The sequence below is a fragment of the Mustela nivalis genome (assembly GCF_964662115.1).
Source record: "Mustela nivalis genome assembly, chromosome: 1".
In the NCBI taxonomy this organism is placed as follows: Eukaryota; Metazoa; Chordata; class Mammalia; order Carnivora; family Mustelidae; genus Mustela; species Mustela nivalis.
This window is the reverse complement of record NC_139020.1, coordinates 14,956,022-15,028,110: the sequence shown is the minus strand read 5'-3', so window position 1 is coordinate 15,028,110 and position 72,089 is coordinate 14,956,022. Positions and strand designations below refer to the sequence as shown.

The 72,089-nt window shown below is 40.9% G+C and overlaps 1 protein-coding gene across 2 annotated transcripts; it reads left to right on the top strand.

Annotated features, from left to right (window-relative positions):
• The first annotated feature begins 17,570 nt into the window (after positions 1-17,570).
• MAP3K7CL (MAP3K7 C-terminal like) lies at positions 17,571-56,436 on the top strand. 2 transcript variants are annotated; one of them, XM_082706156.1, is made up of 6 exons: positions 17,640-17,836; positions 18,347-18,400; positions 19,895-20,003; positions 32,746-32,807; positions 44,181-44,296; positions 55,275-56,436. In XM_082706156.1, the coding sequence occupies exons 2-6, from the start codon at positions 18,365-18,367 to the stop codon at positions 55,453-55,455; spliced, it is 504 nt and encodes a 167-aa protein (XP_082562282.1). In that variant the 5' UTR covers positions 17,640-17,836; positions 18,347-18,364; the 3' UTR covers positions 55,456-56,436. The 2 variants fall into 2 exon arrangements, with proteins under 2 accessions (XP_082562283.1, XP_082562282.1); XM_082706157.1 differs by lacking the exon at positions 18,347-18,400 and having other exon boundaries at positions 17,571-17,836.
• The last annotated feature ends 15,653 nt before the right edge of the window (positions 56,437-72,089 follow it).

Sequence of the window (72,089 nt, the reverse complement as noted above, 5' to 3'; positions counted from 1 at the left end):
TTTGTGTCCAGAGGTCCAGGTCAGTCACCATCCTTGCAAAATTCCCTGCTGCCAACTATGGCCTTCAGAGGTGCATCCTCAGATTTGCTCTTTCAGGGTCAGTGCTTCTGACTTTTGGTTGCACGTGGAACAATGATGTCATGGAAAGGAATTCGGGGGGAGGCGGGATAACTGACATCAGCCAAATGCAGAATGGACTTGGGGACAGGGAACCTCTTTGGGAATTCTTACTTGGTTTTTGGTGGTTCTTAGGAGGGAAACAGAGGTTGGAGGCCTCCTAAGAAGACTGATGCTGGCTAATTGACTAGATATTAGAATGTACAGAGACCCTCCTGACCGATCAAAAAATCACCATAGTCTGAGAATTATGGGACCCTATATTGGACTGACATACTCCGATCACAAAACATGCGGTTTTATCCCTGAATCGAAGATTCTTGAAAATCATTCACTTCATGTAAGACTCCACCATCAATTACTGGGTTTCTGTCTTCGGTGTAGCACACAGGGTTCTGGTCTGCCCGTCGCAAGGGCAGTTTGCGGTAAGGAGGGTGCTGGTTTCCAAGCAGCAGCTTCCAGGGTTCTCTTTGGAGACAACGTTTGTGCCCAAATCTGGTTGGTCTTTTTATTCATCTGTATTTGGAAGATAGTTTTGCAATTAATAAAACAAAAGAGTTTTATTCTGATGCTTACAAAACCAAATGTAGAGCGCAGACAGAAAATGAGACAACAGCCAATAATAATAATAATAATAATAACAACTCTCAGAGTTTAGGTGGTCTGATAATTAATAATAATAATAATAATAATAATAGGGACGCCTGGGTGGCTCAGTTGGTTGGACGACTGCCTTCGGCTCAGGTCATGATCCTGGAGTTCCAGGATCGAGTCCCGCATCGGGCTCCCAGCTCCATGGGGAGTCTGCTTCTCTCTCTGACCTTCTCGTTCATGCTCTCTCTCACTGTCTCTCTCTCAAGTAAATAAATAAAATCTTTAAAAAAATAATAATAATAGCAACAATAACAACTCTCAGAGTTTAAGTGGTCTGGACCAGGCCCGGGATTCCTGAAGAATGTCTGCAGTCCATGCACTTGAGCTCATAGGTTTTAGTCAAGGTAAAAACGCACAGTTATCTTGGATAGAAGATGGGGATGGAAGAGGGTTGGCAGGAAACTCAAGAGCCAAGAGAGGCCAGATGCTTTTCTCCCACCTGACCTTTGACTCCGAGTCCTAGGGATATCGTAATGCTTTTCTTTAGTATTTGATCCTCAGCTGATGCAAACCTTTTATTTATGCTCCCCTTTGGGCAGGGCGGGGATTGAGGGGACGCACAACAGGGCAGTTGGGCTGTTTTCACTTCTATAAAAGGCAGCCACGGGAGTGCTCCCTTTGATGTGTTCCGCCTCTGCTGGGGCATCGCCATTCCCAGCTAACTTGTTCTTTCCCATGTAGGGCTCTGGATCCCACTCCTAAAAGCTCTAATTTGGGGATCAGAGCCTGAAATAGCCCCAAAGGTATCCTGTTTGGCTTGTCATTTAAATAGCTAAGCCCCTGCCATGACCATTTCAAACACTCTCACCTTTCATTTAGCTAAGCAGTTCTTTTTTCAAATTCGGCTTGTTTGTGAATGCAACATATCTTTTTCTTTATCCACTGCGATTCTGTAGCTATAAAAAGCCTTGATTAAAGGAGGAAAGAGTGAAAACAACATTCCTCTCAGTAAAGGACTAAGCTAGGATTGCAGAACCAGCGAGGAACTGAGCACAAGGGCTTCCAGGTCTCCCACCCGGGGCGGGACAGGGGTGGGGGTTGTTCAGAGGTGGGTAGGATTTGAATCCTGGTTCCAACAATGACCAACTTTGGGGACCTTGGGCAAGTTACTTAACCTCTCTTTGCCTCAGTTCCTGCATCTGTAAAATGGGAAGGATAATAGTTCTAACACTTCATAGGATTCGTTACCAAGTTCGCAGAGCCCTTTGTTCAAATTTCAGTGAAGTGAATGCTCGGCCCCTTGTTCCAATTTCAAGATGGCGACAGCAGAGCATTAAACCAAATGTGGAGCCCTTCTGGGGGAGGAAGGCCCTCTGTTGTTGCCCAGAAAGCTGGCCCTAATCATAGGATTGTTGTGAGGATTAAATGAATCATTGTATTTAAAGAAAAATTAAAAAAATTTTTTTTTGTTTATTTGAGAAAGAGAAAGAGTGGTGAAGTGGGGGATGGGGGGCAGAGGAGAGGAAGAGAGAGAATCCCAAGCTGCCTCCATATCCCGTGGAGCCCAAGGTGGGGCTCAGTCTCACATGAGACCATGAGATCCTGACCTGAGCCGAAACCGAGTCAGAACCACCCAGGCACCCCTGTGTTTAAAGTTCTCAAAGCAGCATTTAGCATATATGCAATCTATGTAAATGTTAGTTAGATCTAAAAAATGACAATTCGGTATTCTGAGAACTGAAGAGGCTGTCACCACTTGAAGGAAACTGAGTGAGTTGGTGGTAAATGGAGGCGTAGGCTCTGTCCCATGGCTTCCTACGTGGTTTATTTACATATGTTCTATGCTTTTTTCAGCAAAGGTTATTCATTCATTCAGCATTTTTGGATGCATTTTCTGTTCCATCCACAGTGCTAGACCACGGAAATATGCAGTTTATGAGATTTGTTTTTTACTTACAATGCTTTAGTGCTCTAGAATAGATCTCAAGTTGTGCTAACTCTGTCCTTGGATAGACCTTGGTATTCTCACCTTATTAAGCTTCAGGAATTTAGAAGAGTCAGGTAAATGACACTGGGATCTTATCCTCAAAATATGAATGGAACTTATAGTTGTAAATTATTTTTAAAAGATAAATGTAAATATAAATGATGGATGAGTCTCTTCATGGGTTAAAGCAGGGAATGACTTAGGTGATTTAAAAGAAATCTAGTTCTAGCATTAGTAATGTAATCACATGTGCTCCAATTCTTTGTTAATGTTCATGGAGACAACGCTGGAAAGACCTAGTTAAAATTACTCTATTTTTTGCTCTTAATGTGTACTTAAAGAAAATTATTAAAAACAGCTCAAATGGATAGGAGATAAATTTTTTAAAAACCCTTGTTTAAAAAACCTAAATGGAATGCAAAATACTATTCATTCTATATTCTCATTCATCTTCATTTACTCTTTTTCTTGGTAAAAGGGAACATAATGTATGTTCATGTGAATTGCAGAATCTAAATTTGGAAAGGGAATTCTAAAAGCATGCTAATAAGCCTCTTTAAAAATTCGACTACATCTACATGGTGAACACTGAGTAATATATAGAATTGTTGAATCACTATGTTATACACCTGAAACTAATATGACTTTGTATGTCAATTATACTTTAATAGTAAATAAAAATGATTGAATATACATATTTATATGTATTCATATATATAGAATTTTAACATTCATAAGATGAAGTAGTTACAGATAAAAGTCCAGAGGACTTTTAAAAGCAATACATTTTTTTTTTCATGTTCAGGAATGCTTTCCTTACAAACAACTTCCATTTTCATGGAACTCTGTCCATGAAGGACCTTATAGTACAGACTTGTCAAATTTAAATTATTAGGACTAGTCTGGCAACCTGTGAAATCTCACTTGGATTCTTACCTTGGTTATGCTAGTCTTGAGTAAGGCTTTTTGTTAATGAGGGATGCCCTCACCTCAGACAACAGAAGCATTTGTGAACTCTGTCCTCACTATTGATGGGTTTCTTATATTTATATTTAATAGAATATCTTTAATATTCTCAGATCTCAAAAGGAGATCATCTCCTGTCCTTCACTGGGAATTTTCTGTTCCAGGAAAATGTCTCTTTCTATTTGTAGCCTCTTCTAGGAAGTTTTCTTCATTCTCATTTAGCTGGACCAAGGATGGGAAGCTGTCCCTTCTCTGATGGACTTAACGATGCTATTTCTGTATCTCATTGGAGAGGCAAGGCAGCCATTCATTTGTGGTTAATACTGTAATTCTTAAAATGTATTTTTAAGAAGCGGATGGAAATATCTGAAACTCCATTTTCGTTTGAATGCTATCACCGCCAAAGCACACACAGAGCGGTCAGCAAAATGCTGTTAGTGTTGGGCAACTTCTATGAATTGAAAGTGGCCAAGCTAAAAAAAGGGAAATTGACAGGTGTCTTATTAGGCTCTAGCTATTAGTCATTTTTGTATCTGCACAAGTAATTGACACTCCACTTCTAAACAAAGATTATGCATTTGCATGCTTTCAGGAAGAAGTCCTGCTGGGTGATTCTAATCCACTATTTTAGGATGTGATGGCTTAATTTGAAAAATGTTTTGATGAACAAAACATGATCTCTTCCTTGTCACTTTCCTCCGGTTTCACAGTATAATCAGGGACTGAATGGATTTTGCTGGGGTATGAAATATCCGATGACTAAATGGGTTTGGCAGGAAAATTGGGGGTGGTGTTGGTAACTGGCTTCAACAGGAAAAAGAAGAGGGATTATCTTCATTCTGTTCTTGATGGTTGCTGTAAAATGTATTTTTGGTTTGTTACAAGCCGGTTGCCCCTTTACTGAATCAAAACTAGTGAAGGAATTCTGAGGATAATTTGTTTTTTTTTTTTCATTTTTAGGGCTGTTCTACCTCCCCAAATGAAAGAATTTGGAATTATAGAAATTTCAGAGAGCCTCAATTTTATGGGGGTACCTGGGTGGCTCAGTGGGTCAATGTTAAATCTCTCACTTGCAGATCAGGGAAACTGTGGCCCTGGAATGGAAAGTAACAATGTCAATGAGGCTCAGTGAGTGAGAGACAGAACCAAGATGAAAAGGTGACTGAAACATTGTGTTGGGTCATTTTTCTTTTGCTCTCATGTTGGTGACTTTTTCCACGAAAAAGGTGAATTGCTAATGTGTATCTTCTTTACTGCCCTTCCAAGTCATTTTACCTTTCTCTTACCTCTGAAAACAGGGAGTCTATGTAAGCTGGTAATGAAATGGAAACGTTTGAGTTGTCAATTTAACTAATTAACTACCTCCACCATCAACAGCAACATTTTTCCGTAACAGCAGCTTCCCATTTAGATGAGTCTTGCAACTCTCTGTGTCATTGGCCTTTGTGACACTACTCAGGAGTATCAGGTGTCGTACTCCAAAGTGGCTGAGCCCTTTGGGTAACTTCTGTTGTCTCCCCATGAGTGACCTTGGGTTTAGACTCACGACTTTTTGCTTTTTATAGTTTATTTGTTTATTTGAGGGGGAGAGAGAGGAGCATGAGTGGTGGGGAGGGGCGGAGGGAGAGGGAGAAGCAGGGGCCCCGCTGAGCAAGAAGCCTGATGCAGGACTTGATCCCAGGATTCTGAGATCCTAACCTGAGCCGAAGGCAGACGCTTAACTGACTGAACCATCCAGGCACTCCCAGACTCGCTACCTTTTTACCTCCTCAAAATACACATGTCCAAAAGCATTGGCGAACAAGGTGGATTTTACTGTATGTTTCCTAGGGAGACGGATTACATACCGCCCAGAAAAATGTAGACTATTCCTTTGGAATCTCATGTTTCTCTTCTTGGCATCCTGTTGTCTGGTCTCTTCTCTCACTTCCTCTTTCTCACACAGCGTTTTCAATTCCCTTTGTTTTCTGGAGCGACTCAGCTCTGGCCTGGAGAGTGTGTGGTAATCCCACCTTATCCGTGAAGGCTGGCTTCCAAGACCCTTGTGGGTGCCTGAAGCCGCGGGCAGTATCACACCCTCCGTATGCTGTATTTTTTTCCTGTGCACGTGTACCTAGGATAAAGCTGAATTTCTAATGTAAGCACAGTAAGAGATGAGTAAGAATAACTAAGAATAAGAACCATGATAATAATGCACTGTAATGGAAGTTATGTGAATGTGGACTGTCTCTCAAAATGTTTTATTGTACTGTACTCACTCTTCTTATGATGACGTGAACTGATAAAGTACCCACATGACGAGATGAGTGAGGGAATGACGTAGGCATTGTGATGCAGCGCTGGGCTCCTATTGACCTTCTGAGGATACGTCAAAACGAGGGTCATCGGCTTTTGGACCTGAAACCATACAAAGCAAAACTGCCGGTAAGAGGGGGGGACTACTGTATGCCACTCAGCAAAACCGAGGCCCACTGTCAACAATGACGTGGTATGTTCTTCAGGCGTGCCTTTTAGGGCAGGGATGCCTCAGTTCATTTGGCCATACCTGTGGCTTTTTGACTACTGATTCTTCACAAAAACAGATCTAGAGTTAAGATCAGTTCAGGTCTGGCAGTAGACAAAATTAGAAAAACCGGCAGAATAAACTGGTAACTCTTAACTTCTTTCCCGATATCCCTGCGTTCTCTGGGTGTCTTCTCCGCTAGACACTTGGATCCCAGATTCGATTTAGTTCCCGTAATATTTTTTGAGCTTCTGCTATGGACCAGGCACCGTGCATGTGCCTTCGCTCTTGTAGTTTCATGGAGGAAAGGGGGCCAACCTGTAAAGAGATGGAAGCAACACCAAGTGCTGCTGAGTGTTTTAGCGTGAGTGTGCACAAAGGGCTTTGGGAATAGTGAGTTCAAGTGGCTTTACAGAGGAGGTGACAGCAGAGATGGCCTTGATCAGCAAGAGCACAGAGTAGGCACAAAGGCTGTCGTGTTTGAAGGCACTGAGGGCTCAGTGGGGCCCCTCGTAGGGAGAGAAGGCCATGAGCTGAGACCAGAGGAGAAGAGGTCAGGTGAGAAGGACTTGGAGTGGTGAATATTATCTTCTAGGCAAGACGTGGCCCCCAAATGGAGCCTTGGACATCTTAACTTTTCTCAAAGTTTGACACGCTCATATGCTGACGAGTTAAGTATTTCTGCAAGATTTGTTGAAAAATCCTAACAGCGCTCAGCGCTCCTTCCCAGTTCTCCCTTCCAGAGGTAACTGCCTTCTAGAATGATGTTGGTTTCTACCTCCCACCCCTGCACCACGCGTTTGCATTACCATTTCTTGCGTTTTTGGGTCCGTGTCATTATCTGCTGGCGGGAGAATGGAGATAGGGTTCTTCCTCCCTGTACCCTGGTGCCATCACTCACACAGGCACCCTTCGTACACCACCTCTTTTCAACAGTGCGATTTTAGTTGGATCAGTATTTGGTATTTACATTCTTAAGGTCATATAAACGCTAGTCACAGCTGAGGCAAATAGTCAACTACTGTTCCTTCTGCTTTGCTACAGGCGGCCCTTGAGTTCATCTTCTTGTTTGTTTTCCTTTTCAGTTCATGTATTGTCACTAATTCAATCCTAAATGTCTGCTCTTCTGCCAACAGTATAAACCCCTTCTCATGTGGTACCAACAAAGTCTAACCATTTCCTATTCCTAAGCAATCGTTTCTGTGGTCTTCGGACATGCCTCCGGAGGAACTGGCGATGGACTGCCCTCTGCTCCTTGTCCTAGGGTCACTCTAATCTTCTTTACTGTCATCCTCAAAGCATTTTCCCTTCTGATTTTGTCTCCGTGTCTGAGGCCTCCTCTTTTCTAGTTTACTCCAATAGCTTTCTGAGAAAAGTGTATGGGATATAAATTATTATTATTATTTTTTAAGATTTTGATTCTCACTCTTGATTGCTGGTTTGCTCAGATATGGAATTCTAGGTTGAAATAACTTTATCTTCAGGTGATTCAAGACTAGCTCCACTTCCTTGTGGTTTCCAGTATTGTGACTGAGAGCCCCAAAACATTGCCGACTACTGATTCTTCTATTTTTTTGCCTCCTGTTATGAAGATTATAATCTACTTTGAATCTCAACTTACCTTGCTGAGGTTTGATTCAGATCTCAGCGCCTACTCATCCCTTCTTAGTACCCTTCTACCTGCTTTCCAGCTTGTAAAACTTTGTTCTTGTTGTGTTTGTCCCTATTTTCTCCATCCTTATGGATTTATGCCTAAAAGCAGAAACAAAACCAATAAAAACAAAAGCCAATTACAACATAAAACTTTACTGTCATTTTATTTATTTATTCTTATTTATTTTTTTAAAGATTTTATTTATTTATTTGACAGACCAAGATCACAAGGAGGCAGGGAGGCAGGCAGAAGAGAGGAAGGGAAGCAGGCTCCCTGCTGAGCAGAGAGCCCGATGTGGGGCTCGATCCCAGGACCCTGGGATCATGACCTGAGCCAAAGACAGAGGCTTTAACCCACTGAGCCACCCAGGTGCTCCCATTTACTGTCATTTTAGTAGGGCTTTAGAAATGAAAATGTTTGAGCTGCCATATTTACCTATAAGTCTCTTTAGAAATGGACACATGGATCTTGGTTAGTAGCGTTTGAAGCTCATAGAATTTTATTGAAGAAGTCTAGAAAATGGTGCATGCCCTCTAAGGCACACTGGTATTATGAGATGACCAATGGCTCTGCACCTTGGTGTTGTCTTGCTGTGAGTTGGCGCAGTGGGTGGTGGGGTTGTACTGGAAGCCATTCTCACACTGGCTCAGCTAGACATATATTCTGTACTGAGGCAGAGAACCGCAGGTGTAAGGTGGATAGTACTTATATCTCCAGTTCAACTTCCCCTTAGTCCAATTCCTACTGCGAATCCATTTCTACTCAACACAAGAGGAAATGTGACAGAGGGGAAGTAGAATTGGTAAGAGATGGAAATCTTAACCAATGTTGCTAATCTATTTCAGTTTTGCAGATTTTATAAAGACATATGACCAAGTGAACCCATTGCCGGGGTCCCACCCAGGCTCTTGGAAGAGGTCTGTGGGAGTCAGTATCCCCGAAACCTGCCTCTGTCCAATGGATGCTTTTCATCCGTGTATGATAGTGATTCAGACCTTTCTTTTTAAAGGAAGGTGAACGATGATGTTGTTTTGGTGACGATATCACCACCTGGATGTTGTGAAACACATTTGGGAAGGAGTCACCCAATTTGGTGATCAGTTCTGCATGGAGAGGTGAGAGAAATGATGTTTTGTGTAAGAAGAATCAGTGAGATCAGGAATTTCTCCTACTTCACTTCTGCCTTTCTTTCAAAATTTAAATGGTATAAATCCATACCTTATAAGAGCCTTATTGTGCTTTCAAAAGTAATATTTGGTTGGTACAAATTTAAGCTTATAAAGAGGATGATGCTGTTGGAACAGGTGTGAACTTTTAATGCTCGTCTCCTTCCTTTTTGTTCTCCAGTCCAAGGGCATAACCTTCTTCTTCTGGGTCTCAGTTTCCCCAAGGAGTTGGATGAAGATCCTAGTCCAGTCTAATATTCTGTGTTTCTCAGACTGCTGATTATGGAGGCTTCATATTGATTTCCTGCACAAGAAATAACTCGTTTTTATTCATTGGATGAGGTGACAAAATTTGTATCTATTGGCATTTGATTATTAAAATAAATACACCCTGCGTTTTTTGAGACTTTGCATGTCTTCTTTATAAAGAAATGACTTTTGAGACTCCCACTCTGGTAATGGGAAAAAGCATCTTCTACAAAGGCAACTTCAGCCATATGCCCTGAACAGGATTTTGGTTTGGAGATGAAGAAATTTATCTTGGAAAAAAAAAATGGTCTAGTACTTTATTAGCTCTGCAACTTAGAGCAAATTACTAAAACTTTTGGAGTCTTTTTGTTCTTCTATAAGACAGAAATGACTATAGCCATCTTAAAGGTGTGTTTTGTGGTTAAGTGATGTCATGTATATGAAAAGAACTTAGCCGAGGTCTGGAAGTTATTGCCCCATCAGGTGAGGTGACCCATCAAGGTCATTTTCACCACCATCTTGAAATCTGAGTGCCTCATGGGACACTGATATATCCTACTTCCAAAGATAGTAGCATAGGATTTTTAAGTGGCCTTTTCTTTCCTTCCTTCCTTTTTTTTTTTTTTTTTAAATATTTTACTTATTTGACAGAGATCACAAGTAGGCATTCAGGCAGGCAGAGAGAGGTAGGGAAACAGGGTCCCTGCTGAGCAGAGAGCCCAGTGCAGGGCTCGATCCCAGGACCCCGAAATCATGACCTGAGCTGAAGGCAGAGGCTTAACCCACTGAGCCACCCAGGTGCCCAAGATATTCTCTTTTTTGACCGGGCTTTTAAAGTTGATAGGATGTGAGTTTAGATAGCTTATGGCCCCCACATGGGGAGTCTCCATTTGAGAATGGAGTTAACTCTAGAGAAAGATGACCCAGGAGGTGAAAAGAGGCATATTCCTGATGTCCCTGTGCCTTTGTATAAATCCACTTCTGAAATCAGAAGGCCCCTGGATTACCTAGTCATGAGAACCAATAAATATCTTTTGTTATTTATGCCAATGTTAAATTGGTTTTTGACTCTCATACCTGAACAAATTCTGATTCAAATCCTAATTTAAAGCTAAAGCTTGTTTTCACTCTCCCTCAATCACATGGGAGGTTTGACTGGCCATTTGGTCTGCTCTCACAGTTGGAGGCTTTCAAAGTAAAGACACACACCAAGAAGACAGACAACCACAATAATTAATGGACCATACAGCTCAGTGTCTGGGATTTTTAGCAGTAGTTCAATGCTTTTCTTTAGTAATTTCAATAAAGATGTAATTAAACACAATTAAGTGCTTTATCAATTTTGTGTTTAATTAATTAATTTATAAATTAAACACAATTAAGTGCTTTATCAATTTTGTTTTAATAAGTTTCGTGAGAAGCTTGCCCATAGTTTTATGCTTGTTCTTAGGTAACATTATCATCAAAATTATCTAAGTCAATATTGGAGAATACTTTTTCTTTAAAAGAATAGTATTTACTTCCTATGAAGCAGTCCTGCTTCTCCCAGCCCCCCACCAAAAAAAAAAAAAATCAAACCTGAATCTGATCAAGTTTCTGTATCTAACTGTCAACTTACAGGGAGTCTAGAGGGAACCTCTATTTTTTTTAAAATAAATAAATTACCAAAAAATGAATTGTAGATTTAAAAAATGTAAAAACAATAACAACCAGTCATGTATGCAGTCTTTGTTTGGGTCTTGATTAAAAATAAAAAATGAACTGAAAAAATAATTTAAGACATTTGTGAGAAAACTGGAGATCTGAGCACTGTCTGGATGTTGATGATGTTGGGCAACTATGGGGGCTTTTATTTGGTATCATACCCTCTTCAGATGTGCTAAAGAAGGGACTATTCTTGCCCTATGGGGTACATACTGGGATATTTATAGGTGAGAAGAAATTCACATTTTCCTTAGGATAATATTAAAATGATAAAATAAATCTCTACTGTAGTAACAAGGTTTTTTTTGTTGTTGTTGTAACAAGTTTTAAAAGTTGGTTTTATTAGTTCTAGTTTATATTCTTGGGAAAGAGGCAAACATTGAAATATAAGATAAATATAATTTCCCATAGTCAAGAATATTAAAGAAAATCTCATTCTTCTCCATGAGCCTGATGTCTAAGTTATTACAGAAATTGGGACACATATGTAAAATCTAATCCACTATAAATGATAAACATATAGTATAAAACCATTAAAATTCTATATAAAAATGCTTCCCATACACCCCCCCCCCCATACACACTGTATTATTCTAGTTTGGGAAACCATGAGTTATCCTATACTTTCTTGTTGGGCTCATTCTGTATATTAAGGGTCCTAAAACTATAGACCTCAGGAAAAATCTGGCCCACTGCCTGTTTTGGTTTAGCTCATGAGCTAAGAGTGGATTTTATATGTTTAAGTAGTTGACAAATATGAAAGGGATATAAAGTTCCAGTTTTAAAATAAAGAAATCCTGGGGATGTAATGTACAGCATGGGAACTACAGTTAACAATACTGTACTATACGTTTGAAAGTTGCTAAGAGAGTAGATCTTACAAGTTCTCATCACAAGAAAAAGTATCAGTAACTATGTGTGGTGAGGATGTTAATTAGACTTATTGTGGTGATCACTTCACAGCATATACAAATATTGAGTCATTATGCTTTACACCTGAAACTAATATAGTGTCATATGTCAGTTATATCTCAAAGAAACCTTAAATACCAAAAGGGGAACAGTATTTGGTGACATTTGGAAATTGTATGAAAATCTAATTTCATTGTCTATAAGTACAATTTTTTTTTATAAGTACAGTTTTATTGGAACACAGCTGTGCTCATTTTACTGTTTCATAAATAAAGTTTTATTGGCATCCATCCATCCACTTACGTGTTGTCTATTGCTGCTTTTGACAGCAGAAATGGCAGAGGTGAGTCATTGCAGCAGAGCCGGTATGACATGCAAAGCCTAAAACATTTACCCTCTGGCCCTTTACAGAAGAAGTGTGTCAACCCCTGTTCCAAGTGACGATTGAGACTGGTATGTGAAGTGTTTAGTGTAAACTTGCCCAGAATCACAATGCAAACCTAGGCCTTCTAACTCTAGATACCAGTTGCATATGGTTTTCCCTATGTTTTTGCCCCTAAAATAATAATTTTTACTTACACAGTGCTTATTGTCTTCTTGGCATTATTGATCTTTAAATAATCAAAATAGCCTATGACAAATATACCATACTTGGGGAAACTGAGGCACAGATTAGTTAAGCAACGTTACCAAAGTCCCATACCAACAAGAGACGGAGCCAGGCTGGGGACCCAGAAGAGTCTGTCCTTTGCAATGAGGGAGTCACAAACTCCCAGCAGGACCCATTGGGTGGTTTAATTGTTCTCATCTATTCAGCCTTGAGCTTAGTGGTATAAAGATGATTGTTCTGCTAGCCTGAATTCTCCTCTGCACAAAATACAGAGGACCCTTGGAAAACACAAGCTTGAACTATTCAAGTCCACTTATATGCAGATTTTTTTTGATATAGTACAGTGCTATATTTCCTCTTCCTTATGATTTTAACATTTTCTTTTTTCCTAGTTTACTTGGTCGTAAGATTAGAGTATATAGGGGCACCTGGGTGGCTCAGTACATTCAGCATCTGCCTTTGGCTCTGGTCGTGACATTAGGGTCCTGGGACGGAGACCCACATTGGGCTCCCTGATCAGCAGAGAGCCTGCTTCTCCTTCTCCCTCTCCCTGCTCTCTCTCTCTCTCACTTCCTCAGATTAAAAAAAAAAAAAAAGAATAGGGTATATAATACATAAAACATACAAAATATGTGTTACTCAGCTACTTATATTAACAGTAAGGCTTCTGGGCAATAGTAGCCTATGAGTAATTAAGTTTTGGGGGGAATCAAAAGCTACGTGGGGATGATTGACTGCCAGCAGGGGGCTGTTGGCACCCCTAAGCCCCCACATAGTTCAAGGGTTGGTTATTTCATGACATGAAATAATCAGTCTTTCCTTAGAACCGTGGGTCAGGAATGTCTTTTAAACCATTCCCTAAACACTGTTAATAGGCATTAGTATTTCTTATTTAAATTTACAAAACCCTGGACCCATCCTAGCCCTACTGAGTCATTGCCATGGCAGAGCCTAGGAATAGGATTTTTAAAAGGCATGGGCCCAGTGATGAGTCAAGTTTGGGAAACACTAGCCTGGAGCGCACTAAATCTTTCTCAAATGAGTGGCACCTGGCTGGCTCAGTTGGAAGAGTGTGCAACTGTTGATCTGAGGATTGGGAGTTTGAGCCCCGTGTTGGGTGTAAAGATTACTATAAATAAGTAAGTAAATAAATCTTCCTCAAATGCTTATTGAATTGTATCGAGACATTCAGATCACATTAATTTTTTTAAAGATTTTATTTATTTATTTGACAGAGATCACAAATAGGCAGAGAGGCAGGCAGAGACAGAAAGAGGAGGAAGCAGGCTCCCTGCTGAGCAGAGAGCCCGATGTGGGGCTTGATCCCAGGACCCTGGGATCATGACCTGAGCTGAAGGCAGAGGCTTTAACCCACTGAGCCACCCAGGCACCCCCAGGCCACATTAATTGCAATGATGACCTGTCCCATGGGCCTCTGTGCATATTACGGACCACAATTCAGAAGCAAGTTTGGATTTCATTTTCTGAAAAGCTCCTAGAATACTATTAAAAACTAACTTTCACCTCATAATAAAATACATTTATTGCTGAAGAGAAGAAAATAAAAATTATACACATTGCTTTTACTCAGAGACATACTGTTCATCTGTTACTATTTTGATGTATACTCACAATCCTTTTTTGATTGAATTAGTACAATTCTATTAAATTCTTAAAATACCATGTAGTTATTTTGGGTTACAGTTGTGGGAAGGAATTTCACTTGGGTTTCAGATTTGTTACTCTCTTGAAAGTGTTTAGATAAAGAGCCAAGAAATACATTGTTGCTCCTATGGGAACAGAAGAGCTAGTGAATATTAATTACTATTTAAAACCTTGAATTTATATCATAAGACTTGTACAGAGCACATTTAGATTATTTGGATGTGTTCTTTTTGTTCCTTTCTGGTTGCTGCCAAATTATCCTTTAATGAAATCTTTCTCTTTATAGTTCTTTATCAACTGGGCATCCACCATATCACTGTTGATGTCATCTTTGATGTGACAAGGGCGGAGCCATGGACACCGAGGCCCACAAACTGGGCAGTCCCCAGGATTGCTTTAATTAATGCTGAGGAATTGTCTGCCTAAAGATCAATGTTGCAACTGTCAGGTGCTTCTGACAATAACATAAAGAGTGATTGTTCTATTGTATTTAATGTGTAACTTTCCTTTTCTATCTCTGGGTGGTTCCTCCAGGGTTTTGATGATGGAGCAGTGGAGGAAGGTGCTACCTCATTCTGGGTCTTTCCATTCTGAAGGGTCAGCTTCACTGGAATCCAAATGCTTCCAGCTGCTAAATCGTTTGGCAATGTCAATGTCGCCGCCAGCGTTGCTGAAGGTGCACTGAGGGGTTGATTTGGGAGCGAGTGTGGACGTGGTACCCCCTTCACCATCAGCACAGATAAGATGCCCAACTTTGATTTCCTTGGGGAGTCACGATAAACATGGCTGGCATTAAATGAACCTGGATGCCAGACCATTGAAGCAAGTTATACTTCTGTCTCCTCCAAGACAAAAGATAAGAGTCAGGCATCATTCATGAAAGAGTTCAGTTGGGTATTTAATACAGAGTGCATTCTGGTGTAGTGGAAATAGGATGAACCAAAAATTAGAAAACTTGGATCCTATCTGGGTTCTTTATTCTATACTGATCATTTATCCTTAAGACTGTTACTTGTATTGTCTGAATCTCAGTTTGCTCACCTGTAGGTAAGGATGGCAATATTGACCATGATTATGTTTAGGATTACAGGGAAGGTGAGGATGAGATAGTGGATAAGACTCCTTTGATAAATTATGATGCATTATGTCAGGTGATATTATTAACCATAAAACAACAAAAGTAATAATGATTCCTGTAAAGAATTGCTGTTAGAAATGCAAATAGGTTTCTATGTGAAGGCTCTAATTATCTGAATCTGTGTAGCTTATTGCTGTGGATATCATAAGAAATTAGCACCCCCCCTTTTTTTTAAGTAGGCTTCATGACCAGCATGGAGCCCAGTGAGGGGCTTGAACTCACCACCCTGAGATTACAACCTGGGCTGAGATCAACTGACTGAGCACAATCTGCTAAGTCCTTTTACTTATTTATTAAACTTCTTTTTCTGAGCAGTTTTAGGCTTACAGAAAAGAATGCTTTTTCCCATTTATATTCACATCGGGCATTAGTATGGTACATTTGTTACTAATGATGAGCCAGGATAGAGACAGTATTATTAACTAAAGTCCACAGTTTGGGTTAGGGTTCACTCTTGGTGTTGTATATTTTGTGGGTTTTGACAAATGTCTAATGACATGTATTCACCATTATAGTATCACTGTACAGTATAGTATAGTATAGTATAGTATAGTACAGCATCACTGGTATAGTTTCACTGCCCTAAAAGTCCCACCTGTTTAACCCACGCTGCTGCCTTTCCCCTGAACCTCTGGCAACTACTGATCTTTTTCTGTCTTCTTAATCTTGCCTTTCCCTGTGTTGCATAGTTGGAATCATGTAGTCTGTAGCCTTTTATTTTTCTTTCTTTCTTTTTTTTTTTTTTAAGATTTTATTTATTCAACAGAGAGAGAGAGAGAAAGAGGGAATACAAGCAGGGGTGCTGTGAGAGGGAGAAGCAGGCTTCCCCCTGAGCAGGGAGCCCGATGTGAGGTTTGATACCAGGACTCTGGGTTCATAACCTGAGCCAAAGGCAGATGCTTTTTTTTTTTTTTTTTTTAGATTTTATTTATTTGACAGACAGAGATTACAGGTAGGCAGAGAGGGAGAAGCAGGCTCCACTCTGAGCAGAGCCTGATGCGGGACTCGATCCCAGGACCCTGAGATCATGACCTGAGCCGAAGGCAGAGGCTTAACCCACTGAGCCACCCAGGCGCCCCAAGGCAGATGCTTAAAGACTGAGCCACCCAGGTGCCCCCAGTCTCTGGCGTTTTCACATTGGGTTCCTTCAGTTAAAGATACACACTTAAGTTTCTTCCATGTCTTTTTGTGGCTTGAGTGCTCTTTTCTTTTTATCATGAATAAGATTCCCCTATCTGGATGGACCACAGCTGGTTTATCCATTCACCTTCCAAAGGACGTCTTGTCTGGCTTTGGGTTTTGGCAATTATGAGGAAAGTGGTCGTAAACATCCGGGTGTGAGTTTTTGTGTGGACAGTAGTTTTCAACTCCCTTGGGTAGATACCAAGGAGCAGGACTGCTGGGTCATAGGGTAGAACTAAGAGAACTAAGAGTTCTCTTAGTTTTGTGAAAAACTACCGAATTGTCTTCCAAGCTGGCCGGGCCATTATGTGTCCTCAGCAGTATTGGGTGCTGTCCTTGTTTTGGTTTTGACCATCCTGATATGTGTGTAGTGGTTACTTATGTTCGTAGTTCTCTAATGACCTGTGATGTTCAGCAGTTTTTTGCATGCTTATTTGCCATCGTGTATCTTTGGTGAGGCATCTGTTAGATCTCTTGCGTATTTTAAAAAATTGGTTTGTTTGCTTTCCTACCGTTTAAAGAGTTCTTTTCGGATTTTGGACACTGGCTCTTTATCTGGTACTTTGTTTGCAAAGACAACTCTTTCTGTCTATGGCTTGTACTTGCTTATCTTTAATTATTCGACCTCACTCAACATCATGATCCAACTCTTAAACTAAAGCACCGGCAGGTTTATAGCTATTAAAGAGGATGAACAAGTGAAATGCTCCAATCCTTTTCACCATGGACTGGTTTTGCAGTCGGGAGTGTTTGTAGATGAGATGGAGTCATCAAGCCCATCCGCGTCCATCTCAAGCCCCACGTTCTTAACCGGGATCCTTGCTGCTAGCATCTGAGAGTCAGCCTGCGGCTTGTCCGAGTTGGCCGGGTCTTGCTGAGCCGATTGGAGCTGCTGACATTTTTGCTGACTGGAGTCATGCTATCTTTGCCAGTTTGCTGGAATAGACACAGACACCGATTGGGTCACGCTGAAGACATTCCTGTCTTGTGAAGCAAGTCTGTTTGTATTTTAGGTTTGCCAGGACTAATGAATTAAAACATTTGGACTCTCCACAACTTGCTGTTTATCAATGCCTCTGACAGGAGGAGGGTTTTCTTTTGCACTTGCTTTTTCTAGAAGCATGACCACATCCTGGTGGAGAGGCAAGGAAAGGAGAGAGGGGTTGCGGAGGGAAGCGGAACAGGGCGGCCCGTGGGACGCGGGGTCTGGGGGAGAGCAGGTAGCAGTGACGTGCCCTGACAGCTGTCATTGCTCCTCAGACTGCCCGTGACTGCTATGCAGCAGGTGCAGCCTGCTCTCTTACTAGGTCTTCACTCCACAAAGGCAACGACTGGCCAAGGCAGTGGCTGGCCCTGGATGACACAAGTGCAGACACTCAACTAAGTGAGGTAAGGCAACAGGTGTGGAAACCGAACTAAACGCTCGGGGCACCAGCAACTTAACCGAAGCCCTGGTACAGCCTAGAGGAGGAATCAGTGGTCCATTTCCCCAGGCGGTGTGATGAAAAGGCAAGTTGGTTGAGGGGCTCTCCTGGCTGACACCGTGAGGAACTCAAAATCCACCCCACTTGGCCGCTGTCATCCTTTCCAAGGCAGACAGATGTTCTCGGTTGTGTGGAGGGGAGGGGCTCTCACGAGCTGTGTTTATCAGTTTCATTTCCCCGCGCTGGAAACCTTGAGGCAAATTCCCACCTCTCGTGCTTTGTTTCTTGGTGCAGGAAAGCATTGGGAGATTGAGCCAAAAGAGCAGAGCTTTTCATCCTTAGATGTTAGGATATGATGGGTTGGTGATGGTACAGTGTATAACAGTCAGACTTTTTCTCTTAGCTACAACTTTAAGGTTTTTTTTTTTTTATTGTTTGTTTTGTTAAATTTGAGACAGTCTGTTCTATTCCCTAGGAACAGGTGGCTAACAAGATGGTTGATTCTAAGCAGAGGAGACTACACAGAAATGTATGTCAGAGCTAAGATAAAACAAATCCAGAGTCAAGTAACAGCAATTTTATATTACCCTTTTCTTAAGTTGAATGTTTCATGTTATTATTATTTTTTTCTAACTTAGAAGGACATGACTCGGAGTGCTTTATGGTTCATTGCTGTTTGTGGTTTTAAATGAATGGGCCAAATACGATTCTAACTGGGTGATAAACAGCTGCTGGTTTTTCTCCAAAGCTCTACTAGGTGTTTAGTATAAGCCTGTTCTCTTTCCGTATACTGGGTAGGATGATTCCATATCTATGTATGTCTAAATATATGTGTGTATGTGTGTGTGTGTATGTATATATATGCATTCGAGTTTGCTCTATAAATATGTGTAAAAACAAATTCAGTGTTCTAGACACTATTTTTAGATACAAAAAAGTTATGGGAAAGAGTCGGAAACCTTGCTCTGAGAAAATGTCCTGCTAAACAGTTCCCAGAATCTTGCTGGGGATGGTTAAAGAGATGATTTATATTTTGCCATTTTTAGAGACGTTTTCCTAAAAATATCACTCAGAGCTTTTGCTTTATGGTCTACATGAGAAGGAAAGTAGAGAGTTTAGGGGAAGCAGGATTAAAAATAGAAAAGTTGCATATGTGTATTTAAATAATGAAGATATCATGTATTCATAACAATTTCTTTTCCTTAGTCCCACTGAACCAAAATTATCAAATATCTTGGTTAAAATGTATTTGGGCTAAATTCTATTATTATAACAAGGAAATATGCATGTATTTTTGCCCATCCCAACTCATCTGTAGGATGTTTTTCTATTCATTCGATCTGAGTTTATTAATGATAGTTTAGCAGGTACAGTGAAACATCTGTAGGATGTTTTTAAGTCCTTTTTTTTTTGCTTGCACAATGCATTGTTAAGATGTGCAACCTGATAAAAATTTGATAGATTTATAAGTAGTTAACTAGATATTTAAAGCACATAATATTCATATTACAACTGCGGGATATTTTAAAATGTCTTTGGATTTCTTGAACTGGTCCTTGATATTCATTCTTTATCACTCAATAATTCAGATCAATAATTCAGGTCCAACTTAGGCTTTTGAGTGTGAGAAGCTAATTTAATATGAAGCCATCTGATGCCCTATTAGGACTTCTTTATCCTCCTCAATTAAAAATAAAACACTATATAAGAACTTGAAGGCCAGGGTTAGATCAGTCAGTGTGAAGAGATACTAAAAAAGTGAGGTGGGTGGAGATTTTGCTCTATGTTGTATATTTTATTCTAGATATGTATTTCCAAAACAATTTTTTTTTTTATAAGCCAGAAAAAGAATTTTAAAAGGGGCAGGTGCATACTTTCCATGTAGGGAAAGAGAGCTAGGAACTGAGAGTATCTTCAAAATATGAATGCAGTGCTTACTAACTTTCCCTCCAATTCCCAAGATCCTCTGAGTATTTGAGGGGTGACTTGGGCAAGTGACAACGGCTCTCCCTTGTCCTTACAGCTGGAAGACCCAGGGGAAGGCCAAGGCTCAGGTGCCCACATGATCAGCACAGCCAGGGTACCTGCGGATAAGCCAGTACGCATTGCTTTCAGCCTCGATAATGCCTCAGGTAAGCTCTGTTCCCCCGGGGAGGGGGCCATCTCCCTGCCTGTCACTGCTTTGTGGTCATCCTTTCCTGCTCCACAGAGGATGTTTAAAAAATGCATGCCTGCCATGACCTAATGATGGGGTGTGTGATTTTTCATCAAGCATTATGGGAGCGTGGCTTCCAGAAATGCCCCTGGGGGTGCTTCCCACCCCCCCCCGCCCCCATCCCCCGCCTCTGATGTCTGGTTGCTTTCCCTATTTAACTTTCTTTTAGCATAAAATTCCCAGAGCTATAACAATTTCTAACAATTGCAATGTATGTCATCATTGAAACTGTGTGAGGAGACGTTTATTAAAGCTCTGGCAGTTGGTTAGGTGATGTAAAAATAATCCCTGTCCCAATTCCAGCAGCATTTCCTGGAGCCCGAGTTCCAAATGCTGGTTTCTCACTGCTGCTCCCACACTTCCGGCTGAGCAAACAGACTTCAGCCAAGAGTGATGAATGGGACAGGTGAGGCAGACCCTCTTGAAATAGTAAGGTCTGAGGTGAGGCTGCCACACTTAGAGCCCTTCAGTGACCTCTTAACACACATATTGAATTACACCACCTATGATGGGGACCTCAGGTGGTGTGAGGTCACAGACGCGAGGAAGGGAACGCTTGGATCTCTTTGGCTGGCATCAGCCTTGGCTGTCAGTCTGTCATCTGATAAAATCCATATCACACACTCAAACATTTCTCTTTCAACCTTGGGACTTTGGAGGACTGAGTCTATTTACCTATCTATCCGTCGATCAGTCATCTATTTTTCTTTGTATGCTGCCCCTCGATGGGTAATATTTTAAGAAGTAATAATTGAGAAGAAGCAAGTTTATCCCTCAAATAATGCAGAGTAAGGATCTGGGCTCTGTGAAGTCCGACATTACCCAGCCAATTCAGGTTTCACTAATACCAAGTGATTATGGTGACGGTACATCTGCCTCCATTTTCCTGGACCGTGCAGCCCCCCGCAGAGGATTTGTTCTAGAGAAAGAAGAGGTGAAGCCTTGACTCTCCGTCACCTGTTCTTTCAACCCTCTTCCCAATGGCCTGCTGTTGTCCTATATCTCTGCTCAGGGGTTGCCTTGAAATGCAGTGGTAACGGGAAATCCTCCCAAAAGGCAAACCACCCAACCCAACGAGGAAAGGATGACTAACATTAATTGCATTTTGCATTTCTCTTTTGTATTAGGCATTCATATGTATTATTTTAAATCTTCAAAATAACCATGCAATGTAGGGGCACCTGGCTGGGTCAGTTGGTAGAACATGTGACTCTTGATCTCAGGGTCCTGAGTTCAAGCCTCACACTGGGTAGAGAGATTACTTAAATAAATAAGTAAATATTAACAAAAATAACCATGTAATATAGACATTAGTATTGCCAATTTGCAGACACAGAGCTTGAGGTCCAGAGACCACGCTGTTAGTAGGTAATAAAATTATGATTTAAGTGCAGGTCTCTAGACTTATGAATCTGAACTCTATTATTCTATATCACTACTCTAAAAAGAAAAAGAGGAACCTCTCCTGCTTTCATGCATTTCATAAATGTAAGATTTTGAGGAATAGTTCATGCTTGAGTGGTTCGCTTTCAAGACAGATACATGTGAGCCCCCAAATCTAGGGACAGAGAAGTATAATTTACTTCCTTGTGATTATGTGCCGTGTGAGCAGAACAAGTCTGGTCATAATCAGCAGTCTTACAAAGACAATTTCAGTACATAAAGGTTAGTTATTCCAAGCAGTGTTATTATATCATAATTTTGGGTGAGACAAATACGTATACTGTTTCTTCTTTGTTGTATTTATTTATTTATTAAGATTTTGTTTGTTTGTTTATTTATTTATTTGAGAGAGAGAGAGAGAGAGAAGGTGTATGAGCAGGGGGGAGGAACAGAGGGAGAAGCAGACTCCCCACTGAGCAGGGAGCCTGATGCGGGATTCGATCCCAGGACCCTGGGATCATGACTTGAGCCAAAGGCAGATGCTTAGCTGTATGAGCTACCCAGGCGCCCTCCTCATCTTTATATTAACATAATTTAGTTTATGTACAGAAAAGAGCCATGGAGAGGTGGATCTTGATCTTTGAGCTGCATAGACTTTTCCTTGAAATACAAGATACACAACTTGTCATTAATTTGCCACCATCCTTTGAATGGTATCAGCGCCCTGACTAGGAGCTCTTGCATTTTTTTTTTTTTTTAAATCAGTCAGTTTAGATTGATTCTTCCCAGTCTTTCAAACGTCCCAAGAATGCCCACTTTCAAAATTCATGTTTATTGATACGGGAGCTTCCAAAAGGGGTTGTTGTTTAAGTAATCCCTACTCTCTAGCTCCACAAAAAGATGCATGGGAAGATGTATAAATATACGGTTACAATTTAAAAAAAATTTTTTTTCCCTGTGATCTGTGTGTCCTCACATCTCTAAAAAGGCATCTAACTTGAGAATCCAAGGCAGGAGTAGGTTTCTGTGTTTCTCAGCCTTTCTTAAAATAATGACCTGAGAGTACTCACCAAAAATACATGTTCCAAGGTCCTACTCTTGTATATTCTGGGACGGTAGGGACAGAAGGAGGCCCAGCAATCTGTATTTCTGTATGCATGTGAAGTCGTGAGTGCACAGAAAGATGCTTCGCAGATATTTGGAGACACTCCCTCTGAATTCTTGAGTAAGGAGCCTGTGCAGTGTCACACTGAGCGACACTTGCAGTCACGCACCCTGTGCATGCCTTTTGAATTCCAGCGCATTCTAGAGCACACATTTAGAGGGAAAACAAAGGCAAACATCCTAGATTCCCACGGTAAATAGGGAAACTAGATGGAATTTTGGGAAGTAATTCCATATTTATGGACTGATCATTGAGGGGTATGCAGAGTCCATGAGAAAAGAGACCTCTTTGCCTGTTAATATTAAATTTATTTATTTCTTATGAGTCTAATACAGTGCTCATTCCTTTAGTTATTTTAGAATTTTCTTTGCCTATTTTTCTGACATGATTTGGTGTAGAGGTTAAGGACATAGGGCTTTGGAATCCCCGAGACATGGTTTCTAGACCCATCTCTATCTATCACGATGTGTGTGATCTTGGGCAAGTCACTCAATTTTGCTGAACCTCAGTTTCCACAAGATGTATATAGTGATAAGTCATGCAGTGGTTATAACAATTAAATATCACTATATAGGGAAAGCATTTAGCATAGTGCTTGACACAGATTCAGGACTCAAATGGTCCTTGTACCTATGATAATCGGTTCTGGAGTATTAAAGAAAATATAGATGTCTTAAGCAGTTTTATGTCTCATCTACATCTTCCACATCCACTTAATGTCACGATGGAGATTATAGTACAACTGGCCTGAGATTATGTAGAGAGTGGTTATGCGATTGGTGGATTTTGGGTACCCCCGTCTTTCCTCTTATCAATGGGCTGAACTTAGTTTCTATGCTCTTGCACTCTGCCACAGGTGAGTGAGATGTGCAAATGCAAAGTATGCCATGATCCCTCCCATAGGTTTCATAAAGAGAGTTGGGGGAAAAATATCTGTGGCTTGAACAACTTCTTGGGAGATGTGATATTCAACCTGCTCTTGAAGAAGTGTGGGGTATTAAAAGGCAGTGTAGGAAAGGACCCATCTCTGGGTACCAGGTAAAAAAAAAAGGGGGCTATATAACATTTATTTATTTATTTATTTATTTATTTGACAGACAGAGATCACAAGTAGGCAGAGAGGCAGGCACAGAGAGAGGAGGAAACAGGCTCCCCGCGAGCAGAGAGCCCAATGAGGGGCTCGATCCCAGGACCCTGAGGTCATGACCCGAGCTGGAGGTAGCAGCTTTTACCCACTGAGCCACCCAGGCACCCCATGGGCTATATAACTTTTAAAAATTCTTCCTTTTCCTTCCAAACAGAAAGGCTGAGCAAAACCTAAAGGTCAGGAAGAGCATGATATATTCATGAGATAGTAAAATTCTCATCAGCTGGAGCAGAGGTCTGGGGGGTAGAAGAGTGGCATATCATTTAATGAACCTGCTTTGAGTTTTACCTGGAATATCTGTGTATATAGCCATTGGCTACGGTTAATAATATAATCCTAAAAGTTCAACAACAGGGTTTGGATTTGATCCGAAAAAATCGAGTGTCTACAGTTCTTGCGCAAGGGAGTGATAGGATGAAAATGGTAAATATTCGATTGGTTGAATAGTCTGGAATGGATAGAGAGGATAGAATGGAAGAGGCTTTTTTTTTTTTTTTTTTAAATATTATTTATTTATTTGAGAGAGAGAGAGAAAGAGAGAGAGAATGAAAGTGAGCCCAAGCAGGTAGAAAAGCAGAAGGAGAGGGAGAAGCAGGCTTCCCGGTGAGAAGGGAGCCTGACTCGGGGCTCGATCCCAGGACACTGGGATCATGACCCCAGCCGAAGGCAGACGCTCAACCGACAGAGCCACCCAAGCGCTGCGGAAGAGGCTTTTTGTAATGGTACAGAGACCAAGTACTGAGTGCCTAGATCAGACGATGGAATGGGATGACTGAATTCAGAGTGCATTATGAAGGGAGGGTTGAAAGGACTTGTTGACAGCCTGGCTCTGGATGGGGCGTTGATCATAGTCTATTGATAGCAGAATGTGCCACAAACTCCAGATAGACTGTGGACCTCCAGGGGCTTAAATACAGGAAACAAGTTTTTAGCGGGGAAGTGGGGGGTGGTGGTGGTGGTGGTGGTGTAGAAAAAGCTCTTTAAAATACAATCACCACTTCTAGCCCATCATCAGAACCTTTCATTAAGTAACACTTAGCTAACCACAGTTCCTGAAGGCATCAATGACTCTTTTTAATAAACTAATGATATGATTGGCATTACTTCTAACCTGAGAATTCCAAAGAGTTAACTTTCTAAATTAGGATATTTCTGGAGTTAGTTTTCCCAATAGAAAATATGCAGAATAGAAACATGAATCCCATCTCTTGGGTTATTAGAGAATCACTGGCTCTTCTCCAGTTGGAGAGAATTTGGAGTTGGACAGACATGAGGATTTCGTGTTCATTACTTGAGAGTTTCCTTTATTTCAGTCAAGCTATTAAATCTGCTACACTCATGTGTAAATTTAGACCTTGGCTTTGGGGCTCTTTTTGTTGTTGTTGTTAAGTTTTTAGGGTTTATTATTATTATTATTATTATTTTTTTAGGAGGAGTCAAGGATACTAGTATCAGCCCAAACCGGTAGCTTTCAACATTTTTGTTTTTATTGTATTTTGTTTTATTTTATTTTATTTTTTTTATTTTTTTAATTTTTATTTATTTATTTTTTTGAGATTATTTATTTATTTATTTGACAGAGAGAGACCACAAGTAGGCAGAGAGGCAGGCAGAGAGAGAGAGGAGGAAGCAGGCTCCCTGCTGAGCAGAGAGCCCGATGTGGGGCTCGATCCCAGGACCCTCGGACCATGACCTGAGCCGAAGGCAGAACCCACTGAGCCACCCAGGTGCCCCTAAACATTTTGTTTTTAAAAAAATTCTTTCAGACTATTAGAATTTTTCATATCTGGCCATGAATTAATCATATGACACTTAGTTAAAAAAAAAATCCAAGACCCATTCTGTCAATATCTCTTTGAAGTACTACTATTCTCCTCCCATATCAGGGAGTTTGTGTGGCAGCGGGAATTGTGTCGAGCAGCTGAAGTAGTGAACGTTGAATCTAATTTCACTGGCCGTTGTGTGAATGTCGAGTGTGCACGTGCACAACTGGTTCTCAGCAGAATCGTGACGGCGGTGAAAGGTCTCTTGTCATCATTGTTTTCCTTCGACTTTTTCTACCTTTGGTAGATTTGGCAATTATTTCCCTCTCCCTCCTCAGGACCCTAATGCTTTCTGTCTTCTTTGGCTCCATGGTCTCAATCCTTGTATCTCTGGAAAGACTGGAAAGCCTCATTCACACTAAGCATTAAGTGAATGAATATTGAGGTTTACTTTAAAAACAAACAAACTCTCGGGGTATTTTCTCTCTCTCTCTCTCTCTTTCTATATATATATATATATATTATTTTTTTCTTTATTTTTTAAATACCCACAGGGGAATTGGTAGGAAGTCAAGGTTTAAAGCTCCCCCTGGAATTTTACCAGCCAATGAAGGGTCAGGATGGTGTTTAGAAGAATAGGGGCTCAGGGAGCCGTTTGGGGCTCTTTCAAGTGACCTTTCCTAACTCTGACCCTGCCTCCAAAGCTATTTTAGCACTCTGCAACAACAAGCAGTCAAAAGCCCTCATATGTCCATCTGGGGGGAGTTGAGGGGTCAGGGATCTCCTATATTTACATCTTTTACAAAGCATGCAGTTGAGAACTGTAGTAGAAACATAATCGTCAAATACCATAAAATCAATAATATAATATCTGGATGAAGTTTCTTTGAGATACAGCCAGATTTATGCATTTGTATCTGTTGCTTAAGGCCACAAAGGCTGGAAGGGAAGTCATTATTTGGGTACCGAGATGCTTTTACTCATATCATCTCATCCGTTTAGACTGGCAGCAGCTCTGTGGGAGGATGTCATTATACCCATTTCACAGATGCAGACCGTTGGCTAAGGGAGGTTAAGGAACTTACCTCAAATCAAGCTGTTAATAAGTAGTAGGAAGGGGTTCAAAGCCGGGCCCTTGGGGCCGATTTTGCTTGATTACCTGTTTGAAGGTAGGGACCGTGTAATTGAGAGAGAAGCATGATTGTTTCTGACAGCAAACAGCTTTCTCAGTAGTCATGGGAAATGGTAGAGAAAGGTTAGTTGTGTTATATTTTTATAGAGCAGGAAAGAGGAAATGTAGAGATAAGTTTTATTTGGTGGTGTGCTGTGAAATAAATAGATCTCCAACTGGCTCTTTTTGAAGCAAATGTTTCTGGGAAAATATGTTGTAAGCTAAATAAGTAAAAATATTCTTACAAAAGAATAAACTGGTAAGATTCACAAACTCATAGCTACAATAATAGTGGCTAGATGAATGTTTTTAAGAAACATAAAACCTGTCTTTAAACTGAATCAGGTCTCTCTGTGTGGAGAAATTCAGTCTGTTTGATGTATGATCTTTTTTTTTTTTTTTTTTAAAGATTCTATTTATTTATTTGTTAGAGAGAGAGTGTGCACAAGCGGGGGGGGGGGTGGCAGGGAGAGGGGGAAGGAGTCTCCCTGCTGAGCAAGGCGCCTGATGTGGGTCTCAGTGGTAGGGTCCTACGATCATAACCTGAGCTGGAAGCAGATGCTTAACTGACTGAGCCACCCAGGAATCCCTTAATGTATGATTTTATTTGTAGGTACTGGCTGAGATGATATGATGATTACTATTAATTATAAAGAACTGGCATTCTGCTAGGTGTCATATGAAACTGATACCTGTATCCGAAAATCCAGTGTGTATTGAAGGGTTCACATGTCCAATGTTTCACAGGCGGGAAACAAAATTTCAAAAAGCTTTTGATGTGTTTCAAAATGACGTGATGTTCTAACAAGAACCAAGGTATACAGACATTTTTAAAAAGTTTTTTTTTTTTTGATATATTAGTATATGTGCTGCCGAAGTAAGCACTTTTTTCTGATATATTGGTAATGTGAGTTGAGAACCTTAGATCACTTATTTCTAAAAATAAAATATGAATCTTGATTTAGATTTAAAATGAAAGTTCTCAAAGACCTTTCACGTATAAATTAGAAGTTTTAAAAATAGTATTTCATACAGAAAGTGTTTGCTTTAATAAGGAAGTTAAAGGGAAACCCTTCCTAAATTCAGATTTAAATGAAGAGAAAACCCACGAGACCTGAGGTTGGGGCTGCACCAGGGAACTCTCTCTTAACCAGAATGGGGAGAGCTAAGCAGTCAGAAACAATGATTCTCATCCTGCCTCCTGTCGGTATTATTCAGACGAGGAATAATACTTTCACCCCCAACCATCATACACATACTCTCATGTGCACACCTCCACACGCAGGTCCCTTGCCCCCCATTACCGATTTGGTTGGGTTTATGCTGAAAAGGAATGGAAAGTAAGCTCAGTTATATTAAACATTCATTATTGTTCTAGATTATTTCCTAGGTATCAGGCTTTAGGCTGAATGAATTGACATGCATTCCTTTACTAATAAGTTTTTGAGAAAGGGGAGGAGAAACCAGGTCTCGAAGAGATTATGTTGCTTGTCCGCATTAAAAAGTGCCTAACCTGAGTCCTATAGAATGTGGATTGATCCACTGGGTCTCGAGTGGTTAGGAGTCTTCACAGTTCCAAGAATGTTTTTGCATGAGTCGTGGCACTGTAGCCATTGTCTAAACCATCTGCCTCCTAAGTGTGAGTCTGTCCCTGGTGCCTTGAAGGATGATCTCCAGGACACTAACTGGCAGGATAGCTACATAATTTGTGGAGGCACAGTACAAAATCCACCGGGCTACTCTCTAAGAATTTCAAGTCCTCTTGTTAGAGCATTGTTAGAGCATTACACCAGGAGCAGGGCCCAGCTGGGGGAAGGTCTCTGTGAGTCTTCGTAGACACAGGCTCATGGGGCCAGGTCTGACTACAGAAAATGCAGTCAAATGGAGTGGATTCCGGGCAGGGCTGCCTCTTGAGTTTCTGGGTAGATATTGGGATGGGGCATGTCCTCTGAGCATGGCTTGTCTCTGTTCTGAGGTCTACTCTGTGTGGAAACCAAAACTCTTCCTGCCAAGGATTTGCCACAGTTATGCCCAGGTTGAAGAGCCCAGTGGAAGGGGGAGATAATGGATCCCAAAGTCCAGTCAAGATGTTGCCCAGAACAGTGGTTCTCAACTGCTGCTTTGCAGACCTGGTCTGGCTTTGATGAAGTTTTCACTTCTTCGATGTACAACAGAAGAAACAAGGGCATAGCAGGGAGATTTCCTTGGTGTGTGTTTGCTTTTGTCTCTAAAGCTAAATTTATCCATTTATAATGGACACTCTTCTTTGATTACCTTTGTCTTAAGATTTGGGGGCTAAAATGTTCTTTCTGTCATAAGGAGATCCTAATGACACATGGTAGGTGTTTTGAGTCATCTTCACCTGCTGAATAAAAAGTTGGACACTCTAAGGCATGATTCCCAATGTTTTGAGGAAAATGCACTGTCGTGAAATATAAAAAAGTCTGGAGCCAATGGACCAGAAAGTGAAGGAGAGTGGAGTCGTATAGTGGCGACCCTGGGCAAGGAAATACCCCTTCATCTTATGAGACTCTTTTTCTTCGTTGGGGCGCTTGTCCTTTGCTCTTCACTGAATCCTGGACCGGATGATGGCTTAGCCCTGTCCAGCTGCAGCATTCTCTGAAAACTCTAACCACATAGCTCTCATTGCTAAATAACATCGAGGGTTTGGATTACAGCCCCAGTGGTTCCCACTTATCTGATTCATGGAGAAACACAGAGAAGACAATTTAAAGAAATCTGAAACAGAATAACCACAAAAGCAACTCAACAGCTGTTCCATAGATGCTAGGACGAGCCCATCATAAAATGTACTATGGCATGTCTTAATGGTTGGGATACCAGTAAGAAAGTTCTATCTTAAGTACCATTGACTTAGTCATGTTGTGTTTTGCAAAACAGCAAATATCTGCTTATCCAAAAAACAAACAAACAACAACAAAAACCCCCAACAAAACAAAACAAAAAAAAACCCCACAAAAATCCCCCAAAATCTTTAAATTATTTCCTTTATATTCTAATATTCAAAAATTCTGTAGGATACACTTTGCTTGGTCCATTAAAGCCCACAGGGGCATTTTGAATAATGAAGCTGATGAATCACTTTAAAAAATAATAATATATTAAAAAACATGATAAAGTGATTTGCCAATTTATCAAGAGCCCGACTACTTGCCTGGTACGTCATAGACATTCAATGACTATTTGGTAAATAAATATATTTCAATAAAAATGTACTTGCATTCTGATTTTGTCATATTATAACTGCTCTCCTTTAAAAAAAAAAAAGCCAAATTTGCCCAAGAGAGGGTCTCTTGCATACCTACTGTACAATCCACTTTGTGCCTCTGAATTTTCAAAACAAATCTAACTGCTGTCAGGAACTCCGATCCAATGTCACTGTCAAAATGTTTTACAACGATTTGGCCAAATGTTGGCAGAACAGCTGTGCTACTAGTCTGCTTGAATCATTTTCCTTCTTTCCTTTTGGCCCAATCCTATGATTCATCATTCTGCTTTTAGAATACTTGCCTATTTTTAAAACCAGTCAAAGAAGGCAGCCACTGTTTAAAAGTAAACACACCGCACATCAACTCAGACCAGCTTTGTAAGCGGCTTCACAAGCCCTGAAATTTCTGGCGGGCAGGAACGCCTGCTGAACCAGATGGCCTCGGGCAGTGAAGGCAGCCCTGGCTTCCAGACTCGGTCGTCTCCTTACATCTGTCTTTGGTTTTCTTATTTCCGCTGCCGTTTCCCGCTTGGATTAATCCAACGTGAACCATTCTTTAACCAAAGTCTTATCTTTATTTTGCTCAACATTATTACAACATCTGTTACATGTTTCTATGTCAGTGAGTTAGACTTTTTTTTTTAAACTCAAGAAATCCAGTCTTAAGCCATGTCAAAATTATCAGCATACTTACATATAAGTGCCACGGTTTGATTAGATTTCTATAATGCACTGTATTAATTCCAGGTCATATCAGAATTGGCTACTTACTTTACTATAATAAAGCAATTGAATAACTTTCTTCGTTTTTATAACTAAGCAGGAAGGTATATGACTTCATAGACAGCAAGGTAGATTAAATCCCAGGAAGCCCTGAGCTCCCTTCCTGGCTGACTTTTAGGATTCTGGAAGGCACTATCTATTCTGGTACTTTACAGAAGTGGTTTCTCCTTCTAACGAGTGCCTGTTCATCTACGATTATTAGGGTTGGGGTGCCAACGTATAAGATGTTCCCATTGACCTGTGCCAAGTTGTTCTGGCCTTGAAGTCAATGAATTGACACAATCATGATGTCCGGCTTAGTGATATTTTATTGAAGTACATTTAAATCTGCCTTAGACCCAAGTTAGTTTTACAAATGATAGGTTTCATCACAACGGCTACCTGTAAAGGGTCAGTAGCAGCAAGTGAATATCTCTGCTTTTTGTCCAGCTCTTTGGCGATGAAGGGATGGACTTGGAAACCACAGTATCTGGTGGAAGTTGTCGTTCCGAGTAGGAAGTGAGCACTCAGAGGGCCGGGGCTCAGAGCTCCTTGGGTCCTCTTGATGCAGTCCTCCAGCCTGCAGCAAGGATCCTGGGGAGATTTCTCCATTTCTCCATGCTCTGTGAAGCAGAACAGTGTTAGTGAACCTGCGGGCATCTCTCGTCTGGCATAGGTACAGGGAAAAGGAGATTCAAATGTGGTGATGCATTATCATTGTCTTAAGCCACTTTTAAACGGAAGTATTCTTATACGACTCTTGACTAAAATATACCAGAGGCTATTAACTGCGGTGACCCGTGAGGTGCTTGGCAGAGGCAAATACTGTCCTCCTTTGAATTCTCTTTCTGGTAATTATCTTTGATGCCTTCAAAGAATCTTACTGCCTTAGAAGCCAGGAGCTCCTTGCATGCTGTGTTTTATTCTGGACTCTGCTTTCAGCCAGTAGGGAGAGGAGACTTGTTTCTTCATTGGGTACGGCCCATACTCGTGCTCTTGTTCAAATAGCACAGCACAGTTTTATAAACAGATTGGGTTATGAGAGTGAGAACATAAAAGCCACGAACTTTCTTTTCTTTTGTTACAATGTAAACGAGATTCGGTTTTTAGACCATTCTTTAGCTTGTCTTTTGTCTTATTCTCAGAGTTGTCTGTCCCGGGGTAGGTGTTGCCACCACGGAGGGGACAGGAATGGATGGCTGGGGAGAGCCGGAGTCCACCTGGACATGGGAGGTTCTGCTGACAAGGGGCTGTCCTCTTGTAGCGCAGCTGGGTCCCAGTTTGTTCTTGAAGACATTTGGGGGTGATTTGAATATTTTAGGCCAAACTCCTCTCGGGTTTCCTTGGAGGCCTCTGAGAACGTCTTTGGATCCAGCAACACCTGCCCGTTGCCAGTCATCAGTGAGGGCGGTTGAGGTCAGAGTGCCCTCAACGCTCTTGGCTCTCCCACATCAAGGCAGTGCACGGGGCCTCAGGTGGGGACTGCTGCCTCCTGCGCAGGGAAGAACCTCTCTGACTGGGTTGCTGCCTGGTGGTGGTGGTTTGTGGTAAGGACATCAAAGCTTGCCAACTTCGGAGTCACTCAGAGTCGAACTTCTATTTTTCACTAACACATTCTTCTGTCCCATTGAGGTTGCTCTGGTCACCTCATTAGCGCCTTGTTAAAGCACTTTCTTGCATACCAGGGAATCTGGTTTTGGCTACTGTGAGAATTTTGAAGGACAAGCAGTGCTTCTCAATTGTAGAGCCACCAGACTGAACTGTGGAGGATTCTGGTATTTGTTTGCAGAATTTTGGCCGGGTCATCTATGCTCTCCAGGCTTCTGTTTGTATCAAAAATGAACAAGATTTCTTTCTTTTCTTTTTTTTTTGGTATTCTCTGTGGCCCCGCCTGAAGTGATGAGAATAATTAAAGCAATATATATTGATGATTTAATTGTATAAGTCCAAAGATGGTGAGAACGGGACCCCCCACCATCCCCCACCTCAGGAGAGAAAGAGCTCTATAGTGAAGAATCCTTTTATTTTTCTGATTTTAGATGATACACCTTCTGAAGACGCCATTCCTCTGGTCTTTCCAGAATTAGACCAGCAGCTACAGGTAAGGATATATTGAGAGTCTTTCCTTTTTCCTCCTTAGCTTCACGGATGTAGTGAATGGACACGTGGCCTCATTGAGAAAGGACGGACTTGGAAACAGAGCGGGGAGCTTCCAAGTCAAGTCATCCAGGCTTCTACTTTTAGAACTCCAAAGTCATGCAACTCGCATTTAACCTCTTTGTCTGGGTATCTGGCTATAGCACCAGAATATCAAGAATTTATAGTGTAAGCAAGCACCTACTTTTTAAAAAATTTCTTTTCAGTGTTCCAGAATTCATTGTTTATGCACCACACCCAGTGCTCCATGCAATATGTGCCCTCCATAATACCCACCACCAGGCTCACCCAACCCCCCACCTCTCTTCCCTCCAAAACCCTCAGATTGCTTCTCAGAGTCCACAGTCTTTTTTGGTTTGTCTCCCCCTCCAGTTTCCCCCAACTCAGTTCTCCTCTCCATCTCCCCATGTCCTCCATGCTATTTGTTATGCTCCACAAGTAAGTGAAACCATATGATAATTGACTCTCTCTGCTTGACTTATTTCACTCAGCATAATCTCTTCCAGTCCCATCCATGTTGCCACAAAAGTTGGGTATTCATCCTTTCTGATGGAGGCATAATACTCCACAGTGAATATGGACCATATCTTCCTCATCCATTTGTCCGTTGAAGGGCATTTTGGTTCTTTCCAGTTTGGCGACTGTGGCCATTGCTGCTATGAACATGGGGGTATAGATGCCCCTTCTGTTCACTACATCTGTATATTTGAGGTAGATACCCAATAGGCAAGCACCTACTTTTAAGGAGTTCTGGAGCCTGGGAACAGGGCTGGTTCCTGCCTTCTTTCGCTGAGAATGTCTCTGTACCATGGCACTGGTTGCCCATTTTGAATTAGTGACTAGGGGCAAACTGTATGGAGGTGACTTGTCATGGATGGGGGTAGGGGATGGATAGGAGCTTCAGAATAATCTTTCCCTCCTCCGCCTGCAGCCCCTCCCCAGTCCTCTGACAACTTTCTGTAGAATATAATTATTGTGAGTTAAACATTCTGAATGCTGTGTGGTTTTGGTCCACAGAAAAACTATTTTGTGTGCCTAGGTACGGATGCTCTTATCAAAAAGATCCCATTTTAGTACACCAGAATCCTTTGAAAGGGGCTGACTTATGACATTTCAGTTTTCTTTAGATGATATATGGTGATTCCAGGTGAAGATGGCTTTAGGAAGAGTCTCTGCCCAGAAGACGTGGATACTGGCTGTGGGTCAGACGAGCTCTTGAGCACCTCACTTTGCAGTCAAACTTAGACAAACTGAATAGGGGACTTGAATCTGGCACACAGATATTTACTTAGTCACTACTTTTTAATTTTCCCTCTAAGTATGGATTTTGAAAGCCTTTAGGAGGGATCTGCATCCTCTACTTCCTATTGGGCCTCATGTCCACCATGGTCTTACACCCCACAGCTTTTCCTATTTGCAGGTGTGACTGGTATCCTGACGTCATTCACATTCGTGACCCCCAGTCCTGAACAGTCCTTGATTGAGGTGGGAAGAACCAAAAATGAGCCCTGGTGCAACCCAAACAATGCCCTTTTTGATGGGTTCCAGTTCTGATTTCAGCACCCAGTGCACTGAGTTAAAAACCTAGAAGTAGCCAGGTCAGATCAGAAGAGCCTGTGTTCTAGTACTGGAAGGGTCTCTTAAAAAAAAAACACAAACAAACACAAACAAACAAACAAACAAACAAACAAACAAAAAAAACAAGAACCCAGCAAGACTCCAGCGTCACTAGGCTGCTTGGAGGAGAGTCCTCCTTACGTCTGCCATGGTCCTGGGCATCGTCACAGCCCTCCAACAGAAAGTCCGCTGAACAGACCGGGATCCGTTGTGCCGAGATTACTGGACAGCGCCGGAAGTGGGAGGGTTATGCTGATCACCACACAGTGGTCAGAGGACAGAGCTGTTCTCCTTGAAGATTTCTTCTGTGGCTGTCAGCCACCTTATCTCCTCCTTCTCCTGCTCCCCATGCAGGGTCTTCACCCCAGCTCCCCTAGTTCCTGATAGCTTACATCGTTCCAGTATCGCTTTTTCTCACCATGGAGAACGATTCAGCTCTCAGTTTGCTTTGCTGCCCGATGTGTTCTATACACACAACTTTCCCCACTTTCATTCTGTCCTCACAAAACGGCTGTGCACGCGCTACTGGTGTTAGAGATTATAACATAAAACAGAGATATTGCAGGCGCCTGGGTGGCTCAGTGGGTTAAGCCGCTGCCTTCGGCTCAGGTCATGATCTCGGGGTCCCGGGATCGAGTCCCGCATCGGGCTCTCTGCTCGGCAGGGAGCCTGCTTCCCTCTCTCTCTCTCTGCCTGCCTCTCCATCTACTTGTGATTTCTCTCTCTCAATAAATAAATAAAATCTTAAAAACAAACAAACAAACAAAAAAACGAGATATTGCTCCTCCAAGTCCCAGTTTTTTTTTTTTTTCTTCTTGATTTTATTGTCACCTCAAGGTTATTTCATTAATTATCATGGCAGCTAGGTGAAAATAATGAGTATACACGTTTTGGAAATAAAACAAGAAAAACATGTTTAGTTATGGTCTCCATCCAACAATCGATCATTCATTCTACTGGTTTTTTTTTTTAAGATTTTATTTATTTATTTGATAGAGACACAGTAAAAGAGGGAACACAGACAGCAGGAGGGGGAGAGGGAGAAACAGGCTTTCTGCTGAGCAGGGAGCTGGATCCCAGGACCCTGGGATCATGACCCGAGCCAAAGGCAGACACTTAACAACTGAGCCACCTAGGCGCCCCATTAATTCTACTTTTTTTGTATTGACAAATTTTTTTTTTTTCCTTTGGGAACATTGATGGTCTTCCCTGTTTCACAGATTATTCTTTAAAAGATATTCATAGCGCCCTTGACAATTCTCTAGACATTTTTCTGTTAGAACATCTCGAGATCCATTTGGATTTTATGGTTTTAATTCTGTTTTATATATATATATCTATACAGATATATATATACACATTAGAAATTAGGTCTATTTAGTTATTTTAATCCAATGAGACTATTTCATCTTCATTGATCCTTAACAAGAGAAGCAGTTGAGATACTACTTTCTGACTCATGGGTTTTGAGCCCCCAATTCCCTACCCTTAAAATATGGTATTGTTTTACCTCTTCATGAATAGAGGGAACAATCCCAGCTTCACACCTAAAATCATCTAAGTAAGTGCTTGCTTCCTGAGTGAAGGATCTGATCCAGTTTGCTATAAACATCTGCCAGTTGTCCATGTCCTAACCATTTGGTTAGGGTCCCCTTTGCCTGGGGTGATAACCTACTACCTTTATTCTATACTCCAGGGCATCAATGACTCAAAAACCAAATGGTGGGAATTGAGAGGGGGAAAGCTAAGACAAAAAAATCACATCTAAAACCAGATTCTTCTTTCCATGCTTTGCATAAGTGTATAAATTTAAGGCATTCAGCAGGAAGTCTCTGTACTGAAAGCAATGAAAATGCTTTATGTAGGAAAGGAGCAATCCATTCTGTGGAACAGACCATCTTCACAGTCAGTGTCATGGGCTTTCATCACACAGTGATGGCTCTTGGAATTTTTCCGACCATCATAATCCTCTATGGAAGAATAAAAGTTAGGTTACAAAGGCAGAGGAAGTGCCTTGTGGTTGTCACTATTTGCTCGAGGATAAACTGAGTCTTCATTATCTCTATAGGAGCCTTCAAAACATGCCAAATGAAAAATAAATGATGCCAGGTGATTACTGCCAGTGCTATTCTCTGCATAGCCTCAGATTTAAATCCCACCATGCATACAGAGTGTCGCTAGACAAGTGACGTTTCCCCACAGATAATCTCATGTGAGCCTTGCCATAATCGTGTAAGCTAACTATTATGTCTCCACTTTAGAGATGAGAAACCCAGGGCCAGATTTTGACCTGAGTAAATTTGCTATTTCTGACTCGATCTGGAATTCTGCATCTTGGTAGCTTTCTTTCCCTTACAGCTTTTGGGAAACCTGTGGACTGCTTAAATTACTTTGATAGGTAGAGGGGTCTTTTCATTTGTTTGTTTCTGGTTTGTGAGGTGGCCCTGATGTGGTTATAGGACAACGTTGTCAAGTCGGTTCTGACTTTCTGATATCTCTTACGCATTCTTGTGTTGTTTATAAAATGGAGCTATGAAGTAGCTATTTGGTAGACACTCTCTCACCAGTTTGACCCCCTAGATTTTTCTGTTGCTTTGCCAAGAATGTGGACATGTTGGAGCATGTAATTCATGGTACTTCTATTTTCACAGAAGCCAAAAAAAGCCCTATGCAAGAATAGCCGTGACAAACATTTCTCTTGATGTCTCTATTAAAGCAAAAGGTTGGGCAAGAGACTTTGGGGTAAGGTAGGTGTTAAAAGGAGCATCTCTTTATAATGTTTGTTTGTGGGCCTTAGGCCTCAGCGAGGGGGCAATGGGTAGGTTGATTCTATTTTATGCAGATTCCTTTCCTAGAACTTGGTTTCTAAATTCTCTCTGGCTATTAGAGGCAGTAGTTGGGTAGAGCTGGTTTAGCACACAAAGTCCAAAGAAAGGAGGCTCAATTCTATGTCCACTCTAAGAATGATTAAAAATCACTCTTTTTTCTTTAGGCTCCAGTTTCCTTCTATTGGAAAACAAGGGTATGCCCAACCTCCCTCTTTGTTCTGAAGGATGGTCTGAGTTGGCATCACGTTTGTTTTAAAATTTAACCATATTGTTGTGTTTTGGAGATTGTTGCTTGACCTATAGATGACCCAACTGTAATCTGGTCTTAATTGCATTGCAGTGAAGAATATGCTTTCATAATCAGGTAGAGAATATTGTAACAAGTAAATTGTAACAAACTTCCTTAATGGGGAATTATAATGGTTGGAATAGGGACAGTGGCATTAGATTGCCCTGAATTTGGATCTCAGATATGTACGATTTTCACAATTTGGGGCACAGTATTTACTTCTTCTAAACCTCACTTTTCTGAACTGCAAAGTGGAGACAATATTGATCTCACAATGTTGTGAGAATTAAATGTGGTAATGAGTAGATCTAGCACAGTGCTTGGCAAAATAATTGCTCACTTTATGTTAATTTCCTTCTTTAGTGAAATCTTTTTTTTTTAAATGAAGTATTTAAGAACTAGTCATTTATTTTTGTATGTGTACACCGACAAGAGAATCATTTCTTTGGATATTTGAGTTAGGGATACAGGTTCTGGTGCTCTCTTCTTTCCATTAAGCTAAGATACTTTGAAAATAATATGGCTTTATTTTTCAAGCCAAATTGAGCAAGAGCTTCAATCCTTCCTAACGTCCTCTCCTCTAATCTGAGAAGACAGGGACAGGTGTCTCTGTGGTACACACTGAACTTGCCTTTTCTCAGACAGAGTCTAGTAAGTCCAGAAACTGATGTCACCTCCACAAATAAACAATTTCCTAGCTTCAGTTGTGTGCTGTAATATCTTGTTATCCGAACAGTCTCTCCAGAAATTTCTTTTAGGTCTTATTGTCAGTGTATTGCTTGATATCTTGGAAAGGAAAATGAGAGCGAATGGGGAAGTCTTAGTATTCTGGAATTCTGCTATGCTGGTCTTGAACATCCATCTGGAAATGCAATTAGGAAATAATCCCATAGAAAACACTGAAAATGTCTGCATTTTCTTCCCTATACGCATGTTGAAAAGTATTTTATCATTCATTGCCTGCTGTGACCACATGGAAAATATAGCCAGATACCTTAGAGCTTTACTATGGTATCTTACTTTTATTTATTTATTTATTTATTTATTTGCTTATTTTGAGAAGCCTAATAGCCATCCAATAAGATGCATTATTGGAAAGTTTGAGACACTCTTGAGTAATCTCTCCTTTTAATATTGCTTACGTTAATAAAAATGACTTAAATATCCGTCATTTCAATTCTATAGAAGATATGCAGTACAATGACTAGTGTTGACTCTGGCCATCAGGTAGATACTATAGAAGTGCCAATTCTTAAAACAGTTTCAGAAGTGTTTTAAATTCTAAGATAACAGAGTTTTCAAATATTGTGATTAGTCCTGATGATGTTTTTTTTCCTTTTAGTTTTAACAAATTGTACCTTTTCATTTGGGGACATTAAAATGCAACATAAATTCAAACCAGATACCTCCACCCCCCCCCCCCCAATAAAGATAACACTGAGATTCAAGGAATAAATAAAAAGTCTGCTCAGCAACTGTAGAATATTTAGCTTCCTAAATATAATCTTCTGTGTGGGAAGCTGGGAGAGGAAAGTTAAATTCTTACATTTTTTGAAGTAGATGGGGCCAGTAGTATTTGAAGAAGCCAAGTAGAAAACGGAAGCACTCAAGTTGGCTTTGCCCCTTGCAGAGAGAGATGCTTGGCTTGGTTCTTTCCCACGGGGCGCTTTCCAGAGGACAGGAGTCCATTTCAGGAGGAGCTTGCTATAAACTCCCAGGCAGAGAGCAGAGATGGGATGGTGTGGCTCAAGCCAGCATTCTTGGAAAAGGAGCCTGCGGTTTCTCTCTTACTTCATCTTGTTAAATCTGTCCTGTTGATTGGGTGGATACCAGGGGTAGTAGCAATTCACTCACTGTGTGTGTAATTTAAAGCTCTTACAAGTTTCATCCTCAGGCAGCTGCGGGATGGGGTGGAGAGGAGAATAGGGGGTGAGTGTGGAGCAAGTGCCCCCTCCTGGGCTCTGACCTCATCCCAACCTCAATGTGGGTCTTGGAAAAATGTGCTTCAAAGTTGGCTTGAGTTGCTATTAGGAGAATATCTTGATTTAACCTTCTTAGAACTGTTATATTGTGATTAGGCTAGATACCAAGCATTAAGGGGAATGAAGGGTCGTCTCTGTGATTCCACAGGACACGTGCTCTAGTGCATGAAGGATACCTTTACCTTTTCACTTTCAAATCAAGTATCTTTGGACTCCTTGTCTTTGGGATGCAGTAGTTCATCCTTTAGGCAGGAGTGTGGGAGAAATGTATCCAGAGTGTGGGAAGAGGTAGTAATTATGGATAAAATAAGGAAATTTTTTTTTCTCCTAATGTGAAAAGAAATTCCCTGTCAACATGAAGAGTTTATTTAATCTTTGCTTGTTCCCAGCGAATGATGACTACAAAAGCCTCTTGCACGGAATAGTCGAAACAAACAATGAGCAGTAAAGCAAAAATATGTGTTAATTTTTATCCCAAGAAACTAATAGAGGGGCGCCTGGGTGGCTCAGTGGGTTGGGGCCTCTGCCTTCGGCTCAGGTTGTGATCCCAGGGTTTTGGGATAGGGTCCTGGGATCGGGCCCCGCATTGGGCTTTCTCCTCGGCAGGGAGCCTGCTTCCCTTCCTCTCTGCCTGTCTCTCTGCCTACTTGTGATCTCTATCTCAAAACAAAACAAAACAAAAAAACCAAAACAAACAAAAAATTTCCAAAAAAAAAAATAGCTAATAGATTTTTTCATTTCGTTACCACCAGTATTGTCTTACATTATTTTTTTAGTTTTCAGTGTGACCATGTGTTAAATGCTATCTTTACCTATGCATGACTGATTAATTCATGAATGCCAGTGTTTCAAATATCACATGATATATACCCATTGATAGCTCCATTTTTGCCCCAGAAACCCAATTCTTGTGTTTAAATTCTAAGAATCTGTTTCCTCAGGCAAACACTTTCATTTTATTCAATGAATGCTGGTGGTCATATGTCCTCTCTTATTTTGTGGGGTTATAAGAAGGTTAGAGAGAGTCACCCTCAGGGAAGACCTTGGGATGCTACACACACATACAAACATGCAAACACAAGTGACAAGCAGTGACAGTGTTTTATATTGTACAGAACAAAATGTCATTACCTATAGCTATACTTTTTTTGGGTTGGTATAAAACCAAGTATCTCTCTTTTTTGAAGATTTTATTTATTTATTTGACAGAGACAGAGAGAGAAGGAATATAAGCAGGGGGAGCAGGAGAGGGGGAAGCAGGCTTACTGTTGAGCAGGGAGCCCGATGTGGGGCTCGATCCCAGGACCCTGGGATCATGACCTAAGCCGAAGGCAGATGTTTAACAATTGAGCCACCCAGGCTCCCCTAAACCTAAATATCTTAATACTCTTCTTCATCAGAATTCGTGTTGGGATGGGAACCGTATGTGTTTTAAAAATGCTCTGATGAGTTTCTTTGGCTGGGATAAACGTCCAATGCCTTCCAACGACAGTGCATCCTGCTGCCAGGGGTACTTTGTTTTGTCTAATGACATTTAGGGTTTGTGATGAATGACTGTAGACATAAAGGGATGAGAAACTTTAAGTTCCCTGGGGAGAAATTTGGGAAGGAGGGAGCATTAGGTTGCATATGAAGTGAGCCTCAGATAGCGAATCCTTGCCCCAATTCTTAGAAGTGAATCTTTGCAGCAATTCTTAGAAGATGAGTGGGGTGGCAGCTGGGTGGCTCAGTGGGTTAAGCCTCTGCCTTCAGCTCAGGTCATGATCCCAGGGTCCGGGGATCGAGCCCTGCATTGGGTTCTCTGCTCAGCAGCAAACCTGCTTACCCCAATCTCTCTGCCTACTTGTGATCTCTCTCATTCTGTCAAATAAATAAATAATATCTTAAAAAACAAAAACAAAAACAGAAGAGTAGGGATAGTAGAAAGCTCTAAAGATAATTTTCTTTTTTTTGCATTAACTTTTTAAATTTGTGGTGGAAACGCATAGCACATTTTCTTGGTGATTTTTTAAGTGTACAGTTGAGTAATGTTAAGTCTATTCACATTATTGTACAACTAACTTCCAGAACATTTTCATCTTGGAAAACTGAAACTCTATACCCATTAAATAGCTCCTCATTTCCCCCACTTCTCTCCCAGCCCCCGGCATCTAATGAAATGACTTTACAATGTTGTGGTGGGCTGTGCAACGTAACTTCCTTCCTTGCTTCAGAAAACCTACTCTATTGGTCTTTAATGCTTTCATACAAATTGAGAGAACTGAAAGTGGTGCTGCGTTACATGCCAGGTTGGGTGAAGTCAGAGCTTGTGGGAGCTGAAGGCTTGAAGTGACACCTGGCATTCTTTTTTTCCCTGAGATATGGAACACGAAGTATTTTTGGCTTTTCCTTTTTAAACTGGCACTACTTTTTAATCGTGGGAAATCTTGAAAATAGTGTTATGTGTAAGTAGCATGATTATCCTCTAAGAGCATATGAGGATACTGAATCTATTCTGAAATTGTCCTTATCCTCAATACCCTTAGCAGCACGATCACACTACCTATACGTAATATCTTCAAATTTCCCACAATTAAGAAGTGTCAGTAAATCAGAACAGACAAAAAAAATTCCCACTAGTAAAATGGATTGCAAAGTAGAAAGCTAAGGGGGGAAAAGCACTCTGTTCTTCAGAAAATTATATATGTAAATGTATATTCTCTTCTTAAGAGAATTATATATGTGAACTTAAAAAAATTATATATATAACTTTATGACATAGTGTTGTATGTTCACACACAGACACACGTATATGTAACTTTCAGTTTTCCTTCTTGATCATAGCAGCCAAGGGCATTTCTTCCTGTACATGGCTACATTCATTTATTTCCTCTTAAGGACATGAACCCTTTGCACAGAATCCTAGAATCTTTTGGCTGTCACATAGGTGACTATGCTGATTTTGTGACTCAGGGACCTACAAGTGGTGGCAAGTTACGGAATGAGCTGAATATAGTCTACATGATGTTTGTAAGGACAGGAAATAGGATGCGAAGAGTCTTAGGGCTTTCAAGTGAGGACAGAGGATAGAGATGATTTAATAGCAACTTGGCCAGGGTGCCCGGAGTAAATTGTTCTCATTCTCCTTACTGTTATACCTGGTAATCTGCCAGGGTAACAGGTGAAAATTGATGAGGGGGTGGTGATTTCTAGGACATAGACCAGAGGAGCCAGGAGTTCTGAATTCCTTTGGCAAGAGCTTTGTTTCATGGGGTGCATTATACTGTAATATTACTGGGCAGTACTTTTCAATTTATTTCTATAAAGAGAGATGATAATGGTTCCAACAGGCTGAGTTCATGTTGTAAATGTGTTCCCGGGGCAGAAGGGAAAGATGCTCCGTAATGCAATTATTATTAGATTTTCCATGAATTTGGATATGAAATGTTCCCACGTGGAGGTAAATTCTATGCAAATTTATTTCAAATTTTATTTCCTTTAGAAGACCTCTAATCGGAGGCCTCATGATAAATAAGAAGGGTCATCTTATTTGTTGATCAGACTTTATAGGATTTTATAGAACTTCATAGAATTTCTGTTACATCCTGGGTGGGGTTGCTGAATACAATACCTGAAGAAATCTTTGTCCTCAAAGAATATAAAGAGAGGAGAAAACAGGAAGAAATGCATCACTTCCTAATTTCTGAATATAAAATTAGTGAAAATATTACTTAGTCAGACACATACTTAGATATATAGACTATAACAAGAAAAGGATTTAACCAGAGAGCCCACTCAGCAATGAAATTGTTATTTCTGAGCCGTATATGCCATTTTCTGTGAATTATTGTGATTTAAACACTCTTTAAAAGACTATTAGCTAGTGTTTCTTAAGGTAATGTTTTTAATAATATGTTCCAAAGTAAAAATTAGAATTACAAACTCAAGGAAAGCTAGTTCTTTAAAAAATAACTTCTGGAAAGGAGTAGGATTTTCCACATGTTTAGGGTTTAAAGGCTTTCCCTCCTGGCCTTTGTTTTCCTTGTGGATGAGAGAGGAAAAAAAGACAAAAATCCACATTCTCTTTGGCCTCACATGTGACAAGCATTGTTTCACTTGAGGTTTGGGTCTTTCATGGGGTTTGTTAATCCTCTATTTCCAGCCCAGCAACATTTCTTCAGTTTGTTTGCATTTCTCAGAAGAGAACCTTTCTCGTAGGGCTACTCCATTCCCCAAGATGAGACTATGCCTCTGGGCTGCAGGTGTCGAAAGCAGGGGATGGTTAAAGCAGACCACTGAAATACTCCCCCCGCCACTGCCCTTCTCCAGGGTGGAGTTTAAATTTCTGGGGAGAAGTAGGGAATTATTAGATGACCTATTTTTACAGGCCTGAGAAAGCCCATGAACGACACCGGAAGGTGACTGTGGGGAAACGTCAGGCCACCTCCCTATTTTCAGTCTAGTAGAATCAGCCAAACTCTGTCCAGTGTTGACCAATGCTATTCTTATGCAAAAAAAAAAAAAAAAAAATCCCTCTAAAGGACATCAGTGGAGCAAAATCATTGATAATACATTCTGATGCGAAGAAATGGACTGATTTCTGCTTCTTCTTGTTTGTGAAGCCTCTGCCGCCTTGCCATGACTCCGCGGAATCCATGCAGGTGTTCAAACAGCACTGCCAGATAGCGGAAGAATACAATGAGGTCAAAAAAGAAATCGCTCTGCTTGAGGAAAGGAAGTGAGTACTGCCCCCTCGGAGTGCTGTCTACTGGTCATGGCCCTGGGGGAGGCAGGGAAGGAATGGGCTGAGCTTGAGGGTGAGAGGGAGGGAGGGGGGCAAGGGGGTCAGAGGTTACTAGGCCACTTCTGTGGATATCATGCTTGATGACAGAAAAGATCCAAATGGGACTGCTGAAGACAAAATGCTTTACTTTATGGAGTACTGAGAAGAACAGTAGGAAGACTTCTGACCAGAAACTTAAATTAAAAAAAATTTTTTTTTTAAATATTTTCATACAGAAACTTAATTTTTTTTTTTTTAAGATTTTATTCATTTATTTGACAGACAGAGAGAGAGATCACAAGTAGGCGGGGGTGGGGGGAACAGGCTCCCTGCTGAGCGGAAAGATGTGGGGCTCCATCTCAGGACCTTGAGATCATGACCTGAGCCAAAGCCAGAGACTTAACCCACTGAGCCACCCAGGTGCCCCCCGAAACTTAAATTTTTAATAAGCATTTTTAGTTCAAGAAATTAAAAATACCAGAATACCACCCAGAGTCACACTGTGCTCCCCGTGCATGTGCCCAAAGGCCCCAGAGCACTTTGGCTTGGAGGGAATTTTGATGATGCTTAATGGAGGAGTTCCCACATCAAGTCAAGTAAGGGAGCCTGTAGGACAGATCTTTGGAATAATGTAAATATATGAGTCGACTAACTGCATTTTATAATCCAGTAGCCCGAGGAGGTTTGTTTGTTTGTTTTAATCTGATAGCTTCCATTAGCATTCCAGTTCTGCTGTAGGGAATTATAGAATCCTAATAATTAAATTAATTAAAGCATTCTAATTTTAATCACACGTAGCTTTTTCTTGCAGAATTCTCCTCCTTTTAATTGTACTCGGTTCTACCAGTGTCTACCCCAGTGATCCCCATTCTTTCATGCTTTCAAAGCCTCAGAAATCTTGTCACCCCAGCACTGCTTAGTCCATCCTTATGTATTTATTAGTGAGATCTTTTGGGTAATATTTGCATCTCCTACTACATGGTAATTGCTAAGTGCTTTTGATCCCTGAATGCAGGGAGAGCCAGGTGATGCTCACCGTCCTACTTCTGAAGCCAAGCACAGTACATGGGATGCAGATGCTGAATCAGGTTTTGCTGAGAGCCTGACGTTAATCAAAACACATTTTGATTCCTTAACTTTCTACTATGTTTCCACTTTCTCTTCCTGAAGTGATATGTGGTATGCATTTATTACCTTGTTTTTAAATCAAAGTAAGTGAAATATGCTTTGAGAAATTTATAAAATTCTTGGGACTCTGTTAAGACCCTCCCTGAGCTCCCCTCCCCCATCTGCCTCCCCCAGAATGGTGGCTGGACAGAGTAACATGGTGGGGAGTGGTATGGGTTGTAGGGTTAGACCTTGCACTTACTCTAAGAGCTCTCGGTTAACAATCTTTTTCTTACTTCCTTTCTGTGTTGTGCTTCCAACATAAAATCACCCCTGGGCTTATGGCTAAAGGGATGAAAAGATGTTTATGAGGACATCAGAAAAACACAACTTCCCCTCATTTATCTGAGACTTTGGTTTTGATCTGAGAGTTCTCATAAATTGGTTGGAAAGCTCAGATTGCACATTTGCACACAATTTGAGTCCTAAAAAAGCCTCTTAGAGGAGCTGAAGAAGCTTATTAATAATACCCATGGGGAAGTCAAAGGAGGACTTGTATAATCAGTAGCCTATAAATGTATCTCCTCGTGTGTGTGTGTGTGAACTGTGCTGTTTAGACAGAAAAAACAGGTAATCATGTATCTATTTGTAAACTCTTCAGATTGAAAGTATTGGAGGACTTGGCCTATTTCAATTAATCCATGGATGGCCTTTTTTTTTTTTTTTGGCAATGCCAAATTTACCCACTAAATTGTATGTTTCGTAAGTTTATATATTTGTGTGTTTCATTAAAAAATAGGATAAGATGTACTGGTGACTCATATGGTCTTTTATTGAAAACATATCCTTGCTGTTTCTGCATAACTAATCTTATGTTTCCCCTAAGCCTGTTCGAACTTCGGACTTTTCTTGAAGCTGTGATGTTATCTCCTCCCCCTCCTCAACTTTCTTCTTAAATAATTGGCTAGATGTACAGCAAAGGCCAAATTCTTTTGTTATCTTTTTTTCCTTTCTTTTCTTTTTTTTTTTAAATAAAGTCTCTTAAATTCTTTTTTCTCCATTCCTGATTCTGCTATTTGGGATTAGGACCTGCTGCTTCAAATCCTGGTCAACTGGTTTCCCTGCCTGTGGTTTCACATTGCTGGAAAAGGACACCAAGTTCTTGGCCTGGCTTGTAAGCTCTAGCTCAGGATGGCCTTAGCACCCCTGTGGAATATTCTACCTCATCCTTAGTCTTCAGCTATGTTGGCCTATTCACTCTTCCTGCTCCTGTGCCCTGGCTCACACAACAAGCTCTAGGTCTGGAGCACTGGGTCCTTCCTTTTTGCCTGCCCAAACGCCACTCTCAAGGAGATCTTAGCCAATATCCCTGCCCAACCAGGGCATGGGGTTCATCTTTCTTACTGGGTGAAAGAAAACACTCCAGAATGGCTCTTTTTTTTCTTTTTTGAGATTTAATATTTATCTATTCGAGAGAGAGAGAGAAAGAGAGCAGGCATGTGCAAGCGAGCTGGGGGAGGGCCAGAAGGAGAAGGAGAGAGAGTCTTTCTGGAAGATTCCGCACTGAGCACAGAGCCCGGGGTGGCGCTGGACCTCATGACCCTGAGGTCATAACCTGAGCCAAAATCAAGAGCTAGAAGCCCAACTAGTCGACTGAGCCACCCTGGAGCCGCTGGAATGATTTTTGGGGCATATTTGTGGGCTGGTGTTATCAGTAGTTATCTATTTAACTTTATGTCCTGACTTTCTGCCTGTGCAGAATTCCCTACAAATATGGTCACCTTTTAACATCTCGTTGTGTCCCAACCACCGAGCAGGGACACGTGCATAGAGTCAAACACGAGTGAGGGTGATTTCAATTATAAGACATGGTAATACCCTCTATGTATACAAACACTGTAACAGATGTGTCATTTGTAATTTGTAGGGTCCATATTTAAAATACAGAGTCAATATCAGCAATAAGGAATTGCTAAGATAAATTGTTAAAATAGGAAGGATGGTATATATTTTATTTAATAAATAAATAAGACTGGTTCTCCAGGCGTTCCTGGTGATCACTGTTTTCATGAACACTTTACTGAAGCAGAAATTCCTTACATGACAGGTGTTTTCCTGGACATTCTTTGTGTTCAAGCAAGATAAATTAGGTCACATGGATCTGAACCAATTCATTAGCTCTCTGTGTTTTGATGATTTGGATGTGAATTTATTTCCCTCATTTCATAAAGTGTGGGCAATTATGTTGTCTCTGGTGATTGGCTAGCATGAGCTAGACCAAGGAGAGGTGCTCACTCAGGTATTTTATTTTTTTTTTAATTTTTTTTTAAATTTTTTTTTTAAGGTTTTATTTATTTATTCGATGGACAGAGATCACAAGTAGGCAGAGAAGCAGGCAGAGAGAGAGGAAGGGAAGCAGGCTCCCTGCTGAGCAGAGAGCCTGATGCGGGGCTCGATCCCAGGACTCTGGGATCATGACCTGAGCTGAAGGCAGAGGCTTTAACCCTCAGGTATTTAAAAAAAAGAGTTTTTCTTTGGTGGAACCATGTGGGGACAGGTGAAGCTGAACTTCTCTCTCATCTCCAGAGGGGGTCACCCTGGATCAAGTTTGGGAGACTTTGCAGAGGCGAGAGAAGAGTTGATTATAACCATTATTTTAAATCATGTCTATTAGATAGATAAAGAGAGTCAAACATTTTCTTGGACTATAAACTCAGCATGCGGTGAATTTAATTTAAAGAATCACTTCTGGCTCATTTGATGTATGAAAAGCTTGTTCTTACTTTTATTGGATTTTTTTTTTCCTTCTCAATTGAAAAAAATGACGATTTTATTGAAGGCTTTAAAAACTTACCAAGAATTCTGACATCTGTCCAGAATTCCTACTATTATTTCTGCCTCTTTTTAGGCCTTTTGAATGTGAACCAGTATATTTGTAAAATTGCATATATAATAAAATGGAATGTGTACATGCTTTTCTCAACTTTTAAAATATAACACAGTCTTTTTGTAGATGTAATGGGAAAAAGTGAGAGGGAGACATTTTATGACTTCTGGAATTTATCACCAATATTTTGACAGCAAGTTAAAGTATATGATTAAGCTACAATTAGATCTACAACCAGATTTACAATTAGTAAAGGTGGCTTTACTCCAGATAGGGTATTTTATCTTGTTTAAAGGAGAAGCCATTTGTCTTCTGTATATGTGAAATGTGTGCCAGATGCTGGGGTATTTAAAAGATTGACTTAGAATGTCAGAAAGAGAGATAAACTCTTAGAAAGTCAGGATGAAAAATGTTACATAATTAAAGATAACTCTGGGTTTCGGTATGTTCCCAGAATTGTGTTGCCACCCTCACAGTTTTAGAACATTTTCATCACCCAGGAAATAAACCTTGAACCCCTTTTCTCTCCCCGGCTCCAAGCCACTGGTCCACACTCATCTACCTTCTCTCTGTGGATTTGTCTATCCTGGATATGTCATATAAATGGAGTCATACAATATCCATTTTTTTTCGACTGGCTTCTTTCACTTGGCATGATGTTTTCAAGGTTCATCTATGTGGTAGTATGTAGCATAATTTTCATACTCAATATCCCATTGGACGGGCAGTCTGTATTTTATTTATCCACCCATCAGTTGATGGAAACTTGGATTGTTTGCCCTTTGGTTAAATAGGAACATCTGAGTACAAGTTTTTGTGTGGAGGTATGTTTTCAGTTCACGTCGGTATGTGCCCCAGACTAGAATGGCTGGGTCATGTGATAACTCAATGGGTAATCTTTGGAAGAACTGTCAGACTGTTTCTAAAGTGGCTACACCATTTTATAGTCCCACCAGAAAGGTATGAAGGTTTTGATTTCTCCATACCTTTGCTGACTCTTATTATGTCTCTTTGGTTATAGCCAGGCTAGTGGGTGCAGAATGACATCCCATTGTGTTTTTGACTGATGCTTCCCTGATAGCTGAACTTTGTTGAGGATCCTTTCATGGGCTTTTTGGCAATTTTTATGTCTTCTTGGAGAAATGTGCATTCAGATTCTTTGCCCATTTTCCAGTTGGGTTATTATGGAATTGAAAAAACTGTTATATAATTTTTTGTGGGTTCAGGCAAAACATAAAAATATGGGGGTAACATAAAAATATCAGACCTATATCTTTAGATCTCTTTTTAAAAAGATTTATTTACTTACTTCAGAGAGAGAAAAAGAGAGAGCGCACACATGAATGGAGAGGGGCGGGTGCAGCGGAAGAAGAACAAGAGATTCCCCGCTCAGTGGGAATCCTGGCACAGGGCTCAATCCTGGGACTCTGAGATCTGAGCTGAAACCAAGAGTCTGACACTTAGCTGAGTCACCCAGGACCCCCTATCTTCAGATCTTTTAAAAATATCATAAAACGGTGATTGAAAGAGCAACATCTCATTGAGGGAAACATATCAGGATAGGGAAAAGGGAGCATATGTGATTGGTAACAGCATTGCCTGAAAATAGCCCTGTTAGGATTTGTTTTCCGTCATGACATTTAATTTGTTCTTTATTTTCCAATAGTGATAGATTTTTATGTTTAACCAGAAACAGTCATTTCTTCAGGACATCCCTGATGGTAGAGATGTTTAAGCTATGTTCTGGGGACCATTTCAAAGATTGGGAATAGAGTGGGTGTCACACAGGGAACTGTCCAAAGACCAACCAGAGAAAGTCCTATCTGGTCGGTTTTATTTGCTTCATTTCAGGGTGAAATTTTCCTTGAAAAATGGTATCACAGTTAGAAAACATTGAACACCAAACTTCACTTTTATATTCCAGGCACTTAAAAAAATTCTTTGAAAAAATTTACACAGCCTCCAGAAATGAGCAAATTTGTTGTCATAAAGCAATAGTAAATGGAACCCCGTCACCCAGTATCACCCAGTACCAGCGTATACCCTAGTCATAATGATTTGGCCTTTGATGCCACCTAATTATCTGATGTTCAGTCTTCTACCTAGAATCTCATTCCTCAGTATCTCTCCTTCTAATCTCTGCCTGGAACCATAATAAAAGGGACAGAATATTTTCCACTTCTCAATGAGAGTGAGAGTGTCTTTTTAAGTAGATCTCCCTGGCTAAGGAAAGAGGCTCCAATCTTTGGGGGAGTAGAATGAGGCAAATTTTGCCTTTCATCCATTCCTATTCCAAGATTAACTCTCTCTCTCTCTCTCTCTCTCTTTTTTAAAGACTTTATTTATTTATTTGACACAGAGAGAAAAAGAGAGAGAGAGAGAACAAACAAGCAGAGGGAGCATTAGGCAGAGGGAGGGAGCAGGCTTCCGCTGAGCAAGGAGCCTGATGTGGGCTTCGATCCCAGGACTCTGGGATCATGACCAGAGCTGAGGGCAGAGGCTTAACCCACTGAGGCACCCAGGCACCCCTCCAGGATTAACTCTTTGTGGGGTGATCAATAGGGGAAATCTCCATTTCCTTTGGGGTCGTGGTTCTTAACTAGACCAATTCCTCAGTTCCCGACCCCTGGTTATTGGCCATGTCTGGACACATTTTTGGTTGTAATCATCAGGGGTGGGGAAAGATGCTACCGGCATTTAGTGAATCGAGGCCAAAGATGATGCTAAACCTTCTGTGATGCCAGTGAATAGAGCAGCCTCCAATAACAAAGAGTTTTCCCACCCAAAAGATTAATTGTGCCAAGAGAAACTCTAGAGCAAATCTCACTTCTTCCTGCAAGAAGTGTTGCCCTTTGGCTCCCAAATGATGTAATACATTTATTTCTTATGCATTATTCATTTGTAGGGCTTCAATTACCACAGTCTAGACTGTGCTTCGCAATTCCATTTCAATAACATTGATTGTTTCCCCACCCACATAAAATGAAGGTAGATTTTCACATCCTTTTTTGCCATCTTGAGGCATCTGCTTCTTTTTTCCTGTGCATCAATGCTTGTACTAGAACACACATCTTTTAAGAACCACCAATAGTGCAGTCTAAATCACTATTTAGAATAAAATTCTTCCCATGATGAAGATAGTATTTTATCACATTATTATCCAGAACTCTTTAGCTCATTATAGCAAAAACATCTTAGATTTTGTCTTTTCCAAATAAATGTCTTAGTCATCTTTGAAAGTCCCGAGAACAATGGTAGTGGTCTTGCCAGAAACAGGTGAATTCATGTTTTAATTTTGGAGTTAGTTTCCACAAAATTTCAAAGGTCTCTTCACTTGCACTTTCCCTTCCTCCATTTGTTGTAGTAAAAAAAGCAAAAACAAACAGACAAACAAAAACTTTTCCAGGCATACGGCGGCATAGGATGGGGATGGTCGATGATCTCTGATGGACCCAAGGTCAAGGTCTTTCCATTGTTAAAGTACATCATGTTGGAAACTATATTATAGGTTCTTGATTTCAGAAATAGGATTCCATGGAGCACCTGGGTGGCTCAGTGGGTTAAGCCTCTGCCTTCAGCTCAGGTCATGATCCCAGGGTCCTGGGATCGAACCCCACATTGGGCTCTCTGCTCAGCAGGGAGCCTGCTTCCTCCTCTCTCTGCCTGCCTGCGATCTCGCTCTCTCTGTCAAATAAATAAATAATATCTTAAAAAAAAAAAGGAAATAATATTCCTGTAATGATGGCCTCCTACCCCCTTATCATATTACACTGAAAGGAGTGCTAGAAATGATAAACACACAGTCAAAGGCAGGGCCACATTTTAGCCAATTATAGATATTGATTTGTTCCTCAGATCATCTGTTTATAAGATTGTCTCCATAGCTTGATATGCAAGGTTTAATTATGATTTGCTAATGGATGAACATAAATATATCTATAGAGATATGTCTTGGACAGAAGACAACATACATTTTGACAGTATTCATTGAATATGTATATGTTTGCTTATCAGATACATCAAACTAATTTATAAACCTATCATTTGAGCCCTCTTGATTCCAGTAAGGAAGAAATTATTACTGACTTTCTCCAACACAAGAAAACTGAACTAGAACATCATGATCATTCCTTTTAGTTGCAAATTCTGTGATTTTGTGATTTACCTTTTCTTACCAGTTAAAACTAATAGCAGATGTCCTGAGGAGTTTTAAGCAAGGTCAGATATGGAGCCACAAACATCGCTGTTGTTATACCTGGTACTCCCAATTTCCAGACCATGATTTGAAAGCAAAACTCTATTTCGATGAGAATTATTTGTGTCACACAGTTCATTTGAGTTTTAAGTCTTATTAATTTCTCTAGGACAGTTACATAAGGAACTTTACTAATACTTAATTATTGACATTTCCTGCTTAAACTATGCTTAGAGGCAAAGAGCCATAAACATTTAATGAGAAGGATAGGTTTGATTTTTGGCTCTTTCTTATGAGTTAGGTGATTTTTTTCCAATAAGTTAAGCACTGTGCATTCCCATTTCCTCGTCTTTAAAGTACACGTGATTTGTCTCTGAAGTATCTTACTCTTTAATTATTCATTCAGCAAGTATTTATTAAGAGCCTTTATGTTCTAAATACCATGGAAAATTCAAAGAGCAATAAGAAACCTTTTGTATTTATATAGCAGTGTTCTAGCTTATCTTCCTTTTGTCCCCTTTGGGCACTTTCTTGCCAAGGCCTAGTTTTGATCAGTGGTCATCAAAGTCGGTGCACAAGGCAGTGCATGGGGTGAAGGACGAATATACAAGAACTTCAACTCTGATTTGTGTTTTGTCCGTTTCCTGGGTAACTTTTTATTTTGATACTTTCAAACTTACAGCAAAGTTGCAAAAATGATATAAAGAACTGACGTATATCCTTTGCTGGATTCACTAATTATTCAAAGCTTCTCCAGTTGTACTTTATTATATAGTCAGCATTGCATACTACTGGTGTTCTCTCTCTCTCCCTCTTTCAGTGAGATGAGATATTTATCTGTCTGCAATCTATCTATCTAATCATGCCCCATTGCTCTAAATGCTTCAGTACTTCAGCATTTTCTAAGAATAAGGACATTCTCTCATTACCATAGTACCATAATTACAAATTAAGAATTTCAGCATTGATGCATTACTACTACTTAATACATGTTTAAATTGCATCAATTTCTGAACAATGTCCTTCAAAGCAATTTTTTTCCAGTCCAGAATTGTACATTGCACTTAGTTGTCATTTTTCTTTAGTTTCCTTAAATACGGAACAGTTCAGGCTAGCAATTTGAAGACTACAGGCTAGCAATTTTGCAAAAATTTCCATCAATTTGAGGTTGTCTAGTGTATGCATTTTTGGCAAAAATACCAGAAAAAGGATGTGTCCTTGGTGCCGGCGGTATCTTATTTATCTCCTTACTGGTGAGGTCAAGGTTGGTCACTTGATTAAGGCAGTCTTCCAGGTTTCTTACGCTTTTACCTATAGAGAAGGAAATCTGACACATGTTTATAGGCAAAGAATTTGGTTAGATCTAGTTCAGGATTAATTAACTCACATAAGGGGAATGGACCTGTTTTGGGTCGTCATGTTTGATGAATCTAAACATAGAACGGGAATCTACAGCTCCTTATTATGTGTATTTATATCAACGAATTATTTACACGCAATTACTGAGAACTGAATTTAAGAACTTATCACTACAAGTTCCTTCCGATAACCCTAGCCTACCTCCTGAATTCTAGAGTCAGGCCAGCATGAAACGTAGATACATTGTTTGTTAAATAAGGCTGCACAATACACATAAGCAGCAGGGAAGGAGATGGAAAATAATATTTGTAGGAAGGAGTTGGATTCTTTAGTTCAAAGAAGCTTAATAAAGATTTGTTAAGCTCTGAAGCAGAAAACAAAGGAAGACAGTATTTGAATTTGGAAGACAAAGACAAGGTAAGAGACAAACTATAGTTCTACCCACAGGACAACAGATCCCATCTTAAATAAGAAACTCACTTTTGTTTTTTTTTCTGCCCTAAACTAGTTGCAATTTTTATGATCTGTTACATTCTTTAAAAAAAAAAAAAATCACTTTTGTTTTGACCATTGAAGGACTCATTGAGCTTTTTTGGTCTCTATTTAGTATTTTGGAGGTGTCTATTTGAGGTTCTAGAGTAAAATAAGGTGGCTAAAAATCATGAAGTTGGAAAAGCTAAAAGGAAGTCACTGGAAGCCAGTAGAGATGGTGAAATTCAGGAAAGCCAAAGGAAACGTTCTGCTTCCATTATGCTGTCGCTGCACCCTTTAATTTGCTTGCATTAACTCTTGTGCTCTTCTACTGGGTATTTACCCCAAAGATACAGATGTAGTGAAAGGAAGGGCCATCTGTACCCCAATGTTTATAGCCGCAATGGCCACGGTCGCCAAACTGTGGGAAATACCAAGATGCCCTTCAACGGACGAATGGATAAGGAAGATGTGGTCTATATACACTATGGAGTATTATGCCTCCATCAGAAAAGACGAATGAATACCCAACTTCTGTAGCAGCATGGACGGGACTGGAAGAGATGATGCTGAGTGAAATAAGTCAAGCAGAGAGAGTCAATTATCATATGGTTTCACTTACTTGTGGAGCATAACAAATAGCATGGAGGACATGGGGAGATGGAAAGGAGAAGGGAGTTGAGGGACATTGGAAGAGGAGATGAACCATGAGAGACTGTGGCCTCTGAAAAACAATCCAAGGGTTTTGAAGGGGGTGGGAGGTTGGGGAAGCCAGGTGGAGGGTATTAAGGAGGGCACGAATTGCATGGAGCACGAGGTGTGGTGCAAAAACAATGAATTCCGTTATGCTGAAAAGAAATTAAAAAAAAAAAAAATCTTGTGCTCTTTTCCTCACCCATCCCCTGGATCTTCAGAAAGGAGCTCATCGCCAAGCTGGATCAGGCAGAGAAGGAGAAGGTGGATGCTGCTCAGCTGGCTCGGGAATTCGAGGTGCTGATGGAGGAGAACCGGACGTTGAAGTTGGCTCAGTCCCAATGTGTGGAACAGCTGGAGAAACTTAGAATACAGTATCAGAAGAGACAGGGCTCGTCCTAACTTTGAATGATTCAGTGTGAGCATAGAAGGTCGGTGACTGTTGTGTGCTGGCCAAAAGATTTTTATTTTCAAGGGCTAGTGTGTAAAATTTTATTGTTCCTTTTTATTACCCACGTGGCAAACGTCTATAATGAATTTAATGCTTGCCAGATCGAGTTTGACAGAAGGGATATTTTATTTGAAATAAGATGATTAAAGCAAACCTATGGCCATATTATGTTTTCAGAGATCAATTATTCATTTCCAAAGATTTTTTTTTTTTCTTTAGGAAGATGTGATCACCCTGTACATCAGGGTACAAAATGAAGGAAAATAGAATATTGACTGACTCGTCTAAGAATCCTGAACAGAATTGAGCCATGAAACAAACCAGTGAGAGGCTTGCCACCGGTTCATAACCATGTATCTTTAAATTTCATGTCTTGACTCTTTCAACTGTGCTTGGACCTGAAGTCAGAAATGTCTGCACACATATTTATGTTCACCAGAGTTAGGTTTAATCCCTCAATGATTGATCGTACTAAGAATAAATGGTTGCCTATCATAAAAGCTTTCTCATGAAAATATTAGCAGAAAGCATGTTTGTGCCAAAAACACATCTGCCAGTGCTAACTTGCTGTTGGAATAAAATGCTGATAAGGCTGCATTTCTTTCACGCCACGTTACCAACCAGTAAACATCTCTGCCTTTGCTTGTGTGTGTTCTGGGGGCATGGGGGGGGGAATGGAAAAGTATGGTTTGGACATGACTTTGGTGAGTTCCCATGAAAACATCCACAAAACTGTAACTATGACTTTGTTTTGGATTTGAGGAGATATTTTGGATCAGGAATAACAAGTAGGATATATGAATAAATTCAGGAATAAAAGGATTTTTCCCTTGTTCCACCTTTCACCGTCTTTCCCCAAACTGATCTCTTTGTTTTGTGTCCATTTCTATTCATGTAAGTTCTTTTTCATTAAACATAAATCAAAATTGTCAGTCTGTGTTTTGTCTCTTTCTGAGCTTCTCTTAGGCTAAAAATTAGTTGGGTTTGGTTACCCCAAGTCAGGCTGTGTTCTTAGTTGTATCTGAATGTGTGAAATAAGCAGTGAAGTCCCTTTTCTTGGAAAGACTGTGGTTTCTCACAGGAATCATTCAGAGTCCTAATATTTAATATGATGCATCAACATCTTAAGGTATTTTCCAGAAAACATAAAAGAGAATAGTTGATTATGCCAGTATGATGGTTTAGAAGAGACCAGCTGTTATGGGACAGGGGAAGATTTTATCCCGGGGGGACATGTGGCAAAGTCTAGGGGCATTTTGTTGTGGTGGTCATGACCAGGTTAAAGGGTTGCTACTGGTCTCTAGAGACTAGAGGTCAGTGATGCAAGGACAACACCCCAACTACAGAGAATCATCTGGCCCAATGTACCCATGATGACAAAGTTGATACACCCAGGACCAGCCTAGTCACTGGGAAGACATTGCGGGGTCACAAGTTTCTGGCCATGTGCTGGGGAGTCCATGATGTCCTTCCATCTCCTGACTCTCAATTTCCTCATTTGTAAAATACAGCTTTTAGATAGATCTCAAAGTTTTCAATGTTACATGTGCCTATTCACCCTGAAGCTGGTTTAACATTTGACCAAAAATGAAAGTCTCTATTATCCTGGTAGAACCTCCTTCTTTAGTAACCCCAAGGCTCATAGATACTAATACAAAGGAGAGATTGTCCACTAAGTTTCTATAAATCCAGGATTAATGAACTGGGAGGAAGAAGAGTATGTTACCAACATTTACACACAAGAATTCGTTTTTGGTCATTGCCCGTCTGAAGATAGTTACATCTATTTGCAGAATTCAAGCAGTCATGGCCCCTTATAGATAATGGGGAGGAACAGGGAAATATAGTTCCAAAATATCTTTGGTCTAGCAGAACGAAAATAATTTTGTTTGTCAAAATGTTTGAACACTACTGGTAATATATTAAGGAGACACTGAATAAATAGTTTTCATGTCTGTGCCAGTCTCAGCCTGAAAGTTTACTATGTGCTTCCAAAAGGTATCTATTCATGACTCAAAAGTAAGAATTTCCCTAGGTGTGTGTGTGTTATTCATTGAAAATATGAAAACATCATCTACTTTTGAAGCATTACCAGAGCAGTCCAAAGGTAAAATATTTTACATTGTCAGTCCCATATATTTCTTCATTTGACAGATTTCCCCCAATCTTACTTACTGCTGCATATTACCGATATAACCCAGAATAATTTAAGGATTTTCTATCTTCAAATACATTTACTGTATTCTTGCTACTAGCAATAATGAAAACGTTACAGAGCATTAAAAATGAGCACAGAGGTCCTATTAATATCAAGGTGAAAATACTTGCATTGGAGCTAGAATTAAAGGAAAATGTAACCTGTATTACATCCTGCAATTGCTCTACGAAAGAGTCGCTGTTTGCAGGTCCTTTAGTTTATGTAGATGTGAAAAGAACATGGTCCTGTGTGGCTAGAAGTCAAATCTCTCATCATCGGTACGGGCAGACCATGTTGCTCTATCTTATTCTGGTACTGGGCTGGGATGTATCATTAAGGCGGTACAAATAAGGAAATAAAAAACCATCTAGAATTCAAACTCAATTCAACAGAAGTTTATTATACTCTTTCCTGGTGCAGGGCAGAGGAACTACAATAGAGGATGTAAGAATGAGTGGCATAGTCCCAGCTTCGATGTGTTTCTAATTTAGTAACAGAAATAGCACACACTCTAGTTCCTGGAACCCATGAATAAACTCAAATGCAATAAGATAAATTGGTTTTTTTTTTTTTTTTTTAAACTTTTTATTTTTTATAAACATATATTTTTATCCCCAGGGGTACAGGTCTGTGAATCACCAGGTTTACACACTTCACAGCACTCACCAAAGCACATACCCTCCCCAATGTCCATAATCCCACCCCCTTCTCCCAACCCCCCTCCCCCCAGCAACCCTCAGTTTGTTTTGTGAGATTAAGAGTCACTTATGGTTTGTCTCCCTCCCAATCCCATCTTGTTTCATTTATTCTTCTCCTACCCACTTAAGCCTCCATGTTGCATCACCACTTCCTCATATCAGGGAGATCATATGATAGTTGTCTTTCTCTGCTTGACTTATTTCGCTAAGCATGATACGCTCTAGTTCCATCCATGTTGTCGCAAATGGCAAGATTTCATTTCTTTTGATGGCTGCATAGTATTCCATTGTGTATATATACCACATCTTCTTGATCCATTCATCTGTGGATGGACATCTAGGTTCTTTCCATAGTTTGGCTATTGTGGACGTTGCTGCTATAAACATTTGGGTGCATGTGCCCCTTTGGATCACTACATTTGTATCTTTAGGGTAAATACCCAATAGTGCAATTGCTGGGTCATAGGGCAGTTCTATTTTCAACATTCTGAGGAACCTCCATGCTGTTTTCCAGAGTGGCTGCACCAGCTTGCATTCCCACCAACAGTGTAGGAGGGTTCCCCTTTCTCCACATCCTCGCCAGCATCTGTCATTTCCTGACTTGTTGATTTTAGCCATTCTGACTGGTGTGAGGTGATATCTCATTGTGGTTTTGATTTGTATTTCCCTGATGCCGAGTGATATGGAGCACTTTTTCATGTGTCTGTTGGCCATCTGGATGTCTTCTTTGCAGAAATGTCTGTTCATGTCCTCTGCCCATTTCTTGATTGGATTATTTGTTCTTTGGGTGTTGAGTTTGCTAAGTTCCTTATAGATTCTGGACACTAGTCCTTTATCTGATATGTCGTTTGCAAATATCTTCTCCCATTCTGTCAGTTGTCTTTTGATTTTGTTAACTGTTTCCTTTGCTGTGCAAAAGCTTTTGATCTTGATGAAATCCCAATAGTTCATTTTTTCCCTTGCTTCCCTTGCCTTTTGCGTTGTTCGTAGTAGGCGCTCAAAGAAGAAAAGAATGGCATAAGCAGAAGGACGGTGGTTGGGAAGCACAGAGCAAGGGCTACACATCTGTGGGCAGTAAGTCGTCTTCTTGGAGAGTGTGCATGGGGGGTCGTGGAAAATTAAGTTGAGCAACTCCACTGGGCTCTGGTTGTGGGGGCGAGTTTGGACAAAAACGATTTGAAATGCGGAAAGTTTAAAGATCTTTCACGTGGTTGCGGAACATGGGATGGGTCACCCAAAACAGATACCAGAAGGACGAGGAATTGTCAGGAGGGCATAGGAAGCAGGGAGCAAGACGGAGAATGGTAGCAATGGAAGTGGAGTCACAGTCTGGGAGTGATGGAGGGATGCGAGAAGCAGAGTCCGTGTGGCCTGGGGAGTCTGCTTATGTCATTGAAACAAAGAAGATGAGAAGTAATATTTAATGAGCCCCATTCTGTGCCAGATGGTGCTGGGTGCTTTATATAGGCTGTATTGTTTAATTCTTACAATAGCCTGAGAGGTAGCTGGAATTAAACCCAATATCCAAAACCAGTGACTGATATTAGAAAATTTGTCCAGAGTTCCCTAACACTGGGATTGAAATACAAAGGTTCATTCCTTTATCATTTAATTCATTCTTTTAACGATTTCCTGAATGCTGTACTTTGCCAGGCATTCCAGAAGGTGCCAGGGATACAACAGTGAACAAGAGAAACATGGGTCCTATTCTCAAGATACCCTTGGTCCAGTAAGGGAGGTAGACATTTACCCAAAAGTCGTCTTGGGTTAGTCTTAAAATATATCCAAAAATCCCTTCTAAAGGTGGAGCTTAATTTCCCGGCCCTTCACTGTGAGCTGGACTTGAAGACTTGTTTCTCACAAACAGAATGGAGGAGTAGAGTATGTGACTTCTAAGACCAGGGGCTTCCTTCTCTTCTGTTTTCTTGGATCACTTGCTCTGGGATGACCCGACTTCCATTGTTCTGAAAAGATTCAGGCAAGTCCTGGAGAGGCCCCCATGGTAAGGAAAACTGAGGCCATACTAGTGAACCTGGAAGCAGTCCCTCCATCTCCAGGCAGGACTTCAAATGACTATAGTGGGCCGACATCATCTTTTCTCTCTCTCTCTTTCTTTCTTTCCTTTCCTTTTTTTTTTTTTTTTAATTGTTATTTTTTTAAGAGAGGAAAGTGGGAAGGGGCAGAGGGAGAGGGAGAGAGAGAATCTTAATCAGTGTCCACACCCAGTGTGGAGTCCAATGAGGGTCTCCATCTCACAATCCTGAGATCACAATCTGAGCTGAAATCAAGAGTCAGATGCTTAATTGATTGAGTCACCCAGGCACCCCCTGGCTGACGTCTTGATGCAATGTAACGAGACTCTGAGCCAGAACCACCCAACCCGGCTGCTCCTAGATCCTGATTAACAGGAACCAAGAGATAATAAATGTTTGTTGTATGAAGCCACTAAATTTCAAGAGGATTTGTTATGCAGCAATAGATAACAGATAGACCATAGAAATGAGGTAAGTAAATGCCAAGCAGAAAAGAAACATACTTTATGAATGCACATATGAAAGAGAATCTAACTGAGATAAGGAGTCTGGAATGATTTCCTAAAGGTGATAAGTACTGAGCTAAGATCTGGTGGATGAATAAGAGCTTAAGACACAAGTGGAGGCAGGTGGAGGAAGGCATCTAGACAGAATGAAAATGTGCAAAGGCCCTGTGGCATATTCAAAGCCTTGAAGGAAGACTAATGTGGCTGATTATGAAGATGTTGGGAGAGTGTGATTTGGGATGAGTTTGTAGAATAAAGCAGAAACTTGAAGATTACATTAAAAATTTTGGCCTTAATCCCCAAAGCATTAGGAAGTCATTGAATTTTAAGCACAGGGAGTACCATGTGAACACATTATCTTCTACAGTGACATGTTTTAAGAGTTTTTCTTTTTTAAGTTACCTTACCTTCCATTGTTGGAAATGCTATAGAGGGTATTTATGTTGTATGTATTTGGCCAGAAAGTCTGAAGATGGGGTTAGTTATATAGGTTATTGCATACATTTTACTTGATAATTCATTTCAATGAATATTTTTCTCCTTAGAGAATAATAAACCCTCAGTAGTATTGTATGTCCTGACAGAATAAAAGACAGACACCACTAATATGTTTAATTTGATGACAAATATTCCTGCTTTTCCATGACTATTTCTACCCGCCACCTTTTTAAAAATGTTTAATAAACATTTCAAAGGTTCCAAGCCTAGAATGGGCAAAAGAATCCTCTGAAGCAATTCGAACTTCTAAGACAATGTTTTCACCCCTCTTGTTATTTTAAAAAACCATAACAATCAGAGCCGGAGTGAAATTAAATCACACGTGAACGTAGAAACTCAAAATGCACATAATCCGAGGTGAAGTAACCATGATGTTGATAGCATGAACCATTCTATTCCTTGAATTCCCTTCCAGTTCTGACTGTCCATATTACATCATTGGGTGAATATATTATTTCTCACGGCTACCAACAAATGCTCCCTCAAAGAGAGATATCTTATACTCAAAAAGGTTTTAGGTTACAGTGTTAAAATCATATGTTTCATTTTGCTCTTGGAAACCTTGAAAACATCCCTTCCTAGTCAGTCCTTGTGTGTGGGTGGCTTTGCAAGTGTAGATAATACGATAATGATGGGGAGGCAATGGCCTGAGTCACACAAGCCAGAACACACAGTTGTTCCCTCTGGAGTCTGTCTTCTAAAAACTCGTTATTGGCTGCTTTTGGACTAAGGCGTTCAGGACAAGAATTCTGAGCCGAAGCACCGAGCCAGTGGGAATAAAGGAGGAACCAAGGTTTTCAACAGCGGAATGAGAGGAAGAATTCACATTAGCAATCGGCTTCTCTGAACCAATTTTGTCTGTCACGGAACATGTCCGGGCAGTGGCTGTTCTCTCAGATCGGACTCTTGGAAAGGGAAAGATAAAGAGATAGCAGGACAAGGTAAAATTATGTGTGAAAGAGACTGTCCTCCCCGCCCCTGCCCCCAGCTTCTGGTCGGCTCATTTCTCAAAAATGGAGTAAATACTGAACATGCTGACTTTCCCCATCATTCCTGTAAATAAGGATATGACTCACAAGCCCTGCAATCTTTAGAATGCCATAGATACTATGGTGATTTGATCATTTAAAAATAGCTGGGAAAAAGCAAGAAATCGGCCATGGCTAAGTTAGGAGGGTTTCTTTCTTTTTTTTTTTTCTCCCCACTTTTGTTTTTGTTTTTCATTTAACTTGCAATTGTGTCAGGCCCCAAGGATCCTGACAACATCTGGTTTACCAGTCACATTTTAGGGTTTTCTGGGAACTAACACGGTGAACACAGTGATCAGATCCTAGGCAAGAAGCAAGACTCAAGACTTTCCAGGAGTCACTGTGGTCTACAGGCAAATCTCTATCTGATTATATGTTCTTCTTTTCACAGAGAGAAATGAGTGTTGCAGCATTTGAATACACTGGCCTGCACCCCCAAACTGTTGCACAACCATTGCAACATTATAAATACAGGTATTTAGGGTGCTAACTACAATAATAGCGGTTGAAATAACAGTAACTATAAACACCTACTGATCGGGGCGCCTGGGTGGCTCAGTTGTTAAAGGTCTGCCTTCAGCTCAGGTCAAGATCCCAGTGTTCTGGGATTGAGCTCGTATTGGTCTCCCTGCTGGGCAGGAAGCCTGCTTCTCCGTCGCCCACTCCCCCCGCTTGTGATCCCTCTCTTGCTGTGTTTCTCTCTGTCAAATAAATAAAATCTTAAAACAAACCAAAACCAAAACCAAAACCAAAAACCTACTGATTGGCATTCACTGATTTTTAGCTAGCTGATCCAGAAATGGGAAGTCAGGAACCTCTTTATTAGTGGTGCTAAAATCCCCAAAGCAAGACTTTCTGCAAACCTCGTTTCAGTTTGAGATTTCGGATTAAGGTACAGGTGAGGAATTTCCCAAATCTCAGTCTTACCTTGAATAATCAATGTCCTGGTGGGGAACAGGAGCACATTCAAAAGGGGCCAATAGAAGAGACCTAACAAAGGGAATATTGACAAAGCTAGGGGAGAGTTAAGGGAAACCGGGAGGGTTGGTGAAGCCCTGGGGACTGGCAGCCTCGGGAAAGTCTCTCTTAAGCTTCCGAAGATGAAGGGGAGAAGAAGCAGGACTAGGACCTGGCAGAGACTGTGTCTGGAGGGGAGGTTTCTCCCCATCACATCCTCAAGAACTTGTGCTTTGGTGGGAATGGGAGGCCACAGGGCTCCCAGGGCTTAGCAGGGAGAGGCCTGGGCAATAAATACTTGTCCTTCCCTCTTCTGCTGGTGGCTCCCAGGGCGCAAACCCAATCACAAGTCAACTTTGTGGCTTTAGTTCATATAGGCAGTCCCCTGGGGGAACATAGCAGGAGGGAAAGGCAGGGACAGGGGATCAGCAGGGACGCATGGAGGGTGTTTAGCACAGATGACCAACAAGCTAAACAAGGTAAAAATAGCTCAGAAGTGCATAAGAAAAGTAGGATAGCCATGCTTGTGATTTTAACCCGGCATCCTTTCTACTTTGTAAAACCCCATTAAATGTCCAGAAACACAAACCAAGAGGGCCCTCAGCTCCTCCTCCCTGAGGAGGGATTAGGGGCAGGGATGCCAAACAAATACGAGATGCCCAGTTAAAACTGAATTTCAGAAATCAGATAAACAATGAATAGATACATAAATATATATAGTATTAGTATGTCCCAAACACTACGTTTAAAAAAAAAAAAAAAAAGCTGCTTATCTGCTGTTTAGTTTTAACTGAGAACTCCGGTATTTTTAATTGGATAAATCTATCAATCCTAATTAGGGAGGTTGGTGTGGAGATGGCTCTGTGGATGTATCCTGCCCTGTCTCAACCTCGACCTTAACTGCCATTTGTTTAGAAGAAAGTGCTCTGGAAGTAGAAAGTGGTGTAGGATTTCTGAAACCATGCTCTTGCAACATCAGTGTTTGACGTGTGAAGCATTAAAAAAAAAAAAAAAAAAAAAAGGAGAAGAGAACACTGTTTCATGATCAAATAAGTTAGAGTAACACAGGGTTAAAGTTAAAGAGCTCTCCCAGCTTCAGGCTTTCTCCTGAACTTTTCATTTATTTATTTATAGATTCTATTTTATTTTTATTTATTTATTTTTAAAGCTCTTATTTATTTATTTGTCAGAGTGAGAGAGAGAGAGAGAGAGTACAAGCAGGAGGAGCAGCAGGCAGAGGGAGAAGCAGGCTCCCTGCTGAGCAAGGAGCCCGATGATGCAATTCGAGACTCCATCCCAGGACCCTGAAATCATGACCTGAGTTGAAGACAGATATTTAACTGACTGAGCCACCCAGGCATCCCATAGATTTTACTTTTAAGTAATCTCTACACCCAACATAGGGCTTGAACTCACAAGCCCGACATCAAGAGTCGCATGCTCCATTGACTGAACCAGCCAGGCCCCCCTCTCCTGGCCTTTAATGCCACTAGGCACTGTGACACCAACAATGGGGCTTTCTGGCTTTATTGAAAACTCAGTACAGCCAACAAATGACAGGCCCAAGATTCTTTTGTTCCACAGTGACCAGAGGGTTCCATGGAAATGCAATTTAAATTTAGCAGTCATTTTGATGTCCATCATGTTAAAACAGAATTTTGCCAGTATCTCAGAATCTTGCTTTAAGGCTTAATCTGCATTTATAAAGAGGTTTTTAAAGCTCCCCATAAATGTTTGTAAACTGATAGTGATCTATTGAATAAGATATTAGATTGTTCACTTGATACCGCATGGTTTTGCTTAGCTTAAAATGAGGAATCATTTAGGGGCGCCTGGGTGGCTCAGTGGGTTAAGCCGCTGCCTTCGGCTCAGGTCATGATCTCAGGGTCCTGGGATCGAGTCCCGCATCAGGCTCTCTGCTCAGCAGGGAGCTTGCTTCCTCCTCTCTCTCTCTGCCTGCCTCTCTGCCTCCTTGTAATCTCTCTCTGTCAAATAAATAAATAAATCTTTAAAAAAAAATGAGGAATCATTTAAAACCAAATTATCATCCAAGCAGGAGTGATCCTGGATTTTTCAGAGAGAAAAACGAGGACAAAAATATAAGCTTTCTCTGCTTCGCAAGGTTATTTTTGGAAAGAAATGGGATGTTGTGAAAGACACACAAAAGATTACTGTGCTGAATGAAGTTTTCTTCTTACCCTCACTGTACTGTTGGTGGGCTATGCAGGTCTTACGGTTTTCCTTCTTTCCAGTCCTAAGTATTTTAGCTGACTTACTGTCCAATTCGTAACCTTATTCTGTAATGTGCAATGGGAGAAAAAGGGAGGCACATCAGGTTAGGATTAGAATCTGCTGTGAAATAAGTCGGTCGGAGAAAGACAAATACCATTCGATTACACTCATATGTGGATTTTTTTTTTTTTTTTGACAGAGATCACAAGTAGGCAGAGAGGCAGGCAGAGAGAAAGGAAGGGAAGCAGGCTCCCCTCTGAGCAGAGAGCCCAACGTGGGGCTCGATCCCAGGACCCTGGGATCATGACCTGAGCCGAAGGCAGAGGAGGCTTTAACCCACTGAGCCACCCAGGTGCCCCTCATATGTGGAATTTAAGAAATAAAACTGACCAATATAGGGGAAGGGAAGGAAAAATAAGATGAAATCAAAGAGGGCGGTAAACTATAAGACACTCTTAACTCCAGGAAACACTGAGGGCTGCTGGAGGGGGTAACTGGGTGATGCCATGAAGGAGGCACTTGATGGGATGAGCCCTGGGTGTTGTATGGAATGAAGAAATCATTAAACTCTACCTCTGAAACTAATAATACACTATATGTTTATTAACTGATTTAAATAAAAAAAGAATCAGGGGCATCTGGGTGGCTTAGTGTGTTAAAGCCTCTGCCTTTGGCTCAGGTCATGATTTTAGGGTTCTGGGATGGAGCCCCACATCAGGCTCTCTGCTCAGCAGGGAGCCTGCTTCCCTCTCTCTCTCTCTCTGCCTGCCTCTTCGCCTGTGATCTCTGTCAAACCAATAAATAAAATCTTAAAAAAAAAAAAAGAATCAGCTTCGAAGGGCAGATTCCATGCTTGCCCCCTACCCTCTGTCACCACATCAAGTAACAGTGGAAAGATGTTTTTTTCTTATATATGAAAAACTGGAGATGTAGATCCCTGGGTTGAGTTGGAGGTTCCGCTCCATAAAATCTTGGAAGCCTCAACTTTCTCTGTCATTATTGAGGGATATCCCTCATTATTAATGTCCAAGATGGCAGCAGCTCATTGTAATGGTTTAAAATGGCTACGTGAGGAAGGGACATAGAAGAAGAGCGGCTGACGGGGTGGTCTGGCTATCCTGGGAGGTGCTACAAGATGCTTCTGGGCCATGGGGTGCTCAATATTTGCTCAAACATTATTCTGGGTGTGTGAGAATGTTTTTGCATGAGATTTGCTTTTAAATGAGTGAACTGAATAAAGCAGATTGTCCTCCCGATTGTGGGAAGATTTTTTTCTTAAGATTTTATTTATTTATTTATTTATTTATTTATTTATTTTTCAGAGAGAGAGAGAGAACATAAGTAGGCAGAGTGGAGGCAGAGGCAGAGAGAGAAACAGGCTCCCTACTGAGGAAGGAGTCCTATGTGGGACTCGATCCCAGGACTCTGGGATCATGACCTGAGCTAAAGGCAGTGGCTTAACCGACTGAGCCACCCAGGTGTCCCTGTGGGTAAATTTCATTTGATCAGTTGAATAGAACATAAAGGCTCTGAGTAAGAGGGAAATCCTCCTGCCTGCCTGCCTACCTTGAGTTAGGATGTTGGCTCTTTCCTGCCTTCAGACGAGGAAAGAAACATTGGCTCTTTCTGGCTCTCAAGCCTGCTGGCTTTCAGAGGAGAATGACACCATTGCTTGCCTGGGACTCTAGCTTTCAGATGACAAATCTGGAGACTTGTCAGACTCCATAAACACATGAGCCAATTCCTTATCATAAATCCCCCTCTCCTTCTGTATCTCTTGTTGGTTCTCTTTCTCTGGGGGAATGCTTACTCATACAATCTTATTGTCTGGAACTTAGTATGGAAGAAAAAGAGCAAGTATGTGGAGTGAACTGTGTTGGGGGGGTGCAAGCAGAAGATTCTGCCACAGGAAGGAAATGCAAACCCTTCAGGCTACGTGTGAGTCAGCAGGGGTGCAGCCTTTCACTGGGGGAGCTGACCAAGAGCACAGTCATATCAGCAGGTCAGGCTCTCCATTTATCTATTTGGACAGCAGTGTCTTCCTTTGTCCTATCAGTTCAAAGTTCTTGGAAAATATTAATCATATCCACATTCCTTCATTTTCAATATCTATCCAGAGTCTGTTAATACAAATATCTCTACAAATAGAAAGCTCTGTCACTTTGTGCAGTGATGCATGTTGGTATTGATACGAATATATGTGTATAAAGCATGCAAATAGGATATTTGGTCTGTTTTAATGACTGAAATGGAAGTAAGGGTGATTACTTTTGTGTACCAAGTAATAGACCCCCAGCTTCTTGGCATTTTCTTTTTCTTACACCAGGTAACTGTCAAGGGTGAAAGATGGATGACAAAAAGTTTTGACAATGGTGAGAAATTTTTCAGTTCCTAGACTGGGGATTTTTTTTTTTTATTATTATTATTAGTTTTAAGGGTAGAATTCAGTGATTCATCAGTTGCATGTAACACCCAGTGCTCATTCCATCAAGTGCCTCCTTCATGCCCATCACCCAGTTACCTCATCCCCCATCCCCTTTCCAGCAACCCTCAGGTTGTTTCTTAGAGTTAAGAGTCTCTCTTTTTTTTTTTTTTTTAAGATTTTATTTATTTATTTGACAGAGAGAGATCACAAGTAGGCAGAGAGGCAGGCAGAGAGAGAGAGAGAGGAAGGGAAGCAGGCTCCCTGCTGAGCAGAGAGCCCAATGCGGGACTCAATCCCAGGACCCTGAGATCATGACCTGAGCAGAAGGCAGAGGCTTTAACCCACTGAGCCACCCAGGTGCCCGAGTTAAGAGTCTCTTATGGTTTGCTACCTTCTCAATTTTCATCTTATTTTATTTTTCCTTCCCTTCCCCTATGTTCATCTGTTTTGTTTCTTAAATTCCACATATGAGTGAAATCATATGGTGTTTGTTTTTCTCTGACTGACTTGTTTCACTTAGGATAATACCCTCTAGTTCCATCCATGTCATTGCAAATAGCAAGATTTCATTCTTTTTTGATGGCTGCACTATATCTGTATCTATATCTATATCTATATCTATCTATCTATCTATCTATCTATCTATTTATCTATGTATATCTATATCTCCCACCACTTCTTTATCTACTCATCAGTCAATGGATATCTGGGCTCTTTCCATAGTTTGTCTATTGTGGACGTTGATTCTGTAAACATTGGGGTGCATGTGCTCCTTTGAATCACTAAGTTTGTATCCTTTGGCTAAATGCCTAGTAGTGTAATTGCTGGGTCTTAGGTCGGGGATTTTGAAGCCACTTTACTGGCTGGATGCAGATGTTACCCCACTATTAGAGGTCTAGTTCTTGATTTTCAGAGCAGTGATCCAAGCTCTTGTAAGAACTGCTGAGAGTAGCCTACATCTCTTTCCAAGCTTTGTACAAAGATCAATTGTACACAACTCCTGATTGTTTTTGCTCAAAGTCTTTTCTTGTTTTTTCTTCTTTCCATCTGTGGGAAGGACATGGGAGTATGAGATCTGTTTGGTTCACTATTTTTAGATCCTAGTATAAAGCCATCAAAATGATCAGCTGGTGGAATGTTGAATAAATGCTTACACTTAATTTGTAATTGGTTTCCAAACTTGAAGTGTTATGTAGCATCAGAACTAATCACATAATTTGTGTGAAATTTCACACCAAGTGTGAAATGAAAATCTGGGGCCCCTTGGTTCAAAACTGAGAATCTCAAGATGCTGATGTAGAGCATTTAAAACCGAGCAGAGCCCTTCTGAGTGCGGATCCTGGGCAACTGCGCAGGTGGCACACCTATGAAGCCAACCCCTCTTAGTATTGTATCATTGTCACTTTGATGTCCTTGAAGGCTCCACAAAGCTCCCACTATACCCCTCCCTCTGTGCCCTCAAATCTTCTCTTTCTTCCCAAATCTTTACTTTGCGTAACATCATAGGAGATAAGAGGATCTAAAGAGAAAACATTAATTGGTCTTAGATTTTTTTCCTCTTTCCTGAATATTAGAACTCACAGATATTTCCCTGTCTTCTGACTGCCTCTAAGATGAGGCAGTACCCTGAGTTGCTTCCTTGTCATGTATGCACACGTGGAGAACACTCATGAGGCTATATGTATGAAGGGGACTGAGTCCTTCTAAATAAACTAGGAATATTTGTCAAAGTACCTTGACCTATAAGAATCACATTGCCCATGTGTAGTGAAGAGTGAACTCATTTCCCAGGAAGACGGGATACACCTGGATCGTGAAAGATTTATAAGACAAATCAAAAGCACACATTCTTTTTTTTTTTTTTAAGGTTTTATTTATTTATTTGACAGAGAGAGAGATCACACATAGGCAGAGAGGCAGGCAGAGAGAGAGGGAGGAAGAAGCAGGCTCCCTGCCAAGCAGAGAGCTCCATGTGGGGCTCAATCCCAGGACCCTGAGATCATAACCTGAGCTGAAGGCAGAGGTTTTAACCCACTGAGCCACCCAGGCACACTGAAAAGCACATATTCTTTTTTTTAAATTTAATTTTAATTTTTTATAAACATAAAATATATTTTTATCCCCAGGGGTACAGGTCTGTGAATTGCCAGGTTTACACACTTCACAGCACTCACCATAGCACATACCCTCCCCAATGTCCATAACCCCACCCCCCTCTCCGGATCCCCCTCCCCCCAGCAACCCTCAGTTTGTTTTGTGAGATTAAGAGTCACTTATGGTTTGTCTCCCTCCCAATCCCATCTCGTGAAAAGCACATATTCTAATCAAAATAGCTTCTGATTGCTTTGTTTCCTGTGCTACTGTATTTGTTAGGGCTCTCCAGAGAGAGAGAAGCAAAACCAGTACAAGGAACTGGCTCATGCAGTTACCAAGGTGGGCAAGTTCCCAAAGCTCCAGGGTGAGTCAGTAAGCTGGAGGCTCCGGAGAGCATCCGGAGAGCGGTACGTATCCAATTTGAGTCCGAAGGCCTGAGAACTAGGGCAGCCAGTGGTGTGGCTCCTGTCTGAAGGCAGGCCCTTGGAGACCTAGGAGGAGCTGGCTTTCAGGCAGAAAGAATTCCCTTCCGTTTGGGAGGGCGTCCGCCAGTCCGCCCATTCTGTTCCATTCAAGCCTCGCGTGCAGCGTGAAGCCCGCCCACTTTGGAAGGTGCAGTGTGCTTTATTCTATCACTTTAACGGCTAATCTCATCCCCAAACACCCCTATAGAAACACCCAAGCTAATGTCTGACCCAATATCTGGGCCTTCTGGGGCCCAGACAAGTTGTCACATAAAGTTAACCATTACAGATACCCTGTTGTCACAAACTTCACCTGGCACTTAAAATTCCTGGCTTCCCACGTGGTACAGAAAACAAGCTACTGTTTATGCCATTTGTTTAGGTCTGTCACCCGCCGTAATGGAAGAGCTAATGAGAACAAAAGGTGAATTCCTGGGCAGAAGATATGAACAGACACTTCTCCAATAAAGACATACAAATGGCTATCAGACACATGAAAAAATGTTCATCATCACTAGCCATCAGGGAGATTCAAGTTAAAACTACATTGAGATATCACCTTACACCAGTTAGAATGGCCAAAATTAGCAAGACAGGAAACAACATGTGTTGGAGGGGATGTGGAGAAAGGGGAACCCTCTTACACTGTTGGTGGGAATGCAAGTTGGTGCAGCCTCTTTGGAGAACAGTGTGGAGATTCCTTAAGAAATTAAAAATAGAGCTTCCCTATGACCCTGCCATTGCACTGCTGGGTATCTACCCCAAAGATACAGATATAGTGAAAAGAAGGGCCATTTGTACCCCAGTGTTTATAGTAGCAATGGCCACGGTCACCAAACTGTGGGAAGTACCAAGATGCCCTTCAACGGACAAATGGATAAGGAAGATGTGGTCCATATACACTATGGAGTATTATGTCTCCACCAGAAAGGACGAATACCCAACTTTTGTAGCAACATGGATGGGACTGGAAGAGATGATGCTGAGTGAAATAAGTCAAGCAGAGAGAGTCAATTATCATATGGTTTCACTTATTTGTGGAGCATAACAAATAGCATGGAGGACATGGGGAGTTAGAGAGAAGGGGGTTGGGGTAAATTGGAAGGGGAGGTGAACCATGAGAGACTATGGACTCTGAAAAACAATCTGAGGGGTGGGGGGTGGGAGGTCGGGGTATCAGGTGGTGGGTATTAGAGAGGGCACGGATTGCATGGAGCACTGGGTATGGTGAAAAAATAATGATACTGTTATGCTGAAAATAAATTAAAAAAATTTATTTAAAAAAAAAGGTGAATTCCTACATCAAAGTTTACTGAGTGTGAAGCACAAGCCAGGGAGGAGAAACTAAGCAACAATAGTTGATTTCTACAAAGAATACTGGTGACGACGCAGCTTTATTCAAGTGGGTGTTACCTACCAACTTCCCTCTTTCACCTGTCAGCCCTCTTGCCAG

Bases quoted from the DNA above. Each gene is read 5' to 3' on its own strand.
- MAP3K7CL (XM_082706156.1), top strand. From the start codon at position 18,365: ATGGTTGATTCTAAGCAGAGGAGACTACACAGAAAT. The intron at 18,401-19,894 runs GTATGTCAGAGC...TTGTCCTTACAG, and splicing joins AGAGGAGACTACACAGAAAT to CTGGAAGACCCAGGGGAAGG. The intron at 20,004-32,745 runs GTAAGCTCTGTT...TTCTGATTTTAG, and splicing joins CAGCCTCGATAATGCCTCAG to ATGATACACCTTCTGAAGAC.